We start from the raw sequence: 72,089 nt of genomic DNA on the forward strand, positions 1-72,089 counted from the left end.
TGATTGACTAGCTTGTCGACCACGGCGACTACTTCTTGCATGGTGGCGTTTTGAGAGAAGGTCAATGGTGCGCGTTCTTTAGGCGTTGCCCTAGGATCACGTAAGTTTGTTACCATATTCTCTAGTTCCCACACTTGTCTATCTACACTCCTTGCCCATGCGATGAAGTCGGAAATGGTAGGGGAGATGGTAGAGTAGAATCTTTCTTTCTCAATTGCATGAATTTCATTTTCGGTGGGAGAAATGAGATGTGAGCAATCTAAGGTAGATTCGTCACTTGTAATCACTAGAACTCCAAGAGGATTCTGAGTGTTGTTGGGTTTACCTCCTGGTGGAATTGGAAGTCGACCGTCTTCAATCATATCCTGAAGCACGTGTTTCAACTTGTAGCATTTTTCTGTATCGTGCCCCTTGCCCCTATGGTATTCACGGAGGAATTTACGTCCCAGAATTTGGACTTCCTTTCGGTTCGGGAGTAGGCCCAATGGGTTGGAGTTTACCTTGCTTCATTAGTCTTTTTAGAGCGTTGGAGTATGTATCTCCAAGGTTTGTGAACTTCCTTGGTGGGCTAGTTTTCTTGGATGGCTCGAGAAGGTTAACTTCGTCGGTCTTGCTAGTAGAGCCGTATGAACGACTTGTGGACCCTTGGTATCCTCGACCCACCGTTTTGGACAGGAGTCCTTTACGGATGTCGTCTTCAATTCGTGTCCCTAGTACAGTTAAGTCTTTGAAGGTTTTGATGTTTTGATATCTCAAATGGTTGGCATATATGGGCTTGAGATTGTCCACGAACTTTTCCACAAGAGTGGCCTCATCCGGGCGTTCAACTAGTTGGGTACTAGTCTTCCTCCACCTATATAGGAAGTCGGTGAATCCTTCTTTGTCATTTTGGGTAAGAACCTCTAGAGTACGCATGTTGACTTGGATCTCGGCATTATCCGCGTATTGTTTCGAGAACTCGATGGCGGCGTCCTCCCAAGTAGCGACCTTTTTGTGATCTAAAGTGTAGAACCATTGCTTTGGGATGGTGTCGAGAGATGAAGGAAAGATCCTTAAGAACATCTCAGGTTTGAAGCCTTTGATAGACATGTAGTCCTTGAATGCGCGGGTGTGGTTCAAAGGATTCTCTTGTCCTTTAAACTTAGGGATATCCGTCATGCTAAAGTTAGTGGGCAATTTGGAATTGACGGCTTCATACTTACGATTGTTCTCCCTGTAAATGTCATTCCCCTTAAGGTACATCAATTGCTCCTCTAGGTATTGGAGTCTTTTCTCAGCTGCGGTCGTCCCTTGGAAAGGGTTCTCACCTTTAGACTCATCATCAGAAAATTGTAGTACTTCTTTTTCAGGAGAAGGTAACTTTCCCTCTACATCAAAGATGCGGCCTTCGATAAGTTCGAGGCGGTCATAGGTTTGTTCTTGAGTGATTTGCATTTGGGCTATCGCGGCTAGGATTCGATCACTATTTTCTTGAAGTTGCTGGAGGTTTGTTTCATCACTTGACCCAGGCATCTTGGAAACTGGATAAGAGATCGACGACGAATCAAAACACGATCGACCATTCTATCACACTTGCTAAAAGAGGAAAAGTTTTGACTCGTGAAGTGGGTGTGTGCCACTTGTGTTGAGTGAGTTTTGAAGAAAGACAAGGTCTTTGAAAATGTGTGTCCTAGCCAACTGTAGTGTAGTTGTAGGAGTGGACTCGAGGTGAGGTTTGAAATGGGCTTGTGGCCCGAATTTTGACGCGACAAACGGACAGAGTTTTGACCGGATTTTGTGCTAATTAAAGGCCTAATTTTCGAAATTCTTGATTGAAAGTGGGTTTTGATTTTTTTTTTTTGAAAATTCGTCATGATTTGTTTTGAAATGGTGATCACGTAAGGTTTACACATTTATACAAGCATTATAACGGGATGCTGAGTGCATTTATAAGGGTTTTGGTTTAAAGGGTGGGTTGCCATACCGAACCATCAAACCCGAAGTCTGTGGAGAGGCTCGTGCCAAACAAGAGTAAGGCCGATTCCTAGTCCATTTCCTCAAGTAGTGAAGGCCCTTGATACAAACAAGAGTAAGCATCATGGTATGGATGACGTCAATCGCTATCCATCCTTAGGCCCAAATAAGAATTAGGACCGTTTAGACGGGACGATTGGTCGAATGGGTTGGGTTGGGCCTAGGAAGGCCGAATTAAACGGTCTAGGAAGACCGAGTTATGAAAACCGACAATTGTCTTGTACAAACTTATTCCCTAACCTTGTTCAAGTTTCACCCTAGCTACACGTAAGTGTATATCCCATGAGTCGCCAAAGCGTGGACAGCGGGCCGCCCCACGGGGCGCTTGGTTGGGAAACGAGGGACAAGCGTTTGCATTTTTGTATGGAGTCGCCACCAATTTTTATGGGAAATTGGAACCGTTCGAATACCTCGTGTCATGTCAAGACACAAAGTAGTGACATGAACACTAAGCAATCGTTACCCTTAGCATTCTATGTCTAGAATGACTCTCGTGGATGCCAATGAACACGGGTGCTCACGGAGATCTGGAGTAAGGGGTGAGGGTACGTATTAGGAAGCTCTTTTGATCGAACACCTAATCCCGCCCGCCTCGATAGCGGCCTCTACTAATGATTAGGGAGTTTATTCATACTTGATATATTGTCGGCTATATGCATGCAATGCAACATCCATTGATTAATCCTAACATGTGAGAATTAACTAAGTCGGTGAGACAAGTAATTAGCACACAATTGGGTCGAAGTTGGAATTTAAGTCAATTTACATGTGAAAACATACAAATGATAAATGGAATACAATAACTATAAAATTACAATAATGGAAATTACATTGATTACAATGGAATAGGCGATTTATGTCGAAAATACCTCTAAAACGGATTATTTGAGAAAAAAGAAATAAAAGAATAAAAGAAATAAAAGAAATTAATTAACGAATTGAAATATTACGAATATTAGTTGAATTAATACGTAAACTAACTAAACTACGTCAAGGCGAAAGGAGTTCGGGACGAAATCACCCCGAACAGCGCAGCAGAACACTGCGCCCTTTGGAAGAGGCGCAGCGATTCTTTGCGTCTGTTCCAAGTGAGTTTCGAGCCGAAGCGAATCGCAAACCGTTAATGTTAATTGTTAATTTTAAGGATCGATTAAATTATCTACTCGGATGAAAGTGATTAATGGATTATTTACATGCGATTAAGGTCATGAAAACAGTAAAACATGAATGAGACGGAAACAAACGGATTAATTATGTGAAGGGTCGATGTTAATGAATAAGTAATTAGTGACATCGGTGAATGGAACAAACTAAACAATTAATTAGACTAAACATGACGAATGATGACGAACATGGATGCAAATATATCAATGACGAACCTCAGAAACCCAATATGAACAGATTGAACTTCTAAAATCCGGGTTTGAATATTAATGACGAAAACCCGTAAATATTGATTATTTAGGATTTAAGTCGGAACAATGATGAATTAAACATGTTAATGATGAATGAATTATAATACATGTGAATTATTAATGTCGACAATTATACGAACGAATTAAAGAACAAACAAAAGAAAACAAAACAAAAGACGAATTACAGAGGACGAGGAAGAAGAAAAGAAGCAGAAGCTGGCGGCCTCACAAAGAGGCGCAGCAGTGCTGCGCTCCTTTGAAGAGGCGCAGCGATTCTTTGCGTCTTTTCTCGACGTCATCTCACCGGAAATCCGCAAAAAAAGGTTTTAAAGACGGTTTTAGAAATCGGTTTTGATGAAGTACTTTCGACGTGAATCTTACAATGAATACGATAAAATAAATAACAATAAATAAAATAAGGATTATTACACCCTCAGACTTACATGTTGACGGAACGAGATGAACTAAGAAAATCGATTAGTGATTGCTCGACGCGAATGCAAGGAAAGAATGCCCTCGAAAGAGGAAAACGATTTAACAAGTTGATTAATTAGATTGATTGAGTGTAGTGGTCAAATTGGTCGGTCATGCAACGGAGAGGCTGGTACCCGGAAAGATCCGAGCTTACGTGGTCGGAAGTCCAAGCACGTAGGCGCCAATTAGTAAGAACGAAGTCTAGAATGCAAAGGGAGAAGAGAAGGGCGGACACTCGCGTGAGAAATATGAGGAACGAAGGCTCCTATTTATACTAATCACGCGGAGGTTTAGGGTTTCGGAGACTCTTTGGAAGTGAATCTCGGAAAGATATGAAAAAGATACGTAAATCATGCAAAGAAGGGCTGGGAAGAGGCGCGCAGCCCACTGCGTCTCTTGGAAGAGGCGACACTGCTTGCGTCTGTTCCCGAGGAGGTTTCCTCTGTTTAAGAAAGATTTCCGTGTTTAAGTTATGGTAGGACGGATTTGATTCGATTATCTTTTGAATATTACGGGATATTATTTGCCAAAAGATAAAATTTGAGAAATATGGAATAGAATTATCCGGAACATTCGAACATTCGACTCGGGATTTAACAAACTATCGAGAAAATGGAGACGGTTTTTGACCGGACTCCGAATGTACTCTAATTCTTGTCAAAACGACCGTATCAGGACGTAGATGACAACTAAGAGGTTGACATTAATATTTGAGCAATCACTTGACGATAATCTTACGAACTGTCACAAATCGTTCCGCGAACCAAACATGCGGCCCAATCATCACCGGGTGGTTTGCGAGGGGTGCAGAAACGAGGTGTCTACAGAAAGTCTTTTTGTGTAGCCCTTAACCGCCAATTACATGGTGTAGGAGACCGGCCATATTTGAAGGTAATAGTATTAGGCTTTGATTCGGCAACTTTGAAAAATTGATTTGCTTTAACACAATATTATGTCACCTCATCGCTAAGTGAAGCTTTGTTTGGGAACACTTGTCCATCCGCAAACTCTTTCCCATGTTCATATCTTACCATATTTTACCAAGTTTTTCAGCTATTTAATTCATCCTCATCTAATTGATCAATCTTATTAAACTCAACAATGGGAGCACTAGCAAAGACAAGATCATCATCACCATCTTCTTCATTTGCCAACAAATTCTCATCAAGTATTGCCAATTCCTCACCAATCTCATCACCTTCTAAGTTACCATACAATTCCCCATCATTTACGTCATTAGTTTCAAGTGAAACAAATTGAGCAACATCATCTAGCCTAATACTTGGTGTAGGAGTGACAATTTGACTAGTAGAAACTTCTACAAATATGTCCATTGAAGGAGCATGTGAATGACGAATACTTGCCCATAACGCTTTAAAGGCTCCCTCATTATTAAGGGGTACAATTTTGAAACACCCGGCACTTGGAAATTTCATCATTACCTTCAATTGAGTACCCAAACTTTGAACGCCGATTCCCTTATATATCTCTTCAACTAATTCAAGATATGTCATCTTTGTACTAGCTAGAATAAAACATTGATTCCCTCCTCTATAAGTTACACATCCATTTTGCTCCAACACTTCTCCATCCCAATAACAAATAAGAGGAAAATCACAAATTTCCATTCTATACAAAAAAATTGAACAAATTTAGTATAAATCAACTACCTATAACCTAATTTCCCTAAAATACATACCTAAACAACAATTAAAATACATAAATCGTTCATCCTAATTAGGGTTTCGAAATTTGGGGTTTTTTTAAACAACCTTAAATTAACACATATAAGTTGTAGATCTAGGCACAAAACAACATAATTACCAACAATGAAGACAAAATAAGCTAAATCTACATTCAAAAGATGAAATTAAGAGCATGTTTGGCCTCGATTCTCAAAAATGAGTTTTTGTTTTTCAAGCTTAATTTTTCAAAAGTGTTTTTCAAAAGCAGAAACAACAAATAGCTGCTTCTATTTCTATGGGCAAAAATATGAATTTTTAGTTTTTGAGAATTTTTTTTTAACTTTTAGAAAATAATGTGTTTGGCCAAAAAGTGTTTTTGAGTCCAAAAACACTTTTATAAACTAGGCCAAACACACACTAAATAAGTTAAAAATTAGATTACCTTACTAATTAGGTAGAATGTATTTGAAAAGCAAAAACCCAATATAATGCCGGAGACACGCCGGAGATGAGTGTGAGTGAAGAAATAAGAAGGGGAGTGAGGTTTGTTGTATCGCACTTGGGGTGTTTGAGAGGCGGAGATGGTGAATGGTGTGTGTTTTGTGGTAGAAAGTGACGGGAAATAGAAATTTGTTAAAAAAAAAAGGAATCTCAGGAAACACGCCATACATATTGGCGTGTTTCTTCTATAAGACACGCCATACGTAATGGCGGGTTCTCTTTCTTACCAAAAACACAGCCACTGGACTTGGGTTGGAAATTTGTGCTGCTAAAAAACGCCATACGTAATGGCGTGTTTCTTCAATAATACACGCCATACGTATTGGCGTGTTCCCTTTGTTTCTTTATGTTGCTACTGACTTTGGGTTTGAATTTTAGACTGATTAGGCGTGTTCTATGAACTAAACACGCCAATACGTATGGCGTGTTTAAACCCCATACAGGCTCGTCAAAACCGAACCTACGTGGACACCATTTCGATAAATATTTTCAAAATCGACCCAAAATAATAATTCTTTTATTTTTGAGCATTATTTCAAAAACGGATATTTCAAAATCACGTATCCGATACTTATTATCGGATAGGATATTTCGCTCCCATATCCGAGTAACAACATTCACGCTACACACGAAACACATCATTCTTCGATAGACGCTTCTGCATTCTCTCCTCTTCCCCTTTCTCCATTATCAAAAATCGACGAAAATCACATAAACCCTAGAAATTTCCAACAATCAAAGCCTTAGATCATCGACGAATCACATTCTTTCATCCCTAAACTGGTATTTCCTTAATCTTTTTTTCTCATTCTCTTCTCTTTTCTTTTCTAAGTTGAAATTTTGCTGTGTATTTGTATCTCTATGCATTCCCATTAATTCCTCGACGAGTAGCATTTAGCTTAATTTGCTAGTTTTTGCCCTAATTTTGAATTAGGTAATTTAAGAGTTATGGTTGAGGTTGAGGGATTGTGCAATAATCCGTTTTAGTTTTAATTCTGAAGAGAAAAGAGGAGAATTTTCGTTACCAAAATGTATTTTTACTTGTAAGATTGCCGTGATTAGTGATTTGTTGTTCTTTTGTGATCAGGGTTGCGCTTTTTATGTGGCAAATTGTCCTATTTTTCGATGTTTCGAAGGTACATTGATACTTACTGTTCTCTTTCCCTCCATTATTGTTGCGATAGCTATTTGATTCCATATAAGTGAAAGAGGATATTTTTTCAGGTCCATTTTGGCGCTTTCACATCGCAGCAGATCGAGCATTAGGAGACTCCCAAAGCAGCCAACAACTCTGGCATGTCCCAATTTTCTTCTTTCGAGTTTTAGTTTAGTTTCTTTTGCTTGTTTGGATGATATTGTTTAAAGGGAAATTTCATGTCTGCTCTGTAGTATTTCGTTGATTTGAATTATCACGATCTGTTAATAGGCCGTGTAATCGTATATATGTGGCAAATTGGCAAGCCACACTTAAGATATTTAGTTTATATCTTTTTGTTGGCTGTCGTTACAAAAAGAAATTTTTGTTGTCAGCATTCAATAGCATGTTTGTCTGTGTGTGTAGCACAGTTGAAGTGTTCTGTAAGTCTCATTTGTTGATGTCAGTATCATTCTTCAATTTTAGCAGACATCTCCATCATTATGCTTCCGGAGAGATTTTTCGTCGGTTCCACCTGGTCCTGGTCCAACAAACAAGCCATCTGGAAGCGGTGGTAACTTTTCTAAAATTCTCGTTGGAAGTGCTGCAATTGGTGCTTGTTTTGCTGCAGCATACTCTGGAGGTTATCTGAATGATATACTGGGCAAAAAGCAGCAGGATGCCATTAAATCTGGCAACACAAGCTTGGACAAGTTACCAAAACAAGATGGAAGCTTACAGGAATCACATAATCACAAAGAGCCCTTACCTGAGCATACTAATGAAGACTCACAGTTTGTTGATTCTCATGTTGAAGAAACCAAGGATCTGAATGAAAGCCAGTCCGCTGTGGACCCTCATGTTGATTCTAGCAATCTGAAACCTACGATTGCGTCACAAGTCAAGGTGAATGAGTTGCCTACAAGTTCTGATGATATAGAAGAAAAGAGAGAAGAGCTAGGAACTTTTAATGTGGGAGAAACAAGTAAACATGGAGATGAAAGTTTAGAAAAATCTTTTGAAGATACTGCTGCGAGTGCTGACAGGAGCAGTTCAGGAGAACAAGCTGGCCACGGGTTGTTTGATGCTAATGAAAAGCTTTCAACAACTACTGATGATGTTACTGCGCTCCAAGTAAGCAACATAAACAAAGATCAGCCATCGGAGCTCAAGTCTCAAATTGAACCCAAGGTACTTTTCCGTTTCTTTTAATTTGCAGTTCAGTTATTTGACTGAATACTGATACTTGATACTTCTCACGGGCTTTAAAAATTGTATCTTTTGTTTTATGTTTTGAACTCCCCCTATCCCATTTATATTACCGCAATCACGTTGGAAGTAAAAAAATGCTGATTTTGACCGCTAGTTTCTCAATATTAGCCTTTTGATGATGGTAATATGGAACTAGTATTTGTTTGAATAAATTAAATATGAGAAATTTATGTCGTATACATATATGTAGTGGAATTAAAGGTTAAAGTTGATATTAGTTGACAAATAAATTTTAATAGGAACAGTAAATGTGGGTTCAATTAGCGATGTTTTGCGAACTTGCTTAATTCCTTCTAGGGAATTTGGGTTTCCTACTTCAACGTGTTCTGTGATGTTTATTAAAAAAAAGCGCTTGTGGTAAGGATTTTTCTGACCCCTTCAAGCGACATCATTCAGGCATCCTGGTAATGTTGTGTATTAAATGTTTTTTGGACTTGCATTTCTGGTCCATGTGATTTCCAATGATCATTTTGGAGATTTGTAAATACTATAATATGAGAGCATTAAGTGCCCAGGATCAAGGATGGTGATGGAGTTAGGTTGGCAATGAAGACATTTTTGGGTGCCCACTGCCGAATAGGTCCAGTTAGTGAGAGCTATCCCCTAGTGTTAAGTGATTCTCCCTCCAATTTTTTGAAATGGCCTATTTACTAAAGCTGCTTTGCACAAATACAAAGAAATGTATATGGGTGTGAGATGATGGATGGCGGATCTTACCATCAAAACATTGAAATTGGCAATAATACATGCTCAAAATAGAAATAAAACAATCTCAACAATAGACCAAAAGTAGAAATGGGGCAATTCCTGGCATTCACTTGATACACACCACTTTCCTTTTTCAGCTCATTCACGGGATTCATACCATTGATGACCCAAATACCCTCATCATATTACTGCCCCTCCTCTTTATTCATACTTTTCCCCATCATCTTTTCCCATCCCAGTCCACCGCACACAAATAGCGCCACCATACACCAAGCACCAACACCACACCCAAATCAGCTGCTCACCACCAGACCACCACGTCCTCACCACCTCCAGATCCGCCACCACCCCTCCACCAAACCCCATCATTCTTCTCACAGTCCTCGGACCAACCACCTTCTCGCCAATCACCACTCTCCTCACCGGTCTCTCCACCTCCTCCACACACCCAAAGCATAGCCTTTCTCGACCACCCAAAGCCACCTCAACAACCCGAACAAAATCCCACCCCTCCCCCTAAACACCACTTTCGACAGTCAAAAACCGCACCCTCCCTCGAAATCTCTAGATTTAGAATTTAGAATTTCCGAGGGTAGGGGAGACGGTTTCCTTAGTGGATGGGGGTTTTTGGCACTCGAAAGTGGTGTATTAGGGGTGAGGGGCTTTCTGGAGAACGTCGACAATGGAGTTACTGTGATGGTCATGGGAAGAGGAAAGGAAGCAACGGTCAGGGGTGGGCAGGTTAGGTCTGGAGATGGTGGTGGAATTTTGTGGTGGTGGTCGGAGGTGAGGGAGTGGGTCCGTCGCCGCTGCAGATGGAGAAGGTCGACAATGGAGTTACGGGGTCATGGGAAGAGGAAAGAAAGCAACGGTCAGGGGTGGGCGGGTTAGGTCTGGAGATGGTGGAATTTGTGGTGGTGGTCGGAGGTGAGGAAGTGGGTCCGTTGCCACTGCAGATGAGGAACTCGCCGCAGAGGGTGAATGATATAAGGTGGGAATGAGTTGATGGGTTAATAGAAGGGGAGGGTGTTTTGGTGAATACTACTTATTGACCGACTTGTCTTAATATTTGTGCCAAAACCAAATGCTATGTTTCTAATGAATGAGAGGGATTATTATTTAGGCATTGCGCCTTATCCTTTTTTTAGTAGCCCCCTCCCTTCCTCTCTTTTCTATTGCAATTAAATGATTCATTATTTAAAAAGACGGGATGCTCTTGGCATTTGAGCTTGAAGTTGAAAGCATCTTTCTGCAGGATTTGTCAGGTCATGAACGAGGACAATCTCCTTCCCTTTTGAGCACTTACTCTTTGAATAACGAGGCTGATGAGAGAGACTCAATTTCAAGCGAACATGATATCAAACAGTCTTCTGTGAAGGAAGAGGTAAATATGTAAGGGGAGTTCTATCACTCTATTTATACCTTCAATTGGGAAGTTTCATTAATTTTATTGTATTTCGTGATTCCAGATTTCACATCGTGCGTTTGAAGATAAAGGTGATGGAAAATTAATCGTGGATTTCCTACAAGCCATTCATGCTGCCGAACAAAGGCAAGCTGAGCTGGATGCGCTGGTCCTTGCGGAAGAAAAGAGGGCTATGAAGGTGATATCTGTCGCTTAAAACAATTGTGATAAAAATTTCTTAAGAATAGGCAGAACTTAGGGGTAAGATCCTCAAAGTGATAGTATGAGGATTGAAAGTTGTACTTTGTAGGGTGATTCATTCTGCTTTAAAGTTTCTAGTTACCCACCCCAAACCTTGTAGCTAACAACCTCCTACCATTGGATCATTGTACTACTAATCAAGGTTTTTTTTGCTTAGACCATGTTTGAATGTTAGAACATCTAATACAATTTTTTAAGCGATAATATGTTTGGTTGTGTTATGGATGAAAGGTATAATTGTTTTGTTCAATTGATTTCCTAACTGTTCTTCCAACTTTTTATGTAAAATATAGGACAAGTATGAGAAGGAGCTAAAGGATGCAAGGGCAAGGGAACTTATGTATGCTGAAGAAGCAGCCATGTTAGAAAAGGTTGGTAGTATATGCAATCTGTTCTCCTTACTGCTGCGCTGATTGTGTCCTATTGGATTACTTTTTTGCTTCCATGTATTTGTCCTAAGACTAGCAGATGGTTGTCTGCCTCTAACCTACTAAGGTATATGATGTATGCACTCACTTTTTTTTCGTTCTGAAATCTATCACGTAGCAACAAGTTATATACTTTCTCATTGATATTTTCCCCTTGTTTCATACCAATATTCAAACACATTTCCTTACATGTCTGTACGCCAAAACCATAATTATTACCCATGTCCAATTTTACCAGTCCTGATTACTTCTCGCATTCTTAAAGGTCAGCATTCTCCTACAGACCTTGACAATCAACTTTTATCAAATAGACGTCCTTCCATTGTTGATTTGGGATGTATAGTATTCCTTTCAATTAGACCTGTCAAACGGGTCGGGCGGGTCGGGTCCCAGGTTGGGTCATACGGGTCGGGTCAGAATACGGGTCGGGTCAAATACGGGTCGGGTCAGATACGGGTCGGGTCATACGGGTCACGGGTCGGGTTAGGGTCAGAATACGGGTCAAGAAATAATTTTTAACGCCTTTTTTAAATGATTTTTTTAATTTAAAAAATATATTTTTAAAAATTAAAATATGTTTAAAATTATTATTTTAGTCATATTCATCATATACAATAATTATATTGATATAATTATTAAAATAAATTTTTTTTAATAATTATTTTATTATTAAATATTATAAAAGTTATATGAAATTGACTTTTTAGTTGAATTTTTAATTTTAAGTAATAAAAAAATAATTTTTTAACTATATTTTCAAATATAATATATAAATAATAATATTTTTAATAAAATTCATGATTTTCCCTTGACCCAACGGGTCGACCCGTTCGGGTCGGGTCTCGACCCTAAAATAACGGGTCATTTCGGGTTCGGGTCAAACGGGTCGCGGGTCGAAAAAACCGGGTTTATAACCCTGAAAAACGGGTCGGGTCGGGTTTCGGGTCGGGTCGAGTTTTGACAGGTCTACTTTCAATCGATCAGCTGCTGGACCCAGATCACATTTGGAACTTTTGCTCTGTTTTTTGTTGTGTTATATGTTAACATTTCTCGAACTGAATTACGGAAATGGTTGAAGTACTATGGCGTTCACACTCCACCATTACTCTGATTTATAGGATGGTGTCGTTGCAAGTCACATGCATATTGTTTTATTGTGAGCAAACCTTATTACCATCTTAGCCAGAGTCTACTAACAGCAGGAATCAGCTTGTTAAACGGTCATCCAAATTTTGACCTTGTAGTATATAATCTTGTTTCCTACTGAGAACTGAGAAGTAAAGACTTGCTATTCTTTGGTTTTGGCTTACTATTGTTATTATAGAATAAGGCTAAATGACTTGATTTTTTTTATATTATGAAGCACTAGTCATTTCATGCAATTCCCGACGTAATTTTCGCCATGGACCATCCTGAATTTGCCTCTAGTGTTGTTAAAACGTGTGTAGGAGTGTAGGACCGTCTACATTCGACCCTCTTTACACCACTATTCACGGGAGCCCTTGAGGCAGTTTTGTTGTTGTGAGGGAAGTGGTTACACGTCACAGACTTTTGTATGTTACCCGTAGGATTATACTTGGATAATAGCTGTCAATAGCTTAGGTCCTTGGTTCTGCATCGACCAAGATGGTTTTCTTTTCCCCTTTAGACTAAAGTAGAGATCAGGATGTTTTATTTAGGCTGTTAAATTCGCTCCTGTAGCTAGATTGAAAGTTGCGTAGTTTCGGTTATATTGGGTATACAATTTGGAAATTTGCGTTGAATTTTTTTTGTTTCTTGAAGTCTGTTATAATACGTGATACTTTCTTGACTTTAGGAGATAAAGAAAGAAAGAGCAAAAGCAGCTGCAGCTTTGAAATCTCTTCAAGAAAGGGCTGAGGAGAGGCTGAAGACGGCACTTGAAGAAAAGGTAAATTTCATCTCTGCTTGACCTAACTCATTTTATTCCCGCTTTTATTTGAGTTCATATCCTGAGGCTAGTTATTTATTGTTGCAGGAAAGAGAAGTAGAGTTAAAGCTGAAAGAACTAGAGGACTTTGCAAAAGCTGAACTAGCTGCATCTATTGCACGCGAAAAGGCAGCACAGATTGAGAGGATGGCTGAAGCAAATCTGAATGTATGAAATTAGTTTATGCCTTCGAAATGCTTTTGATTTAGTATTCGACTAGTTGCATCATTAACTTTTGGACTTACCTATTATCTGAAGTTGGTCCTCTGTGTGCTTGTGAAAAGGATAAATTGTTTATATGGTCTAATCCTCTTAAAGAAGCTTATATTGAATTTCTTTCATTACTGGGAACCGAGTATCAATTTTGTAATTACTGGGGCCTGAAGGCAAAAATTTGAAATTGATCTACTCGCTGTAAAGAAGCATAGTGTGCAATGAGTTAACAAATGTCAGCAAGTTAACTGATATAATCACTGAGCGGTAGTACTCTGTCTAAAGCCTATCAATACTAAAACTGATATGGTCATTGCATTTCTTACTGCATGCACAACAATTCTGTTGCTGATATTTAGCTCAACAGCATAAAATGTTTTTGAACTCCCTACATTATGCGGTCTTGGTGAGTGGTGACTTATTTCTGTGTCACGGGGTCTTTTGGTGAAGCTGCTAAGCATAAACGCAATTTTTTTTTGCAGATAAATGCTCTGTGCATGGCATTTTATGCACGATCTGAAGAGGCGCGTCAAACTCACTCCATTCACAAGCTTGCTTTGGTAATTGTGCCAACCATTCTTTCTTGCTACTCCATTCCATTTATTATTCATAAAGTCATCTTTTGACTTTGGCTGTCAAACATTATCAACTTCGATATTTTATCACAATATATAGTAGTTGCAGTTTTTGAAAAAATGAAAAAAATATAATTTTTTTTTAAATTGGGAATTGCTTATTTTACCTTCTACTTCTTTGGTTTGAGAAATTAATGATCAAAGTTGAGATTAATTGATCACCAAAGTCAAATGGAGACAATAAAATTGGAGTGCAGGTAGTGCTTCGTACCCAAATACTGCTTTTCTTCGCTCTGTTGAAATTGCAGGGATCAGTTTTAACTTACTCCTTTTTCCGTTCCCGGAGGTCTCGTGTCCCATTGATCCTTGCGACCTTACATGTTTGGTTTGATGTTTACAGGGTGCACTTGCGTTGGAAGATGCTCTGTCAAATGGGTTGCCAGTGCAGGCAGAGTTAAATGCTCTTGGTGTGTATATAGAGGATGTTGACAAAGACTCTTTACTGCAGTTGGCTGTATCATCTCTCCCTGAAGATGTTCGACTTCATGGCACAGATAGTGTTCTCAACTTAAATCAGAAGGCAAGTTTATTTTAGACGTACTGACCATCAAGTCTTTTACTAATTTACTATCCTACTATGTGAATCTCCCATGAGGCCATGAGTTGTGCTGTGCTGCTATATGTTTGGACACTTGTACACCCTTTCATCACCCATTTGTTTAAGTGTTCCGTTTTGGCCCGTCTGAACTTTCAGCCATTGCTTGCGTTCTTAACTTCTTATGTTTCCTATTTTGGTAAGCGTTTCAAAATATGTTTCTTTCACATTTTGTATGTTGTACCCATGTGACTAGAAGACCCTACCATTGTTACACTCTAACCTACTCGTTATAACTACCACTTCCCCACTTGCATGTCTCAAATTTATACCGAATTATCGATGATAAAATAGAGCAAATACCTATTTTCACGTTAGTATTTGCCGTGCAGATGGTAACATGGCAAATAGGTCATGTCAGTTTGAGTCGGATCATTTTGGGTGTACCACATATTTCGAGGGTCAGGTTGCGTCATTTTGAGTTTTGGGTCCGTTTTAGATGTGCTGCTATATGGCCATTTTATGTACGGGATACATATGGCCAAGTCACTTCGAGTGGGCCAATAGTTAAAACTTAAAAGAGGTGAATTAATAATAGAAGTTGGACTAAAAATGAGTTTTCAGCAAAATTCCTGTTTATAAAGGAGTGTCTAACAATGTTCCTTTTATTTTAATGTCGATAATATTAAGAGTGATTTTAAAGCAGACATTTTGGAATCTGAATCATGTCAATCACGGGTCAGGTGGTTTTTGGTCGGGTCAATTTCGAGTACAAAAAAGCATGGTTCATGTCAAGGACTTATTCGGGTATTGGGGCCAGACTTATCTAATCAGGTCATTTGGGGTTAGTTTTGCTAGGTTTAGTGGAACAAACCCTAGCATGTTGCTGCGGCTGCCTGCTGCTGCTGTTTGATTGATTGATTGATAGCCTAAAATCACGGCTTTTCTAGTAAAAAATACAAACGGGAAATTTTGCATTTATGAGCATTAATACAATACATTTTAGTATGCTATTGCTCACCGTTCTTAATTGCCATAAATTGACTCTTGAGTCTTGATATTTGATTGCTCAATGATGCTTGGATTTGTAATTCAAATCATTCCTGTTTTCCTTTGCTTATATGATTGTTTGTCGACCTTGCTGTACTGATCATGTAGCTTCTGTACACTAGGGTACATGTATATAAATCTCTCTGAAATGTCACCCAACAACACACAATTTGTCCATCCGTTTGATTGTACAGTATCTTGCTAATAGTTTCTGTACTTTGCCTCTGTTTCTCGGTTTATTTTTTTCCAATTCTATTGTTCACCTGATCATACTTCCCTCTTTATCTATTATTTTCACAGTTCAATGCACTAAAAGGGTCACTTCGGCACTTCAGCTTAATATCACCAGATGGTGGCGGTATCTTGACACACTCCTTGGCTCGTGTAGCTTCCTTTTTGAAGGTACCTTCAACTGAAAGTAAAGCATAGTGCAAACACTTCTATGAGACATTGAGACGGTTTTACATGTGAAACACCGAAACCATCCGATTAACCATAATAATTGACCGAGGAAAACACAAGTACTTGGGTTTGCCTCACATGTAAAACCGTCTCAAAAGGAAAGATAAGAGGAGGTTTTTTTTGCTATCAGTGTTCTTTTTGTCGTTGGATTCAGGAAATAGATTGTAGTCTCAACTTAATTTCCGATATCAAACTTTTAGGTAAAAAACGCCGATCAATCCGGTGACGGTATCGAGTCCGTCATAAACAAGGTTGAGGGACTCTTAGCGGCAGGGAAACTTGTGGAAGCGGCTGATGTTCTCGAGGATGGTGTTAAAGGCAGCAAAGCCACTGAAGTTGTAAGCGACTGGTTGAGGAGGGTCCGGAATCGAGCCATTGCTGAGCAAGCTCTGGTGCTCCTTCAGTCGTATGCGACCTCGATGAGCCTTACTTGAAACTTCCGACACTTAATTTTAGCACACAACCACAATTTTAGGCCTGGTCCCCCTTCGCCCCTTTTATCCTTTCGAATGAGTATCGGCCGAAAATTTTAGAATAAACGAAGCTAATGGTTGATTCATCGACCAGGCATCATTTTGAATGTCAGTAAATTGCGATCGGTTGATATAAGAGAGTGGTCAGTTTTGATATTGCCGAACACTGATGTTTTACTGGTTTGACTCGATATAATGGGAAGAGAACATAGTTTTTAGACCCTGGGCGTTTCTCTCATATTTATTCATCTTGGTGTCCCAAACATGGCTGTATAGTTGTGTACATCTGATACGTTTTCGATGCTGATGTCTAAAGACAATAATGTTGGCGTGTCACAACCCCTGTAAAACTTGGGCTGATTTCTGGTAAATGACTTGGTTCGTCAAATGTATCATGTCTTGTATAGAGTAATGTGTGTGTGGCAAATTTTTAGCGTGCGGGTGGTTGATATTCGTAAGTCATACCTAAGTGGTTATATTGCCACGGTTATGAACGCCTGGGACTCGGTTGTTTGGAAAAGCAAGGGAATGAACTAATGCAATTGCGAATTCTGTGGCACAATCCTTTTGGCTCTTCGTAGCAAGTCTTGTTCCTCTCCTTAGTGCTAGCCGTTTCTCCTCCATTTCCACTACCTTTTCTCTAAATACTCCCTATATTTCAGTCATTTGTTGTCCTTTTTCATTTTTGGGTGTCTTAATCATTTGTTGTTATTTCTATTTTAAGAATGAATTTGATCATTCACATTCAATTTATTCCACGTGTCATTTAGTAATTGACCCCTTCCCCTTTCCTTGGTCTTTGTGCCAAACCAAAGGACAACAAATGACCGGGACGGAGGGAGTATAATTTAATTACCTGACTTGATAATCAATTGACCTAATGTTAGGTATGCTCTTAATCAACACCGAGATATTAATTGGGTATTGGGCAACACTAAATTGTTAGTTGATGCGAGGTGTAACAAAAATACAGTTGGTCTTTCTTCAAACGGGCTATTTGATCTGAAATAATCTGACGGATTATTTTAGAGTCAAATGTACTACTTTTGGAAAATAAGTTACCATAAGCTGTAATAGTAGTTGGACTATTGTGGTTACATTTGACCATAAAATGATCATAAAATCCAATCTTTTTGGTAAGACGGAAATAGTTCATCTGAAACAAGATATTTTTTTTTGACAAAAATAGGATGGTTTAGGTACTTTAGGTTCATAGTCTGCACCCACCTGAAAGGGCCCACACCTGTAACAACAGCAGACAACCTGGGAATAGCCGGCGAGGCAGACCCAAGCCAGCTCTTACACACTTTACTCGTACTACGCGGCTAACCACTCGTACTTGCACCGTTTGATCGTTTTAAAATCTAATCCGGACCATTAAAAAAAAATGGAAGGAAATGGAGAGGAGAAGAAATGGAGAGAATCTAAATTGCCTAATATCCATGCCAACTAAACCTTCTTATATTTAGACTTGCCCTTGGGAGTTTTTTTTTTTTTTTTTTTTTTTTTTTTTTTTTTTTTGGCAACAGTAGAGAAAGGGATTACAATCTCATGGCCCGAGAAGCCAGGCCATGTGCTACAACATTAAGGTTCCTTGAAATATACGAAAAACTTAGACAATGAAAATAAGCATAAAACCCCATGAGATCCTGCAGAATACCTCTGACAACATGGTGCACTCCTGCCAAACCTGCAAGCTGACATATTAGTGGTAAACAATCAGACACCACCTCTAGATGAAGGAAACCTTTCCCGACAGCCCACTGGATAACCTCAAAGATACCGAGAGCCTCCGCGTGCAAAGCTGACTCTGCTGTAATCTTCCTGCTCCCGTGAGCAAATCTGACCCCCGCTTCATCGAAAGCCACCCACCCAATCCCGGCTTCCAAGTTTTTAGACCACCCTGCGTCAACCTTGACCCGGATTTGTCTACACGGATCCCTCCGCCCAACCACATACACAGGAAACCCATCCTTGATAGACCTCATCTCGGTGCCATCCATTGAAAGCATCCCCTGACCTTTCACCTTATCACTGCGTTCCGTCTCCTTCATCATAGCTTGTATATACATTTCCACATTATTATCGACGGACTCCAGAAGGATACGCGGCATAACCCTCCCCCCCTTGAATACCACATTGTTGCGGGCAGTCCAAAGACCCCATAGCGTCGCCAAGAAGACAAGAACTCTCCTTTCCCCACCCTCCATCTTCTCCAAAAACCGGATCCAATTTACAATCCAATCACAAAGCGGTACCATAGTCACCCCTTCAACCCGAATACCTAAGACCGTCCCCGCCCAAACCCTAGCAGACAAAGCACAATCCCTAAAGATGTGTTCAATCGTCTCACAATAAGGTTGATCCCCAAGACACATTTGACAAGTATGGCTTCCATCAATCGATCGCTTCTGAAACTCAAAACCCACTGGAAGAGTGTTTGTAATGATCTTCCAGATCAAAATTTTCCATAATTTCGGCCCAGGTAAGTTCCATAATCGGGATTTACAGAAGCCCCTCCCTGTCATCGTGATCCTAGATTTATCTTTTAACGTCCCCTTTTTTTCAAAAAACTCCATGAAGGCAAGACCGTACCCACTTTTCACCGAGTAAACACCATCGCTCGTAAGAGGCCAAAAAACTTCATCCTGCTTCCTCGACACACATAACGTAGATGCAATAATCCGCTCCGCATCCTGTGCCTTAAAAAGTGTACGTACCAACGGGGCATTCCAAGTAAAATCGCTATTCCATAAATCGCGAACTTGAAGGCTCTCCAGAAAGAGAAAAGCAGAATCCAGTAAACGATCCTGTGGTTCAGGTGATTTCCCATTTACCCACTTCGCATTCCACACATTGAGCTCAGATTCCAAGCCCGGTTTCCAACCAATATTCTCCATGATCAGCTCCAGACCATATGTAATACTTTTAATCCCCCAAGAGCAACCAGTACCCTGCTTAGGGCGGGTTCCATCAACAAAAATATTAGTGCCAAAGATTTTTCGCCGGAAAATCCTACTGAAATAGGAATCATCCCCTGAAACCAATCTCCACCCGTTCTTGGCTAGCAGCGCCTTATTAAGGCACCCCACATTCCTTATGCCCAATCCCCCCGAACTCTTAGGAAGACTGAGGAAATTCTTACTGCACCAATGTAGTTTCTTCCCCAATTTACACCCAGCCCACCAAAATTGTGCCAACAAAGTATTGAGCTTCGATGACACACTTACCGGAATTTTGAAAACCGATAGAAATTAATTAGAAAGGTTTGATAGGACTGACGAAATTAGGGTTAACCTACCAGCAGGCGATAAGAAAATTCCGTTCCATGAAGAGATACGTTTTGAGACATAATCAAGAAGTGAATCAAAAATCCCCTTCTTTGACTCTTTAAATTCTGCAGGGATACCCAAATACTTTCCAATACCCTTTGTTGCTTGTACACTAAGTACCCTCATAGTCTCTTGAGCCTTTGCTAGAGTCGTACTTGGGCTGAAGAGAATGCCAGATTTGTCCAAATTCAATTTCTGCCCAGATGCATCACAATAATCATCCAGAATCCTTTTTAAGGTAAAAGCCGCACGCCCGCTATCTTGGAAGAAAAAGACCGAATCATCAGCAAAGAATAAGTGAGTGATTGGTCTCTCCTGTTGACATAACGTGATCCCTTTCAACAGCCCCCCCTCCTTTGCATTTTCAACCTGCCCTCCTAGCACCTCCATGCATAGAATGAACAGGAAAGGAGATAAGGGATCTCCCTGTCGCAAACCACAGCGCGGTTGAAAGCGGGGTAATGGAGAGCCATTAAGCAAGACTTCATAGGACACCGTGGTAACACAATTCATAATGAGAAGCACCAGTTTTTGTGGAAACCCAAACCGAAGGAGAACCGCCTCCAAAAAATCCCACTTGATTCTGTCATAAGCCTTACTCATATCTGCCTTAAATGCACACCGTCCATGCTTTCCTTTCTTGTGACTCACAATACGATGAATAGTCTCATGGGCAAGAAGAATGTTATCGCTAATATGACGTCCCGGAATGAAAGCATTTTGAGCATCACTCACCAACTCCCCCATAACTCTTGCCACTCTATTCGTTATACATTTAGACACAATACGCATCAAGACATTACACAGACTGATGGGCCTATAATCCGAAACCCCTTCTGGATTATCAGTCTTTGGAATAAGAGTGATAAAGGTTCGATTCAATTCTCGTAAGACCCGTCCCGAATTCAAAATAGAGAGCACAGCCTTAGTAATCTCTTTCTTCACCAGCGACCAACATTTCTGAAAGAAACACGCAGGAATACCATCTGGTCCCGGCGATTTAAAAGCACCCATCTGGAAGACTGCACCTCGTACCTCCTTAGCCGTAAACGGCTTCATAAGGTAGTCTGCATCATCATTCGAAACCTTCCTGTTTATCGAAGAGAGAATCCGATCAAAAGAATTCGCAGATCTCCACAACATCCCCCCCTCCTGGTTGTCATTACTAACATCATATAATGCCTTAAAATTCCGTTGGAACTCCGAGGCGACAAGATTTTGATCCTACATCCATGTCCCATCCTCCCCTCTGATGCCATGAATATAATTCCTTCCCTTCCTCCCCTTAACCCAATTGAAAAAGAACTTTGTACAAGTATCTCCATCCACCATCCACCGCATCTTAGCCCGTTGTTTCCAAAAAATCGCAGTTGCTCTCGCAAAAGCCTTTACCTCCTCATTTGTCCTTGTATACAAGTCATCCCCCCCACCCATGACATCGGTATTTAGACCATCTTCCAATTTTCCATCTAAATCATCCCATACCTTCCTCCATTCACTCTTCTTATCCAAAGCCCACTTCTTAGCCGTATTCCTCACCCTAGCTAGTTTTCGAGTTACTCGATATGCCGGAGAACCCACCACCGCAAGATTCCAGGCCAATCGAATCCCCTGCATACACTCCTCATGATCCAAAACCCAAGCATCCATTTTATATGGTCTTTTCCCCCCACTCTCTGTAAGGTGTAAATCAAGTTCAATTGGGGCATGATCCGAAATTTGAACAGGATAATGTTTGATACCCGTGTTTGGGAAAAAGATAAGCCAATCCTTTGAGGCCAATGCTTTATCAAGCCTCTCATAAACTCTCATGACCCCCGTACGATTGTTACACCAAGTGTATCTCGGTCCCTTGAAAGGAATATCAATTAAATCGTTCCTTAGTTTCCAGTTTATAAACTCATTTGCCCCCCTAATAGGATTTTGACTACAACTCCATTTATCCAAAAAACAGTCCACCTGATTGAAGTCACCAATGATAAGGTACGGATATGTACAAGTCTCCATCCATTCCTCCAATTCACTCAAAACAGCAGAACGTAAATTTAACTCTGGGGCACCATAAAAAAGCACAAGATACCATAAGAGACCATCATACTTCCTTACCAAAAGCACCATAAAATTCTTACACGCCCTTACAAGGGTCATTTTTGCCTCTTTTTTCCATCCTACCCACAACCCACCAGATGCCCCTACCGCATCCACTCCAAAAAACTTCACAAAACCTAGAGATCTAAACATAGGGAAAACTTTATTTGCATTACATTTGGTCTCTATTAAGAAAAGGAAATCATAATACGTACTACCTAATAACGCTCTTATCTTTGGAATTGTAGGGGCGAGCGTATTATTGAGACCCCTACAATTCCATACCAAGCCCATCATGGCGACACAGGAGGTTGTGCAGGCCCAACCTCCGCAAAGCCAGTAAAGTCCGTAGCCTCAGTCCCAGCAGCAACTCCATTAACGGAGTAAGAAGAAGATGAATCACTTAAATCAATCATAACAATATCAGGGACACTCACCCTGAAACCATAACGTTGACACTCCTTTCTTCCAGACAAGATACCTTCACCAGCACAACTCCTCTTTGCCAACTGCCTCAGATACTCCTTAGCATTTTCCAGAGATTCCTTTGCCTGCTCAGGCACGATATACTCCACCACATCAGTGTTGCATTTCCTTTTCCTGGCCATCCTAATCTCCTCCCTATGAGTGAACTGCATCTCAGAAACATGATATGTATCAGCCAACCCCATGAAGCCATCTGAGATATTACCAGAAGAAACCTCAGCAAAAAGTCTAGCTTTGTTTCCAACTGCAGGAATGTCAAACAGCTTATCAAACCCTTTCTTGCTTCCTTCACCCTTCTCCAGCTTACCTTCTGCCCTAGTCCCAGCATTCTGGAAAACCATTTCCAACGGCTGCAGCGTGGAAGACTCAGCTTGCATCTCTTTACCCTTACGCTCAATACCCGCAGATTTTAGAGAAAGAGGGACCACCTCCGCAAAACCATGCTCCCCAGTCCCCTCCAAATCCTCCTCTGCCAGAGCAGCAGTTATACCTGTATTCCCCATAGCCACGACATTTGGGACTACAACAGCTTCAGTCCCAACCTCCTCTGAAGAGGTAATAACAATAACAGCATCAGTAAACCTGTCCTCAGAAGATTCCGCATAAAACTCATCCTCAGCTTCAGCATTTTCAATCCACACATTACTAGGAGCCTCTGACATATCAGAATCAGAATCGCTAATAATAATCACCTCATTCTGATTCATCGCCCCTTGAGCAGCTACAACGTTGTGATGTTGGTCATTAAGATTTGTACCTTCCACAATATGATGTACAGACCCATCAGGGTAATGGTACCTAATGGGAATCCCACTGGCAGGAGGATCAAAAAACTGATTAAAACCCCTTATCTCATCATCCCATCGTGCCCATTGCTCATTTCCTTCCACCCTGTCACTAATAGCCTCCTGGATTCGTAAATCTCTATCAAGAACCCCACTCACAGTACCATCACCAGCGTACAAGACATACGGGTCATTTTCCTGCAGCTGCCTTAACAAATCACTCGACTGCCTATTAAAACCCTCCCCCTGATTACCAAAGTCTTCCTCAGCACTGTGATACCTTTCTTGATGCTCATCTTCCTCATCCAACCATCCCCCGGCACCTGGGATCACACCTCTTGTATTCTGATCATCAGCATTGTGCATAACTGCATCCTGTACTGGCAAAGCAGGGGCAATGATATCGACAGAAGCTTGTGATCCTGCCACCTCCCCCATCATCCCTTGAGGTTCACCCATTACCACATCCCCCTGTCCTCCCACTTGACCATCCCCTACTCCCCCTCCATTCACTCCTTGTCCACTCCGAAAAACGACCGGTCCTGCAAAAGGTTGTGCAGTGACTGCAAACCTCATGCCAGGGGTGACCCTTCCACCAGCAGTAATACCTAGATCATAATCAACATGTCTTTCAGGTGATTCCCTCCTACTGCTCTGCCCAGCTCTAGACCTATTATTCCCAACACTAACTCTGGGTGAAAGAAATTTTGTAGTAGTAGGCATCGCCCTGAGATCCAGATTAAACATGGTATGGGTACTGTGTGCCTGAAAAACCGCAAACCCCTTCTCCACGGACCTATCCAACATCCTCTCAATACCCGACACAACTGACACCAAACTCTCCCTACATTGGGATCCCTTGTGTCCTATTTTCCCACACTTAACACAGTATTTGAAGACATTTTCATACCTGAACTGAACCCACAGCAAGTGACCCGTTTCCATAGCCAAAAAGAATCCCGGCATTAAAGGTTCATTCAACTTAAGACATACCCTAAGCCTTAGGTAATCATGTTCAGGCACAAAGCTAAACGGTTCCACCTGGAACTGATGACTGAGCAGTTTACCCGCAACCTGGGCCACATGCATATTGAGATACTCAAAGGGCAGGCCACACACCCTCACCCATACCTCCGCAAAAAGAAACCTGACAGTACGAGGTACCGTATCAGCGTACCACCTAGCCAACACCATCACAGCCCCATCCACAGTCACCATTGTTTTCGCAAGAAGCCCTTGCAAGTCTTCCTCATCCTGACAATGAAGGACATACACTTCCCCCATCTTGAAAGCTGTAATCTTCCCATTTGAACTCCAATTCTTAGAAATAATGTCATTCAATTTCTCAGCTTCAAAAAGACGATAGTCCACCATGAAACCCAGGACACAGTTGCCCCAAAACTCCCTTGACTTTCCTAATTCAGCTGGATCCACATTGATGACTCCACCCGTCCTCGGATAGCGCCAGACATTAGCATGAAGTGGATTCATAGGGTTGAAAGCAGCATCGGGTTGAGGTTGATGAGCATACTGGTTATGATGTTGATAATTCTGAGAGTTCCCACTACCCTCTCCCTCAAAACCCTGATTAAATCTTCCAAACTGATGCTCGAAATCCATAGTAGAACTTTTGTTATCTGGATTATTTGATTGAGATGTGGTTGTTTTAATTCTCTTTGTTTTTGAGCTTTTTAAGGAGATGAAGTGTGATGACTGTGAATGCAAACCCACAGCCATAATGATCTGCTTAAATAGGGAAAAAAAATAGAGAAACTGAGACGTCAATCCCAATTGACACCTCAAAGCAAATATGGGGAATCGAAGAGAAGGAACTAAAGCAGACAGACCACCAATTAAATGTGTTGCAGAAATAATAATTGGGATATTAAAGAAGGATTTGCACGAGAAGAAGCTCAAAGATCAGCTAACAGAAGAAGTAAAGAAAGAGGCGCCAATTAAATGAGCTAAATCATAATGATTAGGAATAGGTAGGAATGTAGAGTAGCTTGAATTAATTAAATTGGGAAAAACCCCCAATTGCAGAAAGAGGAATTAGGGTTAAAACGCCCAATTGTAGCCACTGTAGCTCAATCATCATGAGTAGGTAGCTTGATATTAATACGTAAAGGATATTACCCTATGATCCCAGCCCAATCCCCTACAAGCTTCAAGACCTGACAACACTCTTTGGGAAGGGAAAAGGAAGGAATTTGCAGAGATTATAGAAGAAAATCTGCGAAAAAAGCTCTCGGAACGAGAGAAGAAAGCTCTCTCCTTTTTTTAGAGAGAGAAATGTCCGTACAATAATAATTGATTGAAAGGATGAATTAGATGAAGGCCCTTGGGAGTAAGTCTCTTATTATATGGTTTTACAGTTTTACAGTTATTGTAAAATCATATACCAAATATTTGTCCTCATTATCATAAAATAATGGTGACTGGTGGAAGTTATGTTAGCTTGGGACATTTACGTAAAATATTACTTGATTTTACAATAACACGGATGTAAAATCGTTTTTATACAAAAATGACTTACTTTTAAACTTATGTATTAACGGTTAATTTTGTAGTTAACCGACTAACTTTTGATGTAGTTTCTAATTTTTTTTTTTTTTATTAAACATGTTATGTTTAAATACTGTCTGACGTCTGACCTTTTATTGATGAACTTATATCTTCTACAAGGAGTCACTGTTCACTAATCATATAGATAGTCGTTTAAAAATTTGTTTGAACAAATATTTTGCAACAAAGCTAGCTTAGTCACATTACAATAATCCCTACTTTTTTGTTTCGACTCGACGGCAATCCAACAACACATTCATCTTGTGTATGGAATATCGGACCGCGGATATGTCTACAAAAGATCTTTATTAAAAAGCTTATTTCAAGATTAAAAATGTAGGGAAAGGTTAAAGCTTGTAGTGGTAGCAGATAGCACAAGTTTGATGAGAGGGACATCGCCTTTTACATATTATCAACGGTTTTTCTAACATGTGTCCAATAAGCACATGTTAAGATACCAATTACGGAAGTATTTACAACAATATATCACGAGAAATTGAAATATGAACTCATGATTACCATTTGTTAGATCCTTCTTTAATTGACATCTTATTAGGCACGTGTTAGAAAAACCCGAACGGATAAAACACGGCCTAATTTATACGGAGTATTTTATTAATTTATAGTATGCTTAGTTGTTGTGGTAATTGCTAAGCAGGATTGTTATAAGACGAAAGAAAAGAATCTTAGTTTGTTGCATCGAACTTTCCCTCCAATTTTAAAACTATGTTTTTTAAGGTATAAAACTCAGCTGCCTCCTTCTTGTACCATCATTGCTCGACCAAATCGACAAAACCCGTAAATATATAAGGTTTTGTACATTCGTAAGTGTTGGAAGTACTAACTTTATTACGGTACTCGTACTGGTAGCTTGTGCTGTCCTCCGTCCACTTGCGTCTACCCGACGGGTACAATAAACCCGATATTCTTCACACCCCAAAACCACTTGCACACTTAGTGATGGTAGCTTTACGTATCTAGTTTGTAGCTATATTGTAGTATGTAATATATTAATTTATTTTTCTGTGTGAATTCACAAACAATCAATCTCCTTATATAGTGTAACAATACATCAGTTACAAGGAGTAAATCAAGGGATTAATTGTCATTATTGGCTGGAATAATGGAGTCATTAAGGAGAAATATTTACAGCCTTAATAACTAATATTATGGTTGTAAATATCAATATTTGTAACAGCTCTTTTAGCATTCAAATTTCAATACTCTCACTCAGCCAACACAACCAATTTAATCCTCCCACTTGGTCACACAACCAAGTTTACTACAATAACAAACTTAACATAGTTCATACAGGAAATGGGGCGTGCGACCAAACAGTAACAAGTAATGTTATATTAAGTTACCATCAAACTAACATAACACTGTCAATAATAACGATTCCCCAAATCATTCGAACAACACTGCTAGCATACAATATCCCTTTTATGCTATTCACATATATGTAGTTATATACTAAATATAACCGCCGGCCGGGCTAATAATATAGTGAAGTTGAATTGATCATTCCTTAGATACTAATGAAAAATCATCTCAACTTGACTGCTTTCCTAATATGCTTTGTAAGCCAAAACCTTTGTCGACTCTTGAAAAAACACATTAAAGTAGCAACATCAAATTTTGATTTTTTTGACACAGTTCTAAGTCAAAGGGCTTCGTTCCAAAACGACCACTAAGGCCTATAAGGATCACACAGTGACAAGGTAGGGAAAATAATTGTCACTCCTAAACTGTCGCTAAACACACATAGTATGACATATGTGTCACAACATAGCTCCCACTATGATAGGGCATGCCACTTTTCTATGTTGTGCGAATACTAAGTCTAGATACTACCTAAGTATCTAACTCAAGCCACTCGATCGACATACTCAATGTGCAATCCGACACTTGATATTCGGTTTAAAGCTCTAGTATGAAAGACATGTTTTTCATACTCGACTCTTGCATATCTATTTAGAGTCTCATCTTATACACAATAAGGCGACTTGGTCAATACTCAATAAGTATAATAAAGTTGTATCGTTGCACACACAAAAAGACAACGAAACTCAGTCTCATCTTGCATGCTTCACTAGCATCAAGGCGATTACCTGTGTGACTAGGTCAATCAAAAGCTTGGTGACATTACTCGCGTGCCTAAAAAATGCAACATATGCTCAAGAATATATGAAAAGAAGATATATTATTCCAGAAAATATTCCAATCATGTCCATAATTCAAAACATGTCAAAAAACAACAAGATTACAAGACTTTAAACTAAAACCTTCGTAAGCCCATGTTCTTAACATGAGTCCGGAACAAATCTCGTTTAATAGGTTTAGTTAAAGGATCAGCAATCATTAGAGTTGTTGATATATGCTCGATAGTAATTTATTTATTACTTATAGCGTCTCGAACAAAATGATAACGCCTCTTAATATGCTTGGTTTTTCTATGAAATTTCGGATCCTGGGCAAATTGCTTAGCAGCAGTATTGTCACAATGCATTACCACAGGTTCATTAACTTTAGGAGTAAGATTGAGGTCCTGTAGAAAACTCCTTAGCCACATCGCTTCTTGAACGGCAAGTCTAATAGCGACATACTCTGCTTCCATAGTTGATAAAGCAACACAATCTTGTTTCTTACTGCACCAGGATATTGCACCTCCACCAAGGATAAAAGCATATCCTGAGGTTGATTTAGACTCATCTAAATCACCTCCCCAATCAGAATCCGAGTATCCTTTCAACCTTAAGTCCCCACCTTGATAACAAAGAACTAAGTCACTTGTACCACGAAGGTAACGCAAGATTCTCTTGACTCCTTGCCAATGCGCAGGGCCTGGGTTACTTTGATAACGACTCACCAAACCAACCGCAGAGATGTCGGGCCGAGTACATAACATGGCATACATCAAACTACCTATGGCATTAGCATAAGGAACATTGCTCATTTGTTTCTTTTCTGTATCTGTTTTAGGACATTGGTCTAAGCTTAAGGAATGGTCCTTGTCAACAGGAGTATCAACGGGTTTGGATTTATCCATTCGAAAACGTTCTAATACCTTCTTAATGTATGTCTCTTGACACAAACCAAGTAGTTTCTTAGCACGGTTTCTTTTAATTTCCACTCCTAGAACAAATCTAGCTTCACCCATATCCTTCATCTCAAAAACAGAGGATAGCCACTGCTTAGCGGCGTTGATCATTTCCATGTTGTTACCAGCTAGAAGTATGTCATCAACATATAAAGAGAGAAACATAATCCCTTCTTTAGCTTTCTTTACATACACACAATGATCTTCATCAGCCATATAGAAGCCAAAAGCAGTAATGGCCTCATGGAATCTGAAGTACCATCGCCTAGAAGATTGCTTTAGACCATATATAGATCTTTGAAGACGACACACTTTATCATCTTGACCATTTGAGACAAACCCAATAGGTTGATCCATGTAGATCTCTTCCTCAAGTGTTCCATTGAGAAAAGCAGTCTTTACGTCCATTTGGAACAGCTCTAAGTCCAAATGGGCAACTAGGGCTAGCAGGAGGCGAATAGAGGCAAATCTCACCACAGGAGAAAATGTCTCATCATAGTCAACACCCTCAATTTGGGTGAAACCTTTCGCCACTAGTCGGGCCTTGAACTTGTCAATTGACCCATCCGCTTTACATTTCACCTTGAAAACCCATTTGTTCCCAATTGACTTACGGTTAGGCGGAAGATCAACAAGTTCCCAAACCTTATTACTTGCCATTGAGTCCATCTCATCTCTCATAGCATCCATCCATTCTTGACTATTTGGTGAATCCATAGCTTCTTTAAAAGAAGTAGGCTCATTGATCTCGGGAAGGGTGCAATGAAAAGCTCGCTTTTCGATATCAAAGAATCGTTTAGGAACTCTCCCGCGTTCACTTCTTCGCTCATCAACATTACTTGCTTCACCAAGTGAAGTATCTCTCCCACTATCTACTAAAGAAGTGGAATTCGGAACTTGAGAACTAGTCTCTTGTTCCACACTTGAAAATTGAGGACGAATCTCATTTTCAAGTTGATCTTCATTAGCAAGTAAGTTCTCATCCCTTGGAATCGTAGGACTATTCCTATCATTTCCTTCATTGGTAGGATTTAAACTATCTAAGGTGATACTAGAAGGCCTAAATTCCTCCCTTTCACCTAAAGATAGTTCTTGTAACTCATACAAGTCGAGATCGGTCTTGATTTCACCAATACTTGGGAACTCATCCTCAAGAAAATTGACATTACGTGAATCAATTTCGGTCATGCCACCATTCGGATGCTCACCAAACATCACATACTCTTTCGAGCGTTCGGGATATCTAATGAACACCATTTTGGTTGCTCTTGGACCAAGCTTGCCATGTTTGTGAGTCGGGTTATGCACATAGCCTACCGAACCCCATGGGCGTAAATGGTCCAAAGAAGGCTTTCTATTATTCCACAACTCATATGGAGTAACGGGTACACTCTTACTTGTTACACGATTAAGGATATAGGTTGCCGTAAGCAACGCGTCTCCCCAATAACTAATAGGTAAGTTGGCTTGTGCCATCATAGACCTAACCATATCAAGTAAGGTACGATTCCTTCTTTCCGCAACACCATTTTGTTGTGGAGTATAAGGAATTGTGAGTTGTCTACGTATACCCTTTTCCCCACAAAACCCTTCGAACATATCTGAAAGGTATTCGCGACCACGATCAGTTCGAAGTGTCTTAACTTTTCGTTCCAAATGGTTCTCAACTTCCGTAACAAAATGTTTGAACGTATCAAGCGCTTCATAACGGTGAGACAACAAATACACGTAACCAAAACGCGAATAGTCATCGATAAAAGTGAGGAAATTTGTAGCACCATGACGAGCCTTCACATTTAAAGGCCCACAAATGTCAGAATGAATCAACTCTAAGGGAGTTGAAGCTCGAGAAGCCTTACTAAAAGGTTTCTTGCTGGCTTTTCCTGCTAGACAAGGCTCACATATGGGCAACTTAACCCTTGTAAGCTTATCTAATAGACCTTCTTTGGCTAGTCTATTCATTCTTTCTTGGCCTATATGACCAAGTCTAGCATGCCATTTAACAGATTCAGAATCGACATCAAAACGAGAAACTAAAGCAAACGACGAATTATCATAAGAATCATCCAAATCAAGTACAAAGAAACCATTGTTCAAAATACCACGACCAAACAAATCGTCATGATATAAAATGTCCAAACTACTTGAAGTGAAATTGAAAACAAAACCAAGTTTCAACAAACTAATAACTGAAACTAAACAACATTGGACTCCAGGCGCATAAAGAGCATCATGTAGAAGCAACACATTGCCACCACGGAGTTTTATTTGGTAAGTTCCTACTCCCAAGACGTCTTCCGTACTGCCATTGCCAAGCATGACAGTTTGTGAACCCACCGGAAAGCGATGAAAGTCCACGAATCCGTCTCTATCACGAACTATGTGCTTGCTTGCTCCCGAATCTACAATCCAATTAGGAAGAGAGTTAGCAACTAATGCATGAGAACAAACAAATAATTCATGACTATGAATCAAGAAAGGTACCTTCTTTGGCTCGGAACAATCACGAGCAAAATGTCCCTTCTTTCCACAGTTGTAGCACTTCACACGTGCCACATTTGTCTCTTTACAGCCTTTTGCCTTGTGTTGTTTTTGGACACCACCACGTGGTCCAGGAGTTTGATTAGGGCGACGACCCTTTGGCTTTTTCCCTTTGTTGTTCTTGGACGTACCTTGAACAGCAAGAGCAACAGCAGGAGTGGAAGGACTTAGCGCCTTTTGGCGCTCTACTTCCATTTCGACATGCTTAGCTAGCTCAGCAAATGTCTTCACATTCTCACTATGAGCTATGAGGAGTTTAAAATTCTTCCACTCTTCAGTGTTAGAAGGTAGAGAGCGAAGCACATTCACTATCTGTTCCTCATCGGCACTTCTCGCCCGCCAGACCTTTAGATCACGTATCATGGCACTCATAATGCGTAGATGCTCGGTGACATTTTGTTTAGGATTAATAGTATAATCCATCCACTTTAGGTTCAAAGCACGGAGCCTCGTCGCTGATGTCTGACCAAATGTGACCTTAAGCTTGTCCCACATGTCCTTAGCAGTGGGACATGTCTCAAACTCTCCAATGAGATCATTATGCATGCAAAACAACATAGTAAAGCGTGCAGAACAATCTTTTCTGAACCAAACATTGTGGAGCTCCAAGTCCTCAAAATACTTGTCATCATCTTTGCCAATAGGATCCGTAGGTTCCTTTGGCTTGGCAACAGTAGTGGTCAAGGTATCCAAAACCTCGCGCTCATTAAGAAGATACTGAATCTTCCTATGCCACATATCGTAGTTAGTCCCATCAAGTTTCTCGGTAGTGGACAGGTCACCAATCATATTTTTAGCCATCTACAAGCATATATTTCAATAAATGGACATTAGGCACGACTCGAAAAATTAAATTACCAAAGAAAATCTATCATTTATATCTCATGTTCGAAAAAATCGCTAGGCTCATAATCATCACACAAGGACATAAACTATAAAATTCTAAAAAAAAAATTTAATTTTAACTACTTCAAATTTATTATGAAACATGATCATTTAAATAAATTTGAGCCAAACAAATTAGCATTGTACAATATTTATAATATTACTAAAATATTAAATGTATGTAAAACAAAATTACATAATTATTGTAATCTCAAGTGAAACATATCCACGATGATAAAAGTGATGACATACAAAACTAATTCGTATTAAAGTAAATATACGTACACGCAACAATTAAAAAAAAAAACAGAATTTTTAAGAAATTGTAGTATGCGCAGCGGATAAAAACTGTACCAACATCAAAACATACCAATATGTACTATTGACAACATGATTATAGTTGTAAGGCATTATAGAAAAAAGGTGTACTCCACCAAATAAAATAATAATAAAATATATTACTAAAAAAAATATTAGGATTGTAGAGAATAACAGTCAAGGTTTTAAGAACCCATTATTAACATCCCTCGCCAGACTTCATCCCTACCAAAACAAAAAAAAACAAATTTTTTTCCCTTCTTTCTACTGTCATTTGGGGCTGTCAAAAAACACAATTGAAAACCCCCCAACTAAATAGAATGATAAACCAAGACTCTTCCCACATGACTCATGTTTTTCTTTATTACCCATTTAATAACCTTCAAACAAATTGGGTCTCCTTTAAATTTACACAAATAAAAATAAAATTAAAGGTGAGAACGACCACCACAATCACGTAGATCGGCGGTAGACGGTTATTTCGAGACGGATCACGCTCCGAACGCGCGACTGTTAATGGTGGACCGTGACTCACACGCGCCGCCACATTACGTTAGATCGCGGTCGGTTATTCAAAAACAATGGGTCGGGCTAATCTCGTTACAAAAACAAGAAAAGGTCGGAGTCCGTTAAGGTATGGAGTTTAACTATGGGAAGAGGGGAGAAAACAAGTAATATCTTCATACTGTTAAAAGATGTTTTCTTTCTTTAAAAAAAAAAACAGATTTATTTAAAAAGGAAAAAACAACGAGTGTTTCATTATCATTATACGGGTATGTATGACACTATTCGAAACAAGGATACGATATCACTAAGTCGAATTAATACAAACACATACGGGATAGAGGCCAAAACACAAGATGGCTCTGATACCACTGTTGGAAGTACTAACCTTATTACGGTACTCGTACTGGTAGCTTGTGCTGTCCTCCGTCCACTTGCGTCTACCCGACGGGTATAATAAATCCGATATTCTTCACACCCCAAAACCATTTGCACACTTAGTGATGGTAGCTTTACGTATCTAGTTTGTAGCTATATTGTAGTATGTAATATATTAATTTATTTTTCTGTGTGAATTCACAAACAATCAATCTCCTTATATAGTGTAACAATACATCAGTTACAAGGAGTAAATCAAGGGATTAATTGTCATTATTGGCTGGAATAATGGAGTCATTAAGGAGAAATATTTACAGCCTTAATAACTAATATTATGGTTGTAAATATCAATATTTGTAACAGCTCTTTTAGCATTCAAATTTCAATAGTAAGAAATACATTGCGAAAAATCTTGTGTCCTAATCATCGTTTAAGTTCTTGTGTCGTGAACTCTTGCGTAAGGCGGTGTGTGTTAGACGAAGTTAAACATAAAGTCATAGAGTCGATATGGGCATTGTCTCGGAATTGATGGGTGGAAGGCATAAACATAAGAAGAAGATTAAACAATTTCAGACTGTTGAGCTCAAAGTCAGAATTGATTGTGATGGTTGCCAACTTAAGGTCAAAAAAGCTCTGTCCTCCCTCTCAGGTAAATTTCGTTCTTTACGCTAATCTCGTTTTTCTTTTACTGCGTATTTATGACGACTCAAAAGTTATCCTCGTTATCAGTTTTTGAAAGTAAACTCCTATAAAATTTGAAACATAATGTAATTAAGCAAAATGAATCGAGCTACAACCAGACGACACAATTAAACGTTTTCAAAACATTTTAGTCGTGTTAGACGGATTCCTTAAGGCACTGGAGTAATGTTGTTAATGATGGTGCTAATGAAACAACTGTGATAAATTGCTTCAGGGGTGAAAACAGTAGAAATAAACAGAAAGCAGCAAAAAGTGACAGTAACAGGATACGTGGAGGCGAAGAAAGTACTAAAGAAGGCGCAGTCAACAGGAAAAAAGACGGAGATATGGCCATATGTGCCGTACAACCTGGTGGCTCAGCCGTATGCTGTGATGGCTTACGACAAGAAAGCTCCCCCTGGTTATGTCAGGAGGGTGGATTACATGGACAACCCTCAAACTGGAACCATTGCTCGATTTAATCAGGATCCTTATGTTATGATGTTCAGTGATGATAATCCTAATGCTTGTTCTATAATGTAAATAGCTTCTGTTTTAGGTGATTGTATTCTTTTGTTAATCCAAATTTTGGCCGTGCTATATACTTTCTTCGGTCCTTGGATTTTTTACCATTTTTCATTTTCTATACGATTAATTACTACTTTTGAACAGATCATAAGAATTCTGAAAATGCGAATCTTTACTATACGATGTTGGCTTCAGTTGGACATTCTTGTCCAACTCTTTCGAGGTGGTTTGATAGCCGGTGGCTTCAACTTACCTCCCTCATTCGAAAGGATGAGATAGGTTGGTCCTACCCTAGAGGATCAACCTAGTTTTCTTACCTAATCAAAAAAAAAAAAAAAAAAAAAAAAAGTCTCTTGTAAGACGGTTTCACATGAGACAACGGAGAGTATACAATCCAGAGTACAAAATTTTGATCAAAAAGTCAAAATGTCTGAAATTATGTTATTACATAACACAATTCTGTTTACAGCTACCTCTCCTATAAGACCGTCTAATAGCATAAGACGGGTCCAATAGGAGAAGCTAGCCCAACAAATGAAGTATAAGCCAAATAAAATTGAAACCTCTAGCCTCCATACCCAGTACCCACGTCCTCCATTGAAACTCATCTCATAGTCTCATCCCCTCAGGCCTCAACCCATCAGCTCCTCCACCGTCGTACCTTCATTGCAGCGCACACCCTCACCACCTTCTCACCGCCGTTGCTCTTGTCGTTTCCATCACGTTCTTCTGGCCCTTCATCACCCTCCGCCAATCAGTAAAACCTCAAAGGTAAGATTCCGAGAATCTTTGTCGACAGCTATCGATAAATCGCCAACCACCAACGCACCCACAATTAGATTTCGTTTTAGATTTTCAAATTTCCAGGTTTTGAAGTTGAATACTCGTGTTTTTAAATGGAAAACATTGAGTTTTAAGTTGCAATTTATGAGTTGTGATTTATGGTTAATTGTAGATTTGTTTAATACATGTCGTTTTAATTTAATATCTTATTGTTTTAACTTCAAAACTTTTTAGATGAAAATTCGTATTTCTAATTTGTAACAACTAATTGTTTTGATTTGAAAACTCGTGTTGTTAAATTAAGAACTTCAAGCTTTTAAGTTCAATAAAATTATGGATTCTATTCACCTGAGGCTTCATTTAGTATTTTAGTTTGACAACCACTAATTTTGGCATCAAAACTTACAATTTTACTTTGAAAGTTTCATAAATTCTTATAATAATTAATTTGTATAGCTTTGTTTTCTTATAGTTCTTCATTTTTTTGGTAAATTAGAGTTGGACGTTTCACTTGAAAACTTCATAAATTTAGCTTATAGCTACTTAGTGTAACTATGGTTTATTTGTTAGAAGCAAGGTTTTTAGTTTCATGACCATCTTTTTAAGTTTTAGATTGATAACTTGGTGTTTTAAGTTAAACACTCATGCCCTTAGACAATTTTTTCTGTGGAGCGGCGTGCAGAATCCGGTTGTCGTTGGAGGCTGAGCGAAGGTCGTCGTCGGTGAAGATTCACATGGCTGAAGGCAATGGTTAGCTTAAATTGGGAAGGAGTTGAGGACACGATGGAGAAGAGAAACTAGAGGGGTTAAGAGAATTGACTGAAGTTTTGTCTTATTTGCTAATTGGGCCTGTCTTATGATAAGAGTGGTCTTGTAGAACAATTTACAATTAGTGTTCTGTTTATTTGAATTCTTGTCAAGTATCACCAGCCCGGCAAGAGAAGAAAAAATGAAGATATAATGATTCGGAATCCTAAAACCCGAAATGAAGATATAAGGAGTACGTGTTTGTTTTGCTCGAATGCAAACATCACAATTAGTGCTAGAAAAAGTAGTTTTAGCACATTTATTAAAATACGGAAGAAAACGTAAAATAGAAGAAGACGGGTGCCCCAACCTCCGATGCCAAATCTCATGGGTATTTGGAGTGCCAATGGTATGAACGAGTGGAGTGTGGTGTCGAAGACCCGTCAAGTAGTACAACCCATCGATTTGCTCACCCGCACCAATCACCATCTTCGAGAAACGGTCCTAAATGAGACAAAGTTTATACGAAAATTGGATTGTAAGCGAGTTATCAACTAAAATATTAGAGACGGAAATTAAATTACAATTCAATTTTTCAGCAAAATAAACACCGCGTAAAATAAGTCGATGAGATAAGTGAATGTCACCTGTGTGAGTGGCGACGGTTAAGTCACCATTGGGTAATCCTACAGAAATAGGAGTTATGCGACATAAATTAGTAAAAAATGACCGACATGCCGACATGTGATGGGATGCTCCAGTGTCAATAATCCAACAAGAAGAGGTAGAAAAATTACCGTTAAGGCGTTCCATCGAAGAATTAGTTTTATGAGCCTGCCACAACTCAGATAAGGTGTCGAGTTCGGTCGGGCTTAAGTTGTTAAAGTCAAGCTTGTCAAGAGGAGTCGACGAACATGAGGCATGACCCATACTCTGACCGGCTGCCAAATTCTGGCCTGCCACCATGTGCGCCCGAGGGGTCGATCCGGACACATGGTTCAAACCAGAGAGGTTCTTCTTAAGCCGTTCATAACTAGCCCGCCCTTCAACATCATGTATAACTGTACGACTCATGTCCTTCTCATTAATGATAACTAGGTTTGGTGCCCGGCTTCGCCCGGGCTACCTCTATTTACCCTAAAATTTTATTTTCAATAAAATAAACTATGTTGGAGTTGTCTAACTCACATGTTTACTATTTGTAATATATTTTTCTACGGCATATCTTGTAATCATGATGAAATGTAAAATTTATTTTCAAATTATGAGACACGTTCACTACCCCGCTATTAATATTATTACTTTCATGACATTCTTTTTTAATATCATTACGTTCACTACTCCCGTGGTTAGTATTGTTTGTTTTACTAATTCCTCGATTTTTTCCTGTTAAATTCATTATTCCCGTTAATTTTATCCGGCCTATATTTAAATAAATAAAATATTTCCTTGAGTCGATTGGTTATTTAAATGTTCATACTTTTTCTCATTGTTACCTCCGTTACTTTCACTACACCCACTATCATTATTATAATTGTCACTACTCCCACATTAATACCGTTAATTTAATTAATCTCGTTGCTGCTACTATTACTTTTACTACATTTGATTTAATGTATAATTCTATGATGATACCAATTAATTCCATAAGTGGGGTATGTTAGTTTTAAGGAAAATTACTATATTCTTGTGTTTTCTAAATTTAATTACTTTAATTTAATATAATTTCCATAAATATTCTTCATCAAGGCATCTTTATATTATATTTTTAACCAAAACTATATAATATTTACATTGAGGTCCCTTTATTAGGTCCATCACAAGGTGCTATCGATTTAAAACTATATAGTATAATTAATTTGTATAGATTTCTTTAATTACATTGAAGTCCCTTGGTTTCTGGAATTAATATATAGTATTGATTCGGTCTCTAGGACGGTCCCCCCACCAATCGGGAAACTTTCCCGTGACCCTAAAACAGACGGGGTAGAGATGACCATGACGCTGGCACGCAATACAGAAAGGTCTTGCGGGTTCGGTATTTGAATCAGAATTCGAAGTGGGGTTAACATAAGACAAACGCTGGTCGACGCGAGAGTCACGTCCCCCCACCCCTGTATTACGCGAGCCATGATGTAGGCGAGCAGCAAAGGCCATAATTTCTGGTTTGAGGTCGGGTTTTGAGATAGTAATTGACCGAATATTCTCCTGTTGAAGGAGACTATTGTAAGTGATGTAAAGATTAGGCAAAGGATTGATACCTAGGAGTTGAGATCGGACACTGTCGAACCTATCATCCAAGCCCATAATAAAGTCTCGTACCTTTTTTCGTTCGCGGCGGGTATCCATAATCGAGACCCAAGGACATGTGCAGGGATTGCATTGACAAGCAGGAATGGGGTCGGCTTGGAGTATATCATCCCAATGCTTCACAAGTCGTCCATAGTATGCCATCACAGATTCCGTTGGTCCTTGATGGCATGCCATGAGATCGGCCTGTAAACGGTATATACGAGCATCATTGTCTTGAGAAAACCGATAACGAATGTCGAGCCATACCTGTTTAGCCTCCGGACGCCGGGAAATCGAGTTCTTGACTGACGGTTCAATGGTGTTGAAAATCCAAGCAGTTACTAAAGCATTAAGGGACTGCCAAGATGCGAAGGAGTCGGATGTGGTCGCTGGTCTCGGAATCGTGCCATCGATATAGCCAAGCTTCCCCTTGGCGAGAAGCGCGAGTTGAAAATCCCGTTCCCATTCATCATAATTTTGTCCTGTAAATTCGGTTTGCGAAATTTTGGTGCCGGGATTCTCAATATGAACATATGAATAAGCGGGTGATTTCGTGGTGGTTACGATTTATGTATTTTCGGGATTCGTCATGATTTGAATGGTTTGGGAACGAAAGAAGTCGAGTGAAAGAGGAAGAATATGACGGCATGCTTGTAATCTTCTCTGATACCATGTTAAACGTGAGATATGAATGTAATTGTAATATTATTGATTTACCAAAAGTGTGTTTTGTACAATATATACTTTAGCTATTTATACATAGAGCAAATGAGCTATTGACGGAAAGAATAATAATCCTAACAGCTATATACAATATAAGGTAATGAGCAAAGTTTGCCTTGTAAAGAGCAACTAGCCGTTAGGGGCATAATAGAGGATTTAATGTTGTAATTAGCGATTAATGAACTAGCTTAGGGTTTGATAAGAAGCTTGCTTTCACCACAACCCATGATAGACGAGGGCAATTTCCCAACCCTTTTGATACCTTCCTCGAATACAATTCCCATACCCATGTAGAAATGGGACTCTATATGACAATGAAATAGCCATACTCCTGGGTTATTCGCCTTAAAACGGATAGCGGTCCACCTATCCGGATGAATGGGGACCGTGTTCTTTTGTATAGGGTCCACAAGGTTGTACTTCTTATAATCATTAGAGGGGTCAAACTTACCTTTACCATATCCCAACACCCAAAAGTCATGCCCATGAAGATGCCAAGGGTGAGTCTCACTATTGTTTGCCAGGGATTTTGCATTTTGTAACACGATATCGATTGTTGTATCAAACTTGAGCCTATATATAGCATTGCTAGAGGTGCCATTTTGGTTAACAGGTGGGATATTTATGTTGTAATTTTTATAATCGTATTTATCAGGTGGAGACCCTTGATCGAAGACTTGATGGAGTTTTCCCTTTAGCCTTTTCTCCCCAAGGGCCACTAAATAAGGTGTTGATGGTAAGGAGATTGCGACATTGTTTACGGTCCAATGTAAGAACCCGTTAACCTTGTTTTGCGTGTTGAGTAACACGATCACCCGGTCAGAGGTGGGAGGCGGGGGTTCGATGAACCCTTGCCGGGCTTTAATTGCTAAGCTTTGGGCTACCCTTGGATCTGCGTTGTTCCATAGAGGTCCAGTGGTTGGAATTGTGGGCGGCTTTTGTTCCGTTGTGTTTGGATTGTAGTTGAAGATGGCCAGCCCAGTCGTTGTTTCGGGCTGTCGGCTTACCACATTAGTTGTGACCCAATAGTTCCGGGATGGGTCTTGGTTGGCTTTAATTAAAACCGAGTACGTCTCTCCGGAGTATATGAACAAGTTTTGGACCTCAAACGGTTCAACGTAGTGTCCGTCTGCTTCAACTACCGTCATGTTGTGTCCCTGTTTGAATTACATCAGACAAGTGCAAACCTAATTAATTAATATACATTTTGATTATTTGACCGAAATGGTATTCCGATTATTTGAGTAAGACCGTCACACAATAAGATAAGATAAAACAATATAAGCTTTTTGGAAGTCTTAGAAATTAACTCAAAAATTTATTTTACCATGTGACCATTTTACGAAAATTGTTCAAAAAGAAATTATGAAGCAGAAAGTTTACCTCTATAGCAAAGCTAAGAGCAGACAAGGCAGTAAGACTACCAATCCGTAAACGGTATGTTTTGCCCGGGACAACAGTTAAGACAAATGGGGCGCAGTCGGGACTGGTGGCATTACATATCGTGGGGTCCGCCGGTGTATTGACGGATGAGCAATTGAATCGACCTCTTCCTTGAATAAGTAAAGACTACAAAACCAAATCAAAGAGAAAGATAAATAATGGAACATAAATCCTCAAATATTTTGAAAATAATTACTAATGCTCAATATACCATTAATGTCTTGATTTCACATGTAAGACCATCTAATAAAAGTTTTTCACAAATCCTAGAATGAGACGGTTTCACATAGTAAGATGGTCCTTTTTTTTTTAGAGAAAGTCATATATAAATGAACCGTCTTACACTATGAGACCGTCTCAGACAATAATTAGAGAAAGTTTTTATTTGGAAAATAGAGTCTAGACATAAAAGAACATACCCGAGGTTCACCAACAAAGACAAATGGGATTGAAGACAATCCGGTGGCGGCCTCAAAGGTGCTATTGTGCCACCAATCAGTTAATAAAACGCTACGATCAAAGTCGTAAGTGAAAGGTTCAAATTGTCCATCAGGAAGCGATACAACGATCATGCCATTCAAACCCGCTTCTCTTTGCATACCATAATGAGCATGGTACAAGTATGTGCCCGCCTGCATCACAACCAAAACACGACCTTTCATTAGCATTCAGCACCACATATGTAATTACTCAAGCTAAGGTACGTAGGAAAAAACTTACTCTGTCGACGATAAATTTGTACACGAATGTCTCTCCAGGAACAATGGGACATTGTGACACTCCGGCAGTTCCGTCTGACCACGGTGTTCCAAACTGCGGATAATCACAAGTTTAGACATTTATTACGCGTCATTTTATAATATAATACGGAGTATTCTATTTGTAACCTCGACGACAACCGTGTATAATATAATACGGAGTATTAGAAAAAGTGACCAACCTGACGAATACCGTGCCAATGAATGGCAAGGTTCTCGGTTATCATGTTATTTGTAACCTCGACGACAACCGTGTCGCCTTGTTGAGCAGTGATGGTCGGACCAGGGGATATGCCATTGACAGTAATTGTCAACTTTTTAAAACAATCTGGGGATTTAAATTCATACTTAACGTCCCATTTATAATATACAGTTTTAGCCTCGACAGTTGAAATTGTTATTAGACCAAAGATTATGAGAAGTAGAGTAAAAAAAAATGAATATTTCATTGCTAATTTCTTTCACAATATCCGAGTATTGTCGTTTGTAGTTATGTTTATGCTAATTCATAATATGCCTCCTTTTATATATAGCCAGCCATATCGAGTAACGTATACAACTTTACTTTCTTGGTCTGTAAAAAGAAACGAATTTTCATCGAAAATACCAATTTCTTTGACTTCCTTATATAATTTGGGACTTCTAGTAATCAATTAGTCTTAACTATAAACGGATATATCCGTCTAAAGTAAAAGACGGGTTAAATATGCTTAAAGTAATAATATTTTTGGGGTCCACCATGTAAGTTGTTGTTTGTCTTATGCTTAAAGTAGGTGACGGATATCTCCCGTCTATAATGAGAATTTGTGTCCAGCAAGTGACGCACTATACGTCTTCACTTTAAAACGAGTAAAGTATATATCATTTGTGTATATAAGAACACAAAACAAAATGCAATATATTTGTCTTATATACATAAGTAATATAATACTTGACCCGTCTTAAGCTTAAACAGATGGTGCCGTCTTGAAATATTACGATTTCTCAATTCCTATTGTTGGGTTTGTGCCTTGATTCTGTTAGGTCTTAGAGAGTATTATATAAACTCTCTAAGCTTCTACCTAGCAGTCATACCGTCTGAATCTGTAATCTGAAAACTCTTCACATATCAATAAAACTCTCTCCCTTCTGCCCTGGGGACGTAGCTAACACACCGTTAGTGAACCACGTAAATCTGTGCATTTGTCCCTTTTGTTGTTCTTTCTTGCTTCTGTTACAACACCTATTGTAGTAGAATAAATATTACACACTTGGATAATAAACTTTTTAATTTTTAATACATGGATATGCATATAATAAAATATTTAAACAAGATAATGAACCATAATAAAATATCCACTCTAATGGCGATTTCCCATTTTAGTAAGGTAATTTGGTGATACTGATTATGACTTATTTTGGTTTTCATCCGAAGTCCATACTCCATACTCTGTGAAAAATACGTAATTGTAAAATTCGAAAGTTTAGCATACTAGTTTTATGCCCATGCAGAAATTGCACGGTCTACATTGATAAAATTTATTGAATATATATTTTATTGCAAAAAAATCACGATTATGTATTATATTATGACATTTAAATTTTTTGATTATAAATCATATTTTAAATTTAAGAAAATGTAAAAATTGGTAAACGAAATGTGTCGCAGACTATTGTTAACCCGTATTCTAACTATTATTCGACCCCTATTCACTTTTACCCGTATTTTATCCTAACATGGTTAATCCGTTTAACGTAATCTAAATTAACCCGACTTGCATAATCCAAATGTAACCATAATGAATTGATTAAACTCGTTTACAGGCGACTTGATGTGAATCAATATATAAAAAAAACAATATCAGAATAACCATATAATAAAACACGTGGAATCCAAATTGTTCGATCTATAGCCCGTGTATCGCCGTTTTAAGGTTACTGGGTCAAGTAATAAGAATCAGTAAAAGATTTAGATTTGTCTTATATGCTAAAATGAGATGGATACTTACCCGTTTTAATGTTAAAGCGGGATACTTTTATTTTATTGGAGTCTAACCGGAGACAAACCTAACACCATACATAAAATATATATTGCATGAATATGGTTCAAATAGTAATTTTATATTACTTAGAATAGATTAAAAGTAATGTTAATTAATACATGGCTTAGTCAACATTACTTTTAATCTATTCTAAGTAATATAAAACTAGTATAGATCCCCGTGCTACATCACGGTATTTTTTAGTTTTATTTTATAAAAAGACATTCTCGTTAAATTAATTGAATAAATTAACTGTACCTTTAATGTTATAATGTACTAATATAATCTTATTAAGAGCTAGAAAATGAAAGTTTATTACCATCAAAAGACAATTTAAGTTAAGCTATTTTTGTCTTAAACCATTATTACTTTACTATAAAAATTAACTCTGTAATGATATATCATTGCATGAAACTAATTTATGACATTAAATTACAATTAAGCGATGTAAAAATGTAAAATCTAATTAAAACGCATATAACCTTATAACAAAAACAGGTAAAAACAATATGCTACGCACTTAAAAAGACGATTTACGAATAATTAGACTAAAATTTTTCTTACTTCTAATAAAAAAAATACATAAAAATTATTACGTCCTTTAAAATATACACCATATTTAAAGTGTAACTGATGAAGGATAATATAAGAAACATATTTACATAATTTTAGGATGTAAGTGATGACAATAATTATGTTAAAAACTGTATAAGAAGCAAATTTGCGTAATTTTAGAGTGTAACTGATGAAAAATAATATTTATGGAAATGAAAATGATTGCATAATAAATTATAGATTTTAATGAAAAATAAGTATGAATTTTAATTAAAAGATTAGAGTTTATTTATAATAATATATTGATTGAAAAGATAATAATGTAATTTTTTTTACTTGTTCCTTTATTTAGCTAGATGCTTTTTGGAGGGAAAACTAAGAGAATCTTTATTCTCTTAGTAGTAGGGGGGATTACTATAAATCCAATTATTTGACTCAATTATTTGACCCATAACCTCCCATATTCATAAGTCATGTAACTCATAACCCTCCAATTTCCATGTACCCGCATTCTTCGTAAATTTTGCTGCCTTAAAGTGTAAAACATATAACCCTATCACTGCCAAAATTCTGTCGGCTTATATTTCACCCGCTTCTCATTACACTTCCGTCTCACCTCAACACTATAGCCTCTTCAAGATTATTGGTGCGCCAGTTGAACTCTTAATCTCGCCTGCTCTCTCTCTCTCTCTCTCTCTCTCTCTCTCTCTCTCTCTCTCTCTCTCTCTCTCTCTCTCTCTCTCTCTCTCTCTCTCTCTCTCTCTCATCCTTCATAAATTTTTCTTGTATTCTTCGATTTCAATTGTAAAAAAAACGTAGATGAATTTTTTTGGCCATATTTTTCAGGTTCAATAATTTTTTAGCTTTTTATCAAAATAATTATGATTTTTTTCTTATTTAACAATTAATTTTCTTTCTTTCTAACCATTAATTTGAAATCTCAAAAATTTCTGAAAACTTACTTTATTTTCAAGTTTTTAATTTTTTTTTTCAGGTTTCAGTAATTTTAACGAATAAATATAATTTTTTAAAACTTTATTTCCTCATTTCTATCTCATTGCATTCACATTATTTCACTAAGGTTTGAATAAATATGGTATTTAATGTTTTCTTATTATGTCTTACTAATTTGATTATAAAGAAAAAATAGGTTGTTTCTGAGTTGTATTTATTAATCTAGTTAATTAATGAGTTTATCTTAATAAGATCAAGTCTGAATTATATTTTTTAAATTTTTTTTTCTTACTAATTTGTGTTCTTTAATATATTTGTATTTAAGTGAATTATATTTTTTTTGATTTTTCGAATTTTTCCCCTCAAAGTACGATGAACTCACTTGTGCACTCTTGAAAAGGAGAAAAAAAGTAATGCAAAATAAAATGAAATATAGGAGAGAGAGAGAGAGAGAGAGTAATTAAATAGTTACAATGATCATGGTGGTCCCTACCTAAAAAAAAGTATTTCAATTCCATCAACCAATAGGAAGCCAAGAAAAAACCTAACTTTTATACTAGGTAGATTTGACAAATTTAGCTTTATAGTGTTTGGGAAATAGCATGTCCTAATATATGCAATCATTTTGTAAAGTTGTTTTTACAATTAAACATTATTAAACCGCCAACAAACGGACTTTAATGTTCTTCTCACCCAAATACAGTAATTGATGAAAATTATTGGTGCTTATTCATGTACATGATTTACTCAATCATGTACATAATTTACCATTATACCCCCTTATTTTAAACACCCTTTTACCCTTTTTTTTGTTCAATTCAAGTAATCTTTTTAATTTTCTCCCTCCATCTACCACCACCCAACCACCGTGCAGCTTCCCCCTCCGCCCCCTCACCTGCCCACCATGCACGTCCACCCAGTCGCGACTAGACCCTCGGCCGCCGCCCCTTCCCCACCCACTCAGACCCACCAACCGCCCGACCAGACCCACCAGCCGTGCGTCCTTATCCACCCAAACCCACTAGCCGCCCCTTCCCCATCCGCCCAAAACCTTCCACTCTCCTCCGTGCTAACCCGACAAACCACCATTCTCCCTCCGCCTTCCTTCTTTACCACACCAACCACCCATTGCCAATTTGTCATAACCCTAATTTTTATAATCTTTAATTTCATTAATCCTAAACTACTTAGACCTTAATTTGATATCATAATGTGTAATTAAGAGTCATAATTAATCAGTTATCTAATCAAATTAGGAACTAAGATCCATTATTGAGTAATGCTTGGAGTTTGATTAATTTTTAGAAGAAAAGGAGTTTAGAGAGAATGAAGGGCAATGGAAATGAGATGAGAGAGAATGAAGGGTAATGGTGGGAAAAATAATGGCAAAAAGTACCTGAAAGAGTAAATCTTGTACTTGAATGAGCAACTATTAGCGGAGTAATTAAGTAAAGTAAGACAGGACTTTACAATAGTAATTGGGTAAAATCGTTTTATACCAGAATTGCTATTACGGTAAATGTGTAAATGATAAAAATAATAATAAATGGTGGTATTTCTAATTAAACACAAAAATGTAAAAAGGACTTTAATTCGAAAATTCTATCATGTAAGACATGTATGTAGTGCATACTGTATGTAGTGCTACTCAAATAGGTATGTTATTTGTCAAAAAAAAAAAAAATAGGTATGTTATTTATATTCCACTTTCGCAATTTGTACTTGGTATTTGTTACTTACTTTGTATATTACTAGTTTAGATCCCGCGTAATGAATGCGCGGTATTTATAGAGATTTTATTTTTAGAAAAAAAAAATTGAACTATAAAACTAATAAAAAAATTGAATAATGTCATGAAATATATATATTTTTAAACAAAATTAATGAAATTGTTTATAATTATTTTATTAGTATATCTTTTAGTTAGGATTTAGCATACAAAGAACGAATTTTTAAGGCGAATTTAACAAAAATAACCCAACCTTTGATAAGTCTTCTAAAAATAACACGACCTTTTAACTTAAACAATAATAATCCAACCTTTGTATTTTTGTCACATAAATATCCCGAAATCTCAACTAAACAAATTTCTACCAAATATTGATAAATGATATTCGTAAAATTGTTTCATAAATCTTTAAAGTCTATTTTGTGATATCATATATAAAAAAAAACTCATAACCAAAAAACTGGAAAAACTATAATTTCCTTAGTTTGTCAATGGAAAATTAATTATAAAACAAATATACAATTTCTTGAAAAGAAATAAGATAGAATTTAAATTAGTGGAAATACTTATGAGAAAAATACTTTTGATTTTTTAAACCGAGGATTTGAGGAAACAAACAATTTTTTAAACATATCATTTATGCCTTTTGGGGATTTTGAACAGTAGTATAAAATTTTTTCAATTTTTTTCCATGCTTCAAATTGTTCTTAAATAATTTATTCATAATTTTATATAATTACTTATGCAAATATATGGACAATATGTTAATGGATTGATTAATATATGATTAAATTATTATTTTTCAAAATATAAGTAAAATGTTGGGACATTTCCGCAACACAAAAGCAAACGTTGGATTAAATTTAACAAAAATAACCCAACGTTTGTTAAGTATTCCGAAAATAACTCAACCTTTTGATTTTAACAAGAATAATCCAACGTTTGCTTTTATTATACAAAAATGTCCCAACATTTTACTTATATTTCCCGGTTGCTTCATCAAAGTCAACCTTTATCATTTGGGACGCTGCCCGTGTTGCAATCAATATATTCAAGTTTGATAATGATAATTCATGTCTTCGGGAAGATTAAGACTACCTCTCGGTTTAAACAATTGAGATACTTCAATCTTACACCAACTAAACATGATGTATGTTTTACTACTCCATCTTTCTCGGTTAATTGTTGTCCTTTAATTTGGTACAAAAATTAAGAAAATAGGAGACGACCAATTATAGATGAGAATTAAAATAAATTGAGTATAAAAGATCAAATTGCTCACCATATACAATTCTAAAATAAAAGAACAACAATTGACTAAAATACCCAAAATAAAATAGGAACAAAAATAACGAAATGTAAGAAGTACTGTTTTTGACAAGTCAGACAAGTCAAAAGTGGCTCTTTTGTTGTTGCAATTAACTTGTAGTAATTGGTCATCAAGGATTAGGTGGGAAATGGATCCTCTTCATTTACTCTTACAATCTCTTAAAATAATATTTTTTCCCTTTTCACTCTTATTTTCCTTTATCTTTATGCGTAAATTTAAAACCGTTAGATGTTATCCAAATGCGATCCGGACCATTAATAAGAACTTACCTCTCCATTTCTTTTTAGAAAATGGAGAGAAAATGGGCTCAATTAGGTGATTATGGTGTGTGCTAGACATTTTTTATTTTTTTTTTATAGTCCTTAGTTTATTTAGAATGTCTTTATCATTTTTTTTCAATGGAGTATTTTTTTTTATGACTGCAAAATCCACAATCGCTATCTTTGTTGTAATGGTAAGTCCTCAAGTATACTATAGATTTGGATTTTAGAATGGCAGAGACTCAAGTCACAAAATAACCCTATTAGATTGTTTTTGGTAAGATTTGAACCCAAAACTCTTGAAAAATTCCACCCAAATTTTAACAATTTATTCTCATTCCTTGCGGGAGTATATTTTAATTATGTATGGTGTATAAATTGCCTATCAACATGATTATATATATTTTATCACACTAAGAATCGAATATCTAACCTCGAACTCAGAAGTTAGACATTTTATTATTAGGGTCAACCCTTATACTATATATATTGTTAATATTATTCACGTGTACAAATACATTTGGTTTATTTATTCTCCAAAATAGTACTCCGTTCGTTCCGGTTAATTATTGTCTTTTAGTTTTGACACAAACAATAAGGGAAGAGGAGAAGGCAATTACTAATTGACAAATGGACTAAGTTGAGTGTAAAATGATCAAATTGTTCATTAAGTCATTATTAAAACAGAAAGAAGGAGTAATTAACTGAGAAACCCAAAATTAAATAGGACAATAAATAATCGAGACAGTGGGAGTAGCAATAAAATACAAAGTATTTTTATTTCATATTCTTAATCTTTATTTCAAAATTAAAAGTAAATAAGAATTGACAAATACGGATAAATACTTCCTCTGACTCAAGGTGATGTACTGATGTTTATACTTTTACTAATTTTATACCCGTGCAAATTGCACGGGTTGTTTTTTTTTAAGTTTCCTGATAGAATTATGTAAAATGATGGCTATGTATTCTTGGAATTCATATTTTAAATTCTCTTTTTAAGTTATTATTTCACCTGCAATTAGCAAATTTGTACATAACAATGCTATTCCTATAACATGAAAAATTAACAATATTAATAACAATTTGGAATCAAAATCAATCAAAACATACTAAACATAATAATAATTCGGAATAATAATAATAATTGTAATAATAATACACTGTTACGATATCTTTTATATTTAAATAAAACTATTACATTGGGTTTAAATAGGAGACCCGTGTAATTTGCATGTGTTCTGCTAATTGACCTTTTTTTATCTAACATTCTTGTTAAAAATAATAATAAACATATATATAAATTTGATTAAAAAAACTAAAGATTGCTATCATGTTGCGCAAAGTTGTATCATATTACTATGCTTGTTATATAAAATATATTATCCGATAATTCAAACGTTCTTGTTATAACAATAGTTTTATTTGTCTTAAATTTCATTGAACTTGTAGAACCTTAATGAACTTACGAAGGCATACGGTTTGGACTTATATATGTTACTCTTATATGATTATTCTAATCAATAAGTCTTACTTATAACGGGTACATCCGTCACAATCTTACAACAGAGTCAAGTACTATCCATGTGGGTAGATAAGACAAAACAGATTGCTACTCTCTAGGTATTTTGCTTTTGTCTTAACTACCTACATGGATAATACTTGACCTGTCACAAACTTGCGACATTTATGCTCGTCACAAATGAGAATTTGTGTAATCTAATAATCCCTTAAAAATTTACACAATATAAGCTTTGTAAAATAGGAGAGTTGACCCGTTTTATTCTTAGAACGGATATACCCGTTTTAATTGAAGAGTTGCTCGCCTATGTAGGCCATGTTATAGTTTTTTAAATTTAAGCTTGGCTCATAATCACACTTTTCCATAGAAAAATCGTTGCAAGTCTACACTTGGTGTCACGGTCCGTGACTTTGAGCCGGATCGTGGTGCGCAGTCTTGTCTAACACGCGACGAGAATGCAAGCGAGAGCATCAAGCACTAGTGAAGGATCACTAGTGCATTCGTAATCGGTCTCGGGTCGGCGTGTGTCGGGAATCCTAGTCACAATTATCAAGTCCGGCACACGAAATCAATAAAAGTAAGCAATACGATTATTGAAAGCAAGCAACAAGCAACAACAAGCTTTTGGATGAGAAGCGGTTTTTCATTGACTAGCACCTCTCATAGAGGCAAATTTGATAGTTTGGTCCTGGTAGCAGGATACATTGATTGTGCAAAATAGCGATATGTTTTCTAAACGCCTAAAAACATATCTTAAACTAAAAACGAGACTCCAAGATTCCACACGCATGAAGTAGTCTTGGAGTACTAAATGAAACTAAAACAGAAATGAAAATACATAAGTACAAATAAGAAATCTAAGAGTTCGAAGTGGAAGGACCGCGTGCGCAATTTTTAAGGATTGTGCGCTACAACTGCGGCTCATTACACTCTCCCCCACCTAATTTGTTGCCGTCCTCGGCAACGCTTGAAATTCTACATGGCTGGTTCAGTCGGCTGATGTCGCTAGAAGTTGATTTGAACGAATGTTGGCGCGCTTGGTCTTGTTGCGGGTAGGATCTTCAGGATCTACATGGTAAGGCTTTAGACAGCTCACAAGGTGACACTTCATCTAGGCAGGGTGGTCAAGCTTGTATGCTACTTCCCCAATCCGCTTGATCACTTGGATGAGGCCTTCGTAATTTCGCACAAGACGCTTGTCTTGTCCTCGGAGAAATCTCATCTGCTCTTTGTTCAGCTTCACCATGACCATGTCGCCTACTTTGAACTCCCTTGGTCTCCGATTCTGATCTGCGCACTTCTTCATGCGGTGTGACACTTTCTCCAAGTAAGCTCGAGCAATTTCGGCATTCACGTTCCATTTTTTCACATACTCATGGGCTTTCTTTATCCAGCCTCCATAGGTATCTACAACCGTGGGAGGCAATAACGGCTGTTAATCTGTAACAAGCTCAAACGGGCTCTTGTTGGACGAAGAGCTCGTCTGAACATTAAAACAGAACTGGGCAACATCAAGGAGTCTCACCCACTCCATTTGAGTTGCCCGAATAAAGTGTCTCAAGTACTCTTCCAACATGCTATTGAATCGTTCAATCTGGCCATCCGTTTGGGGATGGTAACTTGAGGACATCCGCAGCTTCGAACCTAGGAGATTGAACAACTCTCCCCAAAATAGTCCCGTGAAGCGAGAATCGCGGTCACTGACTATACTTTGAGACAATCCCCAGTATTTCACCACATGCCTGAAGAACATTGTGGCAGTTTCTTTAGCGCTACACGCCTTAGGAAGGGGAATAAAAGTCGCATATTTTGAGAATCGATCCACAATGACATGGATCACACTTAACGCCCCTACCTTCGGCAACCCAGAGATAAAGTCCATTGAGATACTCTCCCATGGTCGTGTCGGCACGGGCAATGGATTTAGCAGCCCTCCCGGCTTCTGTTTCTCTCTCTTATCTTGCTGGCAAATGAGGCTTGTCTTCGTGTACTCCATCACATCATCCTTCATCTGCGGCTAATAGTAACTTCTCTTCAATAGGCATAAAGTTCTCTGCCATCCCGGGTGACCCGCCCACAAGGTATCATGACACTCATGTAGAAGCATCTTCCTCAATCCAGCCGCTTTTTGAACAAAGATGCGATGTCCCTTTGTGAATAAAATCCCATCTTACACCCAAAACTTGCGAGTCTTTCCTTCTAAGGCCAACTGTTTCAGAGTCCTCGCCATTGGGTCTTGGTCGAGGTGCTCCTTCGCCTTAGCTTGAATATATGTGACCACGGTGGTAGTGGACAAGTGAGCGATCGTGTGCAATGTGGCCAAGTCGCACCTACGGCTTAGGACATCAACGACCCTATTCGCTGCTCCCGATCGATAAGTGAACTCCACATCAAACTCGGCCAACAATTCTTGCCATCTAGCTTATCGGCTGTTGAGCTTGGGTTGCGTCAGGAAGTGGGATGCCGCGGTGTTATCCGTCTTGACGATAAACTTCGATCCCAAGAGATAGTATCTCCATCCCCGCAGGCAATGAACAATAGCAAGAAGTTCCTTCTCTTGGGCAGCATACCGAGTCTCGGCCCCATTCAACTTTTGATAGGCTTATCGTGTACCTATGCAAAGATAATATTTATACCCTAGCAAAATAAATGAATGTAGTACGTAGGGGTCGAACCACAGAGAGACGGGAGTTGCTAATTAGTTGCTATGGATTGAATTTTACCTTGGTAGAATAACGGTTGATTGATTGGTTTGATTTGATGTGATGATAAAAAAATAATAAATAAAATGTCTAGAAAGGTCGGGTCACACATGCTAATTATGTAAATGCTCATGTCAAGTTAGGAAGTTGATTTTACGATAAATGTATAGGCTTAAAGACACCCACCTTACGATATTAGTGTCAACCATAGACCGGATCCTAGAGAAACTCTCGTCCATGACTAGGTCGTCCTACTACACATGCTTTGTGACACCCCCATATACCGAGGAGCCTTAGCCAGACCTTCCTTAGCACATAAGGGCATCACCATCTCGGTAGCCCGAGGTAAGTAATCATCAAAAGTCGATAAAAGAACAATTACAGTTATATTACAAGTGTTACAACCAACTATTAAAATAAAGGTAAAACTCGTCAGCTACACACTATCTCTTTCAGTACTCGTGACGACGCACCCCCGCCAGGACTCCAGCTATCATCCAAAACAACACCTGCTAAGACTGACTGCTCAGCATAAGGGATCACGACAGACACACAAACAAACAAGAAAACCACACAAGTTCAGTAACTGAGGTAAGACACAACCGACTCTATCAACACATTACCACACAATCAACCACACACACGGTCACACCCACTCCAATCAATCTCCGTCACCGACTGTCCACTGGACCAGCCTTGCCAGTGGGGGACCACATCCGTTCCCACTTAAGCCCCGCTCATCATACCGAGCGATTACCCTGTCCCATTAATGTTCACAACCCCTCCCGTGGCGGGTTCCACGGAGGGCGAAACTAGGGCGTGAAGCCACTCCCGCAAGTGACTCCACTCAGCCGAGGACGCACCTCGAGAACCAGAGACAAACAATCACTGCCAGCTGCAATACAACAACCAACGAAACAGCACAACCAACCGACCACCACATATACTCAGCCACATGAACACAACAACAAGGTATAACGATGACCGACACATTAGACAACCAACATAAACTGAGTAGGCGAACCTACCTTTAAGCGACTGCAACGACTCCTTGTCCACACACGCAACACCCAGCAACCAAGCAACACCTATACACACAATACAATCCTTTATCACTACCATTCTAACCCTAACTGAAAACACAAAGACAAAGATGATGATGACGACATACCTACATGTGGAAATCTGGCAAAGGAACCGCTACTCGACCCAAGCTATGCACTTCTATGGCACAAGAATCCTCAAAGGCTCCCATGGAAGGTATTTGGTGAATGGGAGAGGAAGGGATGACATCTAGGTTTAGAGGAAAGAGGCGGAAATGATTTGTGGTTCTAAGAAAATACGATTATAAACCCTCGCTGAAAAGACGCTACTCGATCGAGTAACTAACGTACTCGATCGAGTGGCCCCTACTCGATCGAGTGCCCAAGCTACTCGATCGAGTAACCTCTACTCTATCGAGTACCCGACGTTTCTAAAGGAGGTCAAGGCACAAGGTAACTCTGGCATGTATCACTAGGGACTATTACCCTGCTCCCAAGGTCAGTCAACGCTGGTCCACGGGTACCTAAAAGAGCGGGTATTACAGTCTTCCCCCCTTAAAAAGAACTTCGTCCCCGAAGTTCAACTCATCCTCCCCCAACCGCATGACAAGAAACCAAGGTTGACATTGTCGCTCTCCTGACACAGGTCACTATTCTCAAGAAGCACTACCCCACTATGTCATCATCATCACTGTCCGACACACCATATAGACCGACTTCTACAACCCACAACTTGAAGTACCAAACCCGCAACATGTACTAACACGACCAACGATTATACTACTACTCCAAACTCTTAGCCACACATTATGGGACTATACTTTCACTAGTACACAACTATCAATGCCAAAATATGTCACCCAACGATCCTATTACACTGCATGATTCAAACACTTCGTTACCGTTCCCGACACACTCATCTCTTTATGTCTAACTTTTCATTGTAAATTACTCAACTTTTACTTAAACATACAAATTACTCGTCAAACAATGAAAACAATTATAGCTTCATTCTAGAAATATAACAGAAACAGTAGAAAACATTATAAACAAACAACAAAATTATTATAATATCTGCCTTTTTATTTTGCGACATTACTCTTCCCCTCTAAAAAGGAACTTCGTCCCCGAAGTTCACCACCGGATTACTGTACCTACTGCAATTACTTATCTCTTGTCATTTACCCAACACGTATTGTGCCTTGTTGACATTACTCATTAATTACGACTAACATCAACCTATAGACACTTGTTATTTTATGAGTATGATTATCAACACCCATGAAAAACATGCATGTACCATTTGTATATAATGGAATTATGCAAATTCCGTGAAATAAGTAACGGGTCTTTTCGATAATAAATAAGTTAGGCTACAAAGCTAGTAGACGTTGAAGATGTAAAATGAATGCAATAAAAGAAACCTTTGTATCATATCTATTCCCACAAAACATCAGTTATAAGTCAAGCATGGACCCAAGCATCACTAACAAGTCGACCCGAACTTGCTACTAACCCTCAATAACCATTATAAGTATCAAAATGTGGAAAAATATAAACATTAAAACAATTTTAATGATCGAAATGTCCCTGAAACAGTGCTACTCGATCGAGTGTACTGGGTACTCGATCGAGCTGACCCTACTCGATCGAGTGTCTTAGCTACTCGATCAAGTAGCTCGAGATCAGAATACTCCTCACCTGTCACACCTGCAGCTACTCAATCGAGTAAGGGGCACTCGGTCGAGTGGCCACAGGTCAAATTACCACAAAACTTCCTAATCATGACACATATATATATATATATATATATATATATATATATATATATATATATATATATATATATACTATCTCATAACCGCGAGAGTCAGGATGATAACCCGACCCAAACCCTGCAAACAAGTCTAAGCAAAGCAAGTACGACCTTATGGCCACCAATACAAACCAAATATAACGAGTACGAACTGAAACAAACTACTATCCGACACAACCAACAACCATAAACAAAAGAGAAGAAAAGAAAGGAGTATCACTCCTGCTGCCGTTGCTCATCCATGACCTCATCCCCAGCTCCATCGCCCCCTAAGGTGCCGGCTCCCGAAGTTCCAAGACCCGCATCAACCCCTTCTCCAACCTCCGGACTCACATACCATGGGGTCAAACCTCCGTAAGGATAAGACTGTGGTGCTCCCCATGTGGTCATGTCCATCCCGTAGGAGTGAAAAACCCCGCTGTAGTCACCAACTTCCCTCCACCAAACTGGATGCGATCCTTCGGTCCCAATATCCTGAGTGTATACCATCTCGTGCAGGTTTTGAAGCGTCAAGGTAGAAGACATTCTCTCTGCCAGGTAGCTCGCACGCGTCTCCGGGGTATCAAGGAAGGGATAGCTAGGAAACAGGTGCAATGGTGGTGCTGCCGGCTGTGCCCAGTCTCAGCCATCCTTTCTCTCACGCGGCGTGGTCCTCTCCCTAACCTGGGCCTATCCTCCGCAGCTCTCACATTCTCCCCCTTCTTCGGCTCGGGCATAACCTGAAGGATCGTATCATCGATGAGGTACGTCTGTCTCACCGGAGGTGCATCCTCATCCTCCTCCTCATCAGAATCGGCAGCTACCACTACCGCATCTAACGGCTCAGTCGGTGGGAGGTGCTCAGAAGCCGGTATCTTCATCCAGCTCATACCTCACACCCTCCATGATAGGCTACCATACGCCAAGGTTCTCAACCATTTCAGGTCGAGGTAGTAATCTCTATCCATGGTGGGCACCAGGGTGGCTAAGGGAACGTACTCAGAGGAAGCCTGAAAAGAAGTTAGCTTTTCAGCTATCCGGGTGGCAATAACACCACAACTCAAGAACCTAGTACTAGAAGAAGCCATCAAAGCAAGGCTGACACAAACCATAGCGGGAGCATTAAAGACCACCCTCTCGGTCCGCTCCGAGTTGAGGTAAGCCATCAGAAGCAATAACTCGTGGGAGTTCAACTTACTCATATCAGATCTCTCATAAAGAATATTCGACACGGCACGTAGAAAGATCCTCAAGGTAACATGTTGCACATCATTAATCAAAATGTTGCTAGCGGTGGGAGCTGATTTCCCGGTAATGCAGGGCATAAGGTGGCAAACCCCGCACTCAGCTGGAATCTCACAGAGGGATCCCTTGGGAGGCTTAGCCAAACCAAGGTGGGAGGCAAACAGGTCCATGGTTAAAACAAAGCTAGTGTTCATAAGACGGAATTGCACAGACTGCTCAGTCGGTTCGTATATAAACGAGCTCATGAACTCCAAGGTTAGAAAAGCATAAGAATGCTTCCGTAAACGGTATAGCCCAGTGAACCCCAAAGTCTCAAAAATATGACGGACATCCGTCTCAACCCCGAGATCCTCTAAAAGAGTGGTGTCCACATAGCGAGTTGGTCTCATCTTTCGGGTTTGTAAAGCTACAAATATCTCCCTCTGTGTGTAGTCCACAAAGACTACCGAAGGGTACTCTGGTACAGCCGGTACTACTGGTCCGCTACCCTCCCCAACTTCGGGCTCAGAAGCCCTTCCCCTCTTACTTTGTCGGGTTCTCAAGTTTAGTCTCGGCATCTGTTCAACATATTATTTAAGTACACCAATGCATACACACCAAAAACATGCTATTTACACAAATTAATTCATGAAATAATCATCTAAGTACACACTATCACCAACAATTTCCCAATTTATACATAAACTCTCAATTTATTATGTCTCAGACGGTCTCTACAGCTGTGAAAATTTTAGCATAGTTAACATGAACTACTCAACTACTACAACTTTTAAGATTTAAACCTTCAACATACATCCATATTCAACACAAAATCCCAATCATAGGAAACGAATTTCAATTTGGGGCACTTTTAAGACGGAGTTTTAAGACAAATTTTGAGTTGAAAATCAAAAAAATCAACCTCCCACATGATATATACAACATATATTACCCAAATTTCATCCTTCAACATGTAAAAGACAATCAAAAATCAATTTAGTTTTTCAAACCCTAGAAAATCCGGCCCCCAAATTTATGCAATTTCTATTCGATTTTAGCATTATAAACAACAACAATCATAAAAGAGAAGCATCTAGATCATATTACAACAATTACAAGCAAATTTTCTTCCATATAATTCAAATTTTCAGATTTTCTATCATTCTAATTGTTCCTAATTAATGGATAACATCAATATATAAAAGAAATTCATACCTTAAGCAATTAGGAAGTGAAAGAACAAATAAAAGCAATGAAAATCACCCAAATAAATCACCACAAACACAAGAATTCAAGAGTTTCAGAGAGTTATGGGGGTTAGGGTTTGTGAGGTTGAGAGAAGAAATAAGAAGAATGAGGAAGAAAAGGGGTTTATGAACCCGCGAGTTGTTCCGGTACTGTAGCTTACTCGATCGAGTGTCTCGGGTACTCGATCGAGTGTCTCGGGTACTCGATCGAGTGCCCTCTACTCGATCGAGTAGGCGCTATTTGATCGAGTACTCGTAGGAATTTCCTACATCCTCGACGTTATAGCTTCCTAACTAGATCGAGTGAGGTCTACTCGGTCTAGTAGGCACTCACACTCGGTCAAGTAAGGTTGATTACACGGTCGGAATTTCGAGATTAACTGAAGGTTCCTGCAAAACAACATCACGTGTCGACTCCAAACCAAGTTCGGAAGTCGTCACTGGTTATCATATTCGTTCACATAATACTATTACTACTTAAATATATTGTACGGTTTCACCAACTAAGATTCATATCACATCTTGCTGTAACGAACTTCACACCACATAGTTTACCCTACTATTGAGTCATCCATGTATGCAATTACTCATTATATCATGTCTAAACTTGTCTTACAACGTCGCTAACAAACTTATATTCACATTACTCGAAAACTTATTTAGCATTAAATTTCCATGTGTCATCCAAGTGCATTTGCAACATATTCATGCTTCAACATGAACAAATTAATCTACTCAAATTAATCACGTCACATGCGGAAACTTTCAGCCGTTCATACATTACATGCACCATTACTATTTTGATAATTCTTATTATAATTATGCAACTTTTTAACTATCATCATTTACACTATCATAAGACTTATAAATCTGTATAAAACTACCATTACTAGCAACCTGAACCAAACACACCCATTGCTACATTCCATATCGCATCACACGTTCCTACTCTTTTCACATACTTATATCGTATAAAACCTTTCACGTTCCTCATTATCATCACATACACACTAGCTCCATCAAGACTTCACCATATATGATTCTAACGCAACTATTATGCCTACGTTAACTTCAACAGAGACTCAACCACAATCACTACTAACATAACCACCATACATATTAAGCACCTATTTGCCGACTCCACATTCCCGAACTCAGTGACTGGCTTAAGCACAATGGGGCTAGGATTTTGAAATGAGGGCGCCTACTCACCCAAAATCTAGCATCAGCTGGGGCTCCTATTGTACATCCACCAGGTTCATTTTATTAGACTCACTACGTTCATTAGGTTCATTTGTTAGAGGTTCCAAAATCGTCGCTCTGATACCACTTTGTGACACCCCACATATACCGATGAGCCTTAGCCAGACCTTCCTTAGCACATAAGAGCATCACCATCTCGGTTGCCCGAGGTAAGTAATCATCAAAAGTCGATAAAAGAACAATTACAGTTATATTACAAGTGTTACAACCAACTATTAAAATAAAGCTACAACTCGTCAGCTACACACTATCTCTTTCAGTACTCGTGACGACGCACCCCCGCCAGGACTCCAGCTATCATCCAAAACAACACCTGCTAAGACTGACTGCTCACCATAAGGGATCACGGAAGACACACAAACAAATAAGACAAACCACACAAGGTCAGTAACTGAGGTAAGACACAACATTCTCTATCAACACATTACCACACAATCAACCACACACACGATCACACCCACTCTAATCAATCTCCGTCACCGACTGTCCACTGGACCAGCCCTGCCAGTGGGGGACCGCAGCCGTTCCCACCTAAGCCCCGCTCATCATACCGAGCGATAACCCTGTGCCATTAATGTTCACATCCCCTCCCGTGGCGGGTTCCACGGAAGGCGTGAAGCCACTCCCGCAAGTGACTCCACTCCGTCGAGGACGCACCTCGAGAACTAGAGACAAACAATCACTGACTGCTGTAATACAACAACCAATGAAACAGCACAACCAACCGACCACCACATATACTCAGCCACATGAACACAACAACAAGGTATAACGATGACCGACACACTAGACAACCAACAGAAACTGAGTAGGCGAACCTACCTTTAAGCGACTGCAACGACTCCATGTCCACACACGCAACACCCAGCAACCAAGCAATACCTATACACACAATACAATCCTCTATCACTACCATTCTAACCCTAACTGATAACACAAAGACAAAGATGATAATGACGACATACCTACATGTGGAAATCTGGCAAAGGAACCGCTACTCGACTCAAGCTATGCACTTCTATGGCACAAGCATCCTCAAAGGCTCCCATGTAAGGTATTTGGTAAAGGGGAGAGGAAGGGACGACATCTAGGTTTAAAGGAAAGAGGTGGAAATGATTTGCGGTTCTAAGAAAACACGATTATAAATCCTCGCTGAAAAGACGCTACTCGATTGAGTAATTAACGTACTCGATCGAGTGGCCCCTACTCGATCGAGTGCCCAAGCTACTCGATCGAGTAACCTCTACTCTATCGAGTACCCCACGTTTTTAAATGAGGTCAAGGCACAAGGTAACTCTGGCACGTATCACTAGGGACTATTACCCTGCTCCCAAGGTCAGTCAACGCTGGTCCACGGGTCCCTAAAAGGGCGGGTATTACAATCTTCCCCCCTTAAAAAGAACGTCGTCCCCGAAGTTCAACTCATCCTCCCCCAACCGTATGACAAGAAACCAAGTTTGACATTGTCGCTCTCCCGACACAGGTCACTATTCTCAAGAAGCACTACCCCACTATGTCATCATCATCACTGTCCGACACACCATATAGACCGACTTCTACAACCCACAACTTGAAGTACCAAACCCGCAACATGTACTAACACGACCAATGATTATACTACTACTCCAAGCTCTTAGCCACACATTATGGGACTATACTTTCACTAGTACACAACTATCAATGCCAATACCGGTTCCTGCATCACTGCTTCCTTGAGCCTCTCAAAGGCTCTTCTTTTGTCGATAGACCACTCCCACTTGATGTCCTTTTTCAACAAATCGGTTAGAGGGGCGGCTATTTTTAAATACTCCCGGATGAATCTCCGATAGTAGTTTGCTAGCCCCAAGAAAGAGCGAAGCTCAGACACGTTTCTTGGGGTACCCCAGTCCTTGATGGCTGTAATTTTTTTCGGATCCATTCTAAGTCTCCCTTTTCCCATGATGTGGCCGAGAAAATTGACTTCAGGTTGGGCAAACTTGCACTTCTCCTTTTTGACAAATAAGTGATTGTCCCGCAGTTTTGCGAACACAAGCTTCAAGTGTTCTGCGTGTTCAGCCAAAGAGCGACTATACACAACGATATCATCCAGGTACACCACCACGAATTTGTCCAAGTACTCATGGAATACATGGTTCATCAGCGTGCAAAACGTGGCAGGTGCATTCGTCAACCCGAAAGGCATGGCCAACCATTCAAAAGACCCATACCTCGTCACGCAAGCTGTCTTTGGCTCATATCCTTCGGCAATTCGAACTTGATGATAACTCAATCTCAGATCTAACTTGGTAAAGTACACATCGCCCTGTAACTGATCGAACAAGTCCGTTACCATAGGAATAAGGTAGCGATTTCTCACTGTCAACTTGTTTAAGACCCGATAGTCGATACATAATCTCAGACTACCGTTCTGTTTCTTATGAAAGAGCACAAGGGGCTCCATATGGAGCTTTAGAAGGTCTTAATCGACCCCGAGCGAATCAAATCATCTAGCTGCTTTCGAAGTTCAGCAAATTCCGGAGGTGCCATGCGGTATGGTCCTCGAGCAGGAGGTCTTGTCCCTGAGAGAAGCTCGATTTGATGGTCTACCGAGCGTCGAGGTGGAAGACTCATAGGTAAAGAATCTGGCATCAAGTCCTTGTTGTCCTTCAACACCCGCATTATTGAGGGTTCCTCTGATTCGACAGAAGTGTCCTCTTTCATGGACATGGTACACAAATAAGTTGGCTCGCCCTTTTGAAGACCTCTATTCAATTTCATTGCCGAAAGGAGGGATCCCTTCATCTTACGATCTCCTCCCACGGCCTTCACCAAACAAGGGTTTGACCCGACCATCATAAGGGAACCATTATGGGGTGCCAGGAAGGTCGGTGTTTGCTTTAGAAAATCCATTCCGAGGACAATATTGAAGTCATCCATTGGGACACTGGTGAAGTCGAGCTTTACGCTCCATTCACCCATCTTAATCACTACATCTTTGGCCACGCCCTGAATCGGCTTAGCAGTGGAGTTAACAACTTTCATCCTTCCTCCTTCTCGTTTTATCTCCATCCCGAGCCGCTTCGCCTCATCTGGAGTAACAAAATTGTGGGATGCTCCCGTGTCTATCATGGCACGAGTGAAAATTCCATTAATTTTTACTTCAACGTACATGAGCTTAGTGGACTTGGCCTCGGAAAGGTTGGTGCCTTTTTCCATCAAACACATCATGTGCACCGCGCCCATCCGTGCCACTTCTCCCTGTTCGTTGAACTCGTCGTCATCCCCTGGTTCGACTTCGTGGTCCGTCCCTTCGGGGGTTGGTTCAACCGACATCTTAGACAAATTCTTCTTGAGGGTGTTGAGCTCCCCCTGGTGCGGACACTCGGACATTCGGTGTGGTCCTTTGCATAAGAAACAGGCAAACGATTTTCTAGCGGTAGACGCTTCCGACGTGCTCCCTTTCGAGGAAGTTGGGGTGGAATTAGCTTGCCCCCACTTTCTATAATATCCTCCTGGATGGAATCGACTGTTTCCTGTAGAAGGAGTTTTGGCTTGCGACGCATTTCCTCCAAATCTGGGGTTACCCCCGCTTGCTGCTGGGAATACCTTCTTATGCGCCGCTTCACGCTCAGTATAATAATCGACTAGTCTCTCGGCCGCGGTCATTGCAGCGGAGAAGGACTCGGGTCTCTGTCGCATGATCTCTCGTTGAGCCCACTCTTTCAAACCATCGACGAACTGGAACACGCGATCCTTCTCGGTCATATCTGTTATTTCTAGCATACACGTCGAGTAGGCTTTCACGTACTCCCGGATAGAACCCGTATGCTTCAAGCTCTTGAGTTTCCTTCGAGCTAGGAAGTCGGTATTCTCCGGATAGAATTGTTCCTTGAAGAGTCGTTTGGAATCGTCCCATAACTCCAACACTATGCTCCCTGCCTCAATCTCGGTGTATTTGGAGCGCCACCATTGTTTGGCATCATCGATTAGATATATACTCGCAGTAGTGACCTTAAGTGTCTCGTCGAGCGCACTCGCTCGAAAGAATTGCTCCATGTCGAAGAGGAAGTTGTCGACTTCCTTCGAGTCTCTCGCCCCAATATACTTGTTGGTTGTAGGCGGCTTCACCTTGGGAGTCCCACCAAAATTCCCGTCTGCGGCCATTCTCATAAATGTATTACACATGTTCTCGAGCTGTCCGAGTCTCTCGTGGAGATAGCCCACCTCTTCTGCGTACTCTCGCGGGATTAATATCTCTATGGCGTCAAAGCGAGCCTCATGCCCCTTTATCGTCTCATTTACGAATTCTATGCGAGCCTCATGCCCCCTTACCGTCTCATCTACGGCTTGGGGAGTTCCCCCGAGACTCACCACGAGTCCTTCCAGATAAGGAAGTTTCTCCTCAAGTAGTTTCTCTAAGCCCGTCACCCGGGCCCTAGTTTCTCCTTTGTTCCCACTCGGTTTTGCATTCTTTCCCGTCATCGTAAGCAACAACTCGTCGTGAAGATCGAGCTCTGATACCAAGTGTTACGGTCCGGGACTTTGAGCCGGATCGTGGCGCGCATCCTTGTCTAACACGCGACAAGAATGCTAGCGAGAGCGTCAAGCACTAGTGAAGGATCACTAGTGCATTCGTAATCGGTCTCGGGAATCCTAGTCACGATTATCAAGTCTGGCACACGAAAGCAATAAAAGTAAGCAATACGATTATTGAAAGCAAGCAACAAGCAACAACAAGCAACAACAAGCTTTTGGATGAGAAACGGTTTTTCATTGACTAGCACCTCTCATAGAGGCAAATTTGATAGTTTGGTCCTGGTAGCAGGATACATTGATTGTGCAGAATAGCGATATGTTTTCTAAACGCCTAAAAACATATATTAAACTAAAAACGAGACTCCAAGATTCGACACGCAGGAAGTAGTCTTGGAGTACTAAATGAAACTAAAAACAGAAATGAAAATACATAAGTACAAATAAGAAATCTAAGGGTTCGAAGTGGAAAGACCGCGCGCACAATTTTTAAGGATTGTGCGCTACAACTGCGGCTCATTACACTTGGCCCATAATAGCACTGAACCCCCAAAAATTGACCCATATTATTTCGACGAAGAAGACCTAAAGCCTACACCCGCCCCACTCGTCCCTTGATTTTCAACCATCCAAGTCTCTGAAGTCTAACCCCTCACTTCTCTTTTGCCAATTGATACAAAATATCATCAACTTTTATGGTGACTCCCCCAGCTTACCCTAACCAAAACCCAAATTTCGACCACTAGTATCCGCCGCCGCCGTCTATATATGTCCCAATAATCAGATAATCTCTGCTTGAACCGTATCTTCCAAACACTTGAAAACCACACTATATCAGTCTCCTCAACTCCCCCCTCATTTCTTTCTCCTCGGCCACAGTCCCCCAATTCGCACTTATTTGCCTTCACTTAACCAAAACGACCATATGTCTCATACTCACTTTCCTCTCGCCAGTCAATCTCACCTCATATGAAGTGAAGATTATCTAGGTATATATGATCATGCACCTGAAAATGTTTTTCGATACCATTTTTTTAATAAATCAGCCATTTTTTTCAATGTTTCGATTTAATTAAATTTTCTATCATGTTCAATTTTTGTGTTTTTATCTGTGAAGAAATCCAAAGTTCCACATGTGAGGGTTGTCCCACATTGATTAAAGAGGAGAATAATTACCACTTTATAAGGCAAGGGGCTACTCCCTTTATTGTCAATTGGTTTTATAGTGGAACCCTCTTGGGCCTGTGTTGTGGACTCTTTCTCCTCCGTTTGGGTGCGGTCCAGGCCCGTTGTTGAATTTAACATGGTATCAGAGCCCATGGCTAAAGGCCTGGGTTTCATGGGCCAAAAGTTTGCAGTCGGACGAGCAAAGTTGCTCAGTTGAATTTGTCCGGTCTGAGTTAATACTGGGTCATGTTTACAGCTGGACGAGCAAAGTTGCTCTGTTGAATCTGTCTAGTCTGTGTGAAAAGTGGGCCTCACATGTGAGGGGGAGTGTGAAGAAACCCAAAGTTCCACATGTGAGGGTTGTCCCACATTGATAAAAGAGGAGAAGAATTACCACTTTATAAGGCAAGGGGCTACTCCCTCTATTGCCAATTGGTTTTAGAGTGGAACCCTCTTGGACCTGTGTTGTGGACTCTTTCTCCTCTGTTTGGGTGCGGCCCAGACCCATTGTTGAATTTAACATTATCCTTTGTAATATTTTTATTGTTTTAAAAATTAATACTGACAGACTGTAGAAACCCAACTAAAGTCTCTTTCTCTTCCCTCATCCCATAAAGTAATAAAACCCAACCAAACTCTTCTGACAATACCACCACAACACTGATACGCGACTGGCAACCACCTCTTTAATAGGCGGCGACCGACAACCACCATTAACGGCAGATTAATAAACTCATAATGTTAAAGTAGTATGAATTTTTTTTTAATATTATAGACCCCATAACTGTTAATCTTGTTACTAAAGTGGCTGAAACTCGGACCCGTGGGTAGACCCAGACCCTACCCTTACCCATAGGGTCCGGGTATGGGTCTTCAAATTTTAGACCCTTGCGGGTCTGGGTCGGGTACGGGTCCAAAGGGAAAATCTCGGGTCCGGGTCCGGGTCTAGGCGGACCCTACCTAGACCCAACTCATTGCCATCCCTAGTGGTAGCTGGGTTAAACCTTGAAGCTTGCAGAAATGTAGGAGTTGAGAGGTCTCAGGTTCGACTACCAGTTGGGGCGATGATCACTTGGCCACTGCAGCCCCCGAAGGGGGTGGCTTACATGGTCCATGTGGTGGTGCGAGAATGCATGGGCCCGGGGGGATTCAACCCCCTGGTCATCAAAAAAAAAAAAGGAATCTTTTATTATGCGTATATATAACTAACAATTGGTCTCCCTTGTGACGGGTTACCATTTGTGCCGGATATTTTGTGAGATAAAATGGTAACAAAATGGGTTAGTGGAGAAAGGGGACCACATGAACAGTGTTGCAGAGAGAGAAAAAGTGGGTACTTTGTGAGATAAAATGGTATCCGTCACTCCAAAGTGACGGATAGTGTTGGTCACAAATGAGATTTTGTGTATAACTAAATGTAAATAATCTATTGAATTGGAGAATTAATCAAAGCGCGATGCTTATTGTGGCCATAAAGAATATTTTTTTAGTGTCCGCCCACGTTTTTATAGATGATGACAATCAATCTTAAGTGTGGGTACAATAACTTTTCTTTTTTGCACTTTTTTGGCATGCTTGAAATGGAATTTGAAGGCCTTGAGTAGGATGATTCAGTATATAATGAATGTTTCCTGTCCAATGTCTATGCATTAGGTAAGCGTAATTTGCAAATTATCACGTATACTCAAAAATCTATCTGAGATACACCTGATAGCAATATAACGCTTGTTGATTTCTTAATCATAAGAAAAAATGAAAGAGATTAAAGAAAAAAAAGTACATCTATGTATGTTCAGTTAGTCTTGCTGAAGACGGGTCGGAGCAAGTGATCACTCACAAAACGGATAGGGGGATAAGGTGGGGGCATCCCCACGTGCTTCCCTCTCTCCTCTATTTGGGTCATTTGTGAGAGAAAATGGTATCCGTCACTCCAAAGTGACGGATACGTGCCGTCACAAATGAGATTTTGTGATGTTCATGTTAGCGTTTCATTTATCTTTGTGATATTTGTGTTTTTATCTTTTACATTTGTTATCAAAACGTTTGTTACATAATATTATTTTCAACAATTTTTTTTTTTCGGAGTACAAGTTAAAAAAAAAGTGAAAGTTAAAATTCGGTCTATAGGACGGCAGAAAGATAACAAATCGGAAGAAAATAGAAAATTGAGTGAATATCTTCTATATGAGTTATACCCTATTTTTAATTGATCTCTCGTCTTTGACAAAAATTGCGGAGTCGTAGACAGTGTCATAATAATTGCAAAAAAATCAGAACCGATATTAGAGTAATATAAAAGTTATTAAAATAAATACTATGTATTTTACCGTAAGTCTTTTTAAGGTAATTTAAAAGATCAGGAAGTTGAGTATAGTCATAGATCCTATTAGGAAGGCAAATAGCCCGTTCTTTTGAACTTAATTTCAACTCATTTTAGTTCGGTTTAGCTCTATTCAGTTTACTTCAGTTCAGTTAAATTTCTTTCAGTTCAGTTCAGTTCAGTTCATCTCTTCTTTTCACAAATTTACTCTCACTTTAGTTCAATTCAGCTCGAATAATTTAGTTCAGATAGTTTCAATTCAAAAGAAATGAACACCAATGTTTCAACTTCCAAGTCTCGCAAAGTCGCAAGGTTGATTTGGTTCTCGATAACTAAACGTTGACAAAGGCGGAGTCACTGAATTGGTGTTAAACCGCGTCTTGCCATCTTTTCTATTGCTTGCATGCTTTGCCTTTTTCTCTGCATGATTTTTCTACGTATATAAAACTTGTACACTAGAAATCTAGAATCACGACTTTTAAAATATCTATTTTTCTTCCCCATTATTATTAGTGTCTACAAATCAAGTTGCAATCAAATACGATAACTTTCATCACCTCCTGCGCGCTAATCTGCTATGACATAGGAAGACTTTGTATGTAGCAGTTTTGCGTGTGAGACTACCTCAAAAGATACTTCCTCTCATCCATTCTTTTCTCTCTTTGAAATGGACACGGTTGGCATTAAGGGTGAGGAGTATAATATTGATAAAGATATGAGTGGAGTTTGGTAATTGGAGAGAGTTATGAATAATTAAGATTAAATATTAATAAAGAAGATAAGTGAGGTTTGGTTATTGGAGATGTAGGAATAATTAGAATTAAATATTAATGAATTTTTTGCTAAAATGGGCGATTTTGACTAATTATTTAACGAAATGGGTCGACTTTGAAATTAATTACCCAAAATGGGTCCACGTCATACCCGAATCTAGGTTTGTATTTAAGTCGCCATCTCGGTTGGCGACCATACCCAAATTGCAACCAAACCTAAATTTTGTTGTTACGATAATTGAGCATAAAATCGCCATGGGGGCTGGTGACTTGGCCTAAAGTCGTCATGCACCTTGGTGACTTGAATGAGCAGTGTTTGGGCCAATTTTGACGAAATAGCTGAGTATGTCTCAAATTCAAGTAGCCATGGAGGCTGGCGATTTGGCCTAAAGTAGCCATGGGGGCTGGCTACTTGGCCTAAATTTTTTTTCCTGATTTGGGGCTATGAAACTGGGAAGGGGAGGGGAGTCGTGGAAATATGTCTTCGAAGTAAGTCGCCAAGCGCCGTGGCGATTTGACCCTTGACCATAGCTTCGTAAATTCCAAGCCTATGTGGACCCATTTTCGACAATTATTTTGGGAATCGACCTATTCCGTTAAATAATTAGTGAAAATCGTCCATTTTAGAAACGAATTCAATATTAATAAAGGATAAGGTGGGGTTTGATGAGTGGAGAGATGTAGGAGACTAGGATTATAATATTAATAAAAACTTTCTCAAAAAAGAAAGGCTAAGAAAACGTGAATAATCCGTTTTAGGAAATAGGGAAGAAAAAAGTGGATGAGAGGGAGTTTTATGTTTGTAATTTACTGCCTCCGTCTCGGTCATTTGTCGTCCTTTGATTTTGGCACAAAGACCAAGGAAAGGGGATTATGCCAATTACTAAATGACAAGTGGGTCAAATTGAGTGTGAATGATCAAATTATTCATCAAATTCATTCTTAAAATAGAAAGGACAACAAATGACTGAAACACCAAAAAATGGAAAAGGACAACAAATGACCGAAACAGAGGGATTAATTATTGACTTAACACCATTTCTATTTTAAAACCATTTTAAAATAAGACGACTCTCACATCCGATTATAGTAAAAGTTGAAATAAAAGAAGGTTGTAAGCGCCGAGCGGTATTAAATTAAGACAGTAATTAAGTAAGACCAAATGTTGAGTTAGAGGGGGTGTAAGATGTAGGGGTTTTGAACGCCCCATGAATCAGGATTCAGGATTAATTGCCAGTATTAATCAAATTAACGTAATAAATACGATGAATGGTTACATTGGCTTTCTAGCACAATGGAAAATAATAAGAAGCATGTATGAGGTAGAATCTGAAACCCAGACGAATAATAAGCACTTTGTTGTGATGCCTCTACCGGTATCCACAGAGAAACTTATATTCGCCTTGTATGCTAGTACTAAAGGGAAGAAGAAAAAACTGATGAATGAAATGAATCATAGGGTTTGTCTCACAAACCCTTTCTTATAATAGTGACATACGTCGATAGTCTTACGAACCCTAATATTAGCGCATGCAGCTGGGCCTAATCCATGCTACAGGCCTACAGCTCTATTAGTATTATCATATATAACTCGGACTTATAATTATACTAATTCTGTATCTTCTAACAAGGCACATCAACTAAATAGACTAAGTCGAATTAATTCGTATAAGATAGTGGGCATAACTCTTTCATAAGACACATGTGAAACATAGCACAATTTTAGAAGTATTTTTAAGCAACTCTTGGAACTTTTTTCATTCTCTCACACAAAGTATTCAAGGATGGGTCTCACAAATAATGGAGTAGAGTAATTTTACTAACAAAAACATGCCTAAAATTCTAAAATAGTGGGGAGTAATGGAGTATTACATAAAATTACCCCTCTTATTTCTTTGATGTAGAAATTAGTGTAGATCCCGCGCAAATGCGCGGTAAATATAGGCCTTTTATTTTTTAGTGTATTAGTTATAGATTTTAGATTTATATCTCGCGAATTTTTATAAAAAATAACTAATATTAAAATTAGTCAAAAGAATTGAATAATTCCATGAATTGTGTTTTTTATAAAAACATTTTAACTACATCAAAAAATTTTTAAAAAAATTTTTTCGTCACGAAGTTAATAATAGGAGATACAGTTTTTATGTATAGATTATTTTAATAGAAAATTAGTTTAATAAATGAAAATCTAATTTGTTATCATATATAAGTTTGATCACTTTGGAGGGAAAATTATGGAGAAGTTGTATTCTCTTAGTACATAGGAGATTTATACTTTTAAAATTTGACTTCATTAATATTTATCAGTTCACTCCATTGTATTTTTATATGAAACGAAAAAATTGAAATGGAAAACAAATAAAAAAAATTATTTAAGTTGTGAATTTTTTTTTAGTGAATGTTTTTTTGTCACGAAGCTAATAGTAAGCATGTGTCAAGTAATTCTGTACAGTAATAATTATTGCATTACTGAAAAATTTAGCAACTTATACTTTATAATTTAATATCAATTTTATTTTATTTTAATGAAAAAAACATAATTATGAATTTATTTAAAAAATTAGAGTTTATTTATAAGAATATATTTATTGAAAAGATAATAATATAATGAAAGAAAATTTTATTTATTACCTTATTTAGCTATATGCTTTTTGGAGGGAAAACTAAGAAAATTTTTATTCTCTTAGTAGTAGGGGGGATTTAGAAAGCTCCATAGCTAATCTCGCAACTCTAAAGCTAATCTCAAACCTAGTTAAAGTGTATCACAGAGACACAGACTCATACGAAGTATTAATCCATTCAATTCCACTCTATCTATTTGTATTTTGCACAAATATTAAGAAGGGTGGGGTTGGGGGGAAATATTGTAAATAAGTAATGCGCTATGAGGTAAATAAGTGGGGTATGAGTGGAAAATGGTGGAGTTTGGTGTAGAAGTAGTGGAGTATGAGTGACAAATATTGTAAATAAGTAATGGAGTATGAGAACAAAATGGTTATTTGTCATTCTTTTTTAGGAAATAGGTAAAGTAAAGTTTATTAAGACCAGTAATATAGGTTGAAGATGAAGATTAGAAGTATAATGATGAAGTATTGAATTATGTAAACTGTATTATTGAGAGAATATAATTGAGAGAATATGATGAAATATAATCTGAGTAATTTGTATTATGAAACTAGGATACAATAGTTAAGAGTACAAGTATATATAGAGATTATGTTATAACAGTCAACTTGTTATTAACCGACTTAATCTCAATTTAACTAACTATTAACTAATATAATGATAATTATTATTCCTCCATCAAGCTGGACAGTTTTCCAAGACTAGACCAAGCTTGGAAGCAAAGAATCTATGTTGTTCAGTACCCAATGCTTTAGTCATGACATCTGCAATTTGAAGACCTGATCTGATATGTTTAGTAACTAAGAACTCTGCTTGTTGTTTGTCCCTAACAAAGTGGCAATCAATGCTCAGATGTTTCGTGCACTCATGAAACACCGGGTTCTCGGAGATATGTTGAGCAGCCTTATTATCACAATAGAGAAAAATGGGTTTAGGTACTGATACTTGCAGATCTTGTAACATAGCATCAACTCAGATCATTTCTGAAGTTGAATAGGACATACTGCTATATTCTGATTCAGCACTACTTTTACTTACGGTAGCTTGCTTTTTCGTTTTCCATGAAATCAAGGACTCCCTTAGGAATACGCAATACCCACTTAATGACTTACAAGTATATGCACACTTGCCCCAATCTGCATCACTGAAGGCAGTATGAGTAAGATCTGAGCTAGCTTTATACAGCAAACCAGCATTGACAGTGGTCTTTATGTATTTAACCACATGTAAGGCAGCTTGTAAGTGAGGTACTCTTAGCTGACTGGCAAGCTGACTCAAGTGATGTACACTATAGGATAAATCTGGTCTGGACATGTTTAAATATAGTAGTCTACCCACTAATCTTCTATACTGCTCAGGATCCTCAAGTAATTCACCTTGATCAATTGATAACTGCAATCCTCTTTGCATTGGAAAATTTACTTCAATACAATCTTCCATGTTTAGATCCTTGACAATATCCATAATGTACTTTCTTTGATTAATCATGATGCC

The 72,089-nt window shown here is 38.9% G+C and overlaps 4 protein-coding genes across 4 annotated transcripts; 2 read left to right on the forward strand and 2 right to left on the reverse strand.

Annotated features, from left to right (window-relative positions):
- Positions 1-6,687: 6,687 nt before the first annotated feature.
- Positions 6,688-16,836, forward strand: LOC141643449 (MICOS complex subunit MIC60, mitochondrial). The gene is made up of 13 exons (XM_074452619.1): positions 6,688-6,871; positions 7,176-7,224; positions 7,313-7,382; positions 7,713-8,414; positions 10,459-10,587; positions 10,673-10,807; positions 11,163-11,240; positions 13,114-13,206; positions 13,294-13,413; positions 13,941-14,018; positions 14,434-14,613; positions 15,979-16,080; positions 16,341-16,836. Exons 2-13 carry the CDS (start codon positions 7,214-7,216, stop codon positions 16,572-16,574), a joined length of 1,932 nt encoding a protein of 643 aa, XP_074308720.1. The 5' UTR covers positions 6,688-6,871; positions 7,176-7,213; the 3' UTR covers positions 16,575-16,836.
- Positions 16,837-31,003: 14,167 nt separating this feature from the next.
- LOC141641688 (uncharacterized) lies at positions 31,004-31,882 on the reverse strand. Its single transcript, XM_074450342.1, has 2 exons — positions 31,454-31,882; positions 31,004-31,371 (listed from the first exon to the last, which is right to left on the reverse strand). Exons 1-2 carry the CDS (start codon positions 31,880-31,882, stop codon positions 31,348-31,350), a joined length of 453 nt encoding a protein of 150 aa, XP_074306443.1. The 3' UTR covers positions 31,004-31,347.
- Positions 31,883-34,102: 2,220 nt separating this feature from the next.
- LOC141631325 (heavy metal-associated isoprenylated plant protein 23-like) lies at positions 34,103-34,908 on the forward strand. The gene is made up of 2 exons (XM_074444013.1): positions 34,103-34,244; positions 34,512-34,908. Exons 1-2 carry the CDS (start codon positions 34,103-34,105, stop codon positions 34,817-34,819), a joined length of 450 nt encoding a protein of 149 aa, XP_074300114.1. The 3' UTR covers positions 34,820-34,908.
- A 1,851-nt stretch (positions 34,909-36,759) lies between these two features.
- On the reverse strand, positions 36,760-42,027 carry LOC141643450 (L-ascorbate oxidase-like). Its single transcript, XM_074452620.1, has 6 exons — positions 41,733-42,027; positions 41,513-41,605; positions 41,212-41,424; positions 40,733-40,918; positions 36,982-40,506; positions 36,760-36,838 (listed from the first exon to the last, which is right to left on the reverse strand). The coding sequence occupies exons 1-5, from the start codon at positions 41,997-41,999 to the stop codon at positions 39,538-39,540; spliced, it is 1,728 nt and encodes a 575-aa protein (XP_074308721.1). The 5' UTR covers positions 42,000-42,027; the 3' UTR covers positions 36,760-36,838; positions 36,982-39,537.
- Positions 42,028-72,089: the final 30,062 nt, after the last annotated feature.

Source organism: Silene latifolia, chromosome 2 (assembly GCF_048544455.1).
Source record: "Silene latifolia isolate original U9 population chromosome 2, ASM4854445v1, whole genome shotgun sequence".
NCBI lineage: Eukaryota > Viridiplantae > Streptophyta > Magnoliopsida > Caryophyllales > Caryophyllaceae > Silene > Silene latifolia.

Coding starts and splice junctions, on each gene's coding strand:
- LOC141631325 (XM_074444013.1), top strand. CDS start 34,103: ATGGGCATTGTCTCGGAATTGATGGGTGGAAGGCATAAACATAAGAAG. Junction 34,245..34,511: donor AGCTCTGTCCTCCCTCTCAG/GTAAATTTCGTT, acceptor AAATTGCTTCAG/GGGTGAAAACAGTAGAAATA.
- LOC141643449 (XM_074452619.1), top strand. Junction 14,019..14,433: donor CCATTCACAAGCTTGCTTTG/GTAATTGTGCCA, acceptor TGATGTTTACAG/GGTGCACTTGCGTTGGAAGA. Junction 16,081..16,340: donor GTGTAGCTTCCTTTTTGAAG/GTACCTTCAACT, acceptor TCAAACTTTTAG/GTAAAAAACGCCGATCAATC.
- LOC141641688 (XM_074450342.1), bottom strand. CDS start 31,882: ATGAGTGCCATGATACGTGATCTAAAGGTCTGGCGGGCGAGAAGTGCC. Junction 31,372..31,453: donor ATTGTTCCGAGCCAAAGAAG/GTACCTTTCTTG, acceptor ATTGGATTGTAG/ATTCGGGAGCAAGCAAGCAC.
- LOC141643450 (XM_074452620.1), bottom strand. CDS start 41,999: ATGAAATATTCATTTTTTTTTACTCTACTTCTCATAATCTTTGGTCTA. Junction 41,606..41,732: donor ATTGGCACGGTATTCGTCAG/GTTGGTCACTTT, acceptor GATTATCCGCAG/TTTGGAACACCGTGGTCAGA. Junction 40,507..40,732: donor CTCTTAGCTTTGCTATAGAG/GTAAACTTTCTG, acceptor TAATTCAAACAG/GGACACAACATGACGGTAGT.